The following is a 72,089-nucleotide window of genomic DNA, read 5'->3' as shown; positions in this document are numbered from 1 at the left end:
TCCGTCTTACCCCCGGTTCCCCTACCTCTGCAATGGACATGTGAAGCGCACAGAAGACAAGTCCCAAACTTTTTTGGTCGTTCGTCAACTCAAAGCGAAAGGAAACTGGCCTGCCTCGCTCCATGTTTTTGGAAAATGCAACAACCTGCAACGAAAACGAGAAGTGCAATTCGTTCGCAGAACATTTTAAGCAGGTATTCCACGATAGTTCCGCCACTTCGATGCAGATAGAAGAAGCTACGCGTGAAATGCCACGTAACTTGTTCGACTACAGTATTGCGCATATAACTAAAAGCATGGTAACGACTGCCATGCAAAAATTGAAGTTATGCTGCTGGCCTGTTGGTATAGGGGAGACTGAGGAGACTTGATCCCCGGGGTGACTTGATCCCATCATTTTAACTCAAAGGCGGATGAGAATACATTAATCGAATATACTAGAAAGTTGCGTAGTTTTATCTAAACACAAGTTTCTTAAACACAAAAAAGATGGGTAGGTAATGTCAGAAACATAACCGAAATGAAGTAGAATACACTTAGGCTGGTAATTAGAAGGCTGTAATTTTTACTATCTTTTGCATGGTGGCATTAAATTCAGCTATCAAGTATTTATGTTATTTATATATATATATATATATATATATATATATATATATATATATATATATATATATATATATATATATATATATATATATATATATATATATATATATATATATATATATATATATATATATATATATATATATATATATATATATATATATATATATATATATATATATATATATATATATATATATATATATATATATATATATATATATATATATATATATATAAATTTTAGAAATAGACCACTTTAAAGCATGCACAAATCAAATAAATTAAAGGCCAAATCGGATAAAAGTACTATTTGGACTCGCTGGAAGTTAAACTCACTCCACAGTTAAAAACCAGTAGAAGGGTATTTGCCCGTGGAATGTCAATATTAGAGAGTTCAAGCGAATGCCCTATAAAAATAATTTATTCAAACCTTAACCAACCAGGTTTCTTCGCAATAACCCTGCAGTTGTCACGTATGATAATAACCCACAACAAATGTAGTACCAGGACATTACTTTTAACGAAGCATTTCACTTGTAGAGCAGTGAGCTTCGCAAACAAAATAAGTAAAATGAAAATTCCGTTTCATGAAACTTATATCAGTGTTCAACAAACCAACATAATCTCCTTCAAATCGCAGCCACACTACCGTTTGCTAGAAGAAAATTAATATAAGAGCACACTCTCAGTTAAGTTCAGCCGGAAATGAACTGGAATTCTGGCTGGTTCCAGTTCGTATACCGGCTCCAGTGACACAACCAATTCTAACTAGAATCGGTTGTGTCACTGGAGCCGGAATACGAACCGGAACCAGCCAGAATTCCAATTCATTTCCGGCTGAACTTTGCTGGGCTCCTTCGCAGTGCGCTCTGGAGTGCGCGCCGTGGTGAATTTATTTGATAACGCCACGAATAATTCGATACAGATCTTTCATTAGGGCCTAAGTCGCAATGTATTCAAATGGAGAAAAATCTGTTTCAATATTCGACGATGCTTTTCTAAATGTAAAGCTATTGTAGTTATAAATTACTTTATGGCCATGTTTTTCCTAAAACATCTTTGGTTAAACCTTATAACAATATAAAAAAGAATTTGATTGCTATGTGTTTTAGTGGGTAGAAACTAAAAGAATGATTACGCCCAATTTGCATTCCAGTCGTGATTTTCAGAAGGGCGCGGTAAATGGGTTAAATTGACTCTGTCTTGCTGGGTAGGGCTGGGTAAATAGGCGAGCTTGACAGGATATTTTTCAATAGGGCTCAGCAAATGGGCGCATAGAAACCCAATGCAAATGAAAGGGCGCGTGCATCTTTTCTTCAAATTTCATGAAAATATTTGAATATTTATGTGCAAGAACCACCAAGTAAACAAGATCACAGTGGATATTAAGTATCATTTACATAATAGAAACGCCGTTTACAAAATAATTTTGTGAATAATAACCATTCGCCTCTGGTTTGTCAAAAAATGTTAGTTTAGCCTTTGTATTCCATGTGAGAAGAAGGGCCTAAGCCGAAATCTCGAAGAAAATGTATGTTTCCCCGTTTTGTTTTCTTTAATTATAAATAGATCTAAAAAGCATTTTTAATAATTTTCACCTAAATCTTGTTGTATTTTAGTCGCATAATGCCATAATAGCGAAAACGCAGTTTGTTTACATTTGCGATTTAAGCCCTAATGAAAGATCTATGTCGAATTGAAAGAACAAGAGTGGGCTCTTTCTCACCAAGCTACCCCACCGCCAGCAAACACTTGAAATTCGTTTATTTAGCTCCGAAAGAAAGAGCGTTCTGTTTTTTCTGTGGTCTGTGATCATTGTAAGCGCGCCTGGACATCATTGAAATGATGCCTGGCGGCAGTCATGGAATATATTGCTTCGAGCTGACGGAACGTAGCAGCTACTACGAGGTCAAAAAGAAAACTGACGATTTTTTCTTATGTCGTCGCTGTTGTGCTATCTTATGACAAACGCCATTTTGAGGTAAACTGAGTTAGATATGCCACATTACTTGTCTGAAAAATCTCTACAAAGTGGCGTTTTCAGAATTCTACTTGGTAACTTAGATTTAGCGAGAAACATGATAAGAAATTGTGAGTTTTTTGCTTCAAATCACTGTATCTAGGGATTTGCTCAAGTTATATTGAAGTTTTAGATGTTTTTATGTGTAAAAATGTCTGTGGAACACAATGGTATAAAAATTTTCAAAAGAAAATTACACGAGTTGCGAGAAAAACACAGTTTAAGGTTTAAACTTGGAATATAGCATATTTGGCAACACTGTAACCAAAAATAACTATTTTTCCTAGTCTCCCCGACTCATTTTCTTCAAAAGGCATCTCACTGATTGTTTGTAGACCAAATGAACCCAGAGATATGAATAAAAGTTAAAAATTGATGATTTTTGTCTATGGCAAATTTTCTATGCACGATTATGACACATCATACAAATTTTGTCATCAATACACGCCTATGACACGTGTGAGTGCGACTTTTGTTTACATTCATAGTAAAAACTCGCAACATAGTCAACCGATCTTCGTAATATTCGAGAGATCAATACAGAATAGATAGAAGCATCAATTGTCTTGTTTGGATTGTTTATACTGTTTATAAGTTTCAAGATATTCAATCTCAAACTTTAAAAATCGTTTTTCTCGAAATGAGCTAAATGGCGCTTGTCATAAGATAGCACAACAGCGACGATGTGCTGCTTTTATATGTGAGTCGCGGTTCATTGGATGCAAAGAGGCGGTCCTAGCAACGCTCGCTGCTTGGTTGAATTGTTCGGACCAATCAGCGCTGGTAATTACCACTTTCACATAATACATTATTTTTGTTATTTATAGTAATAGTACATTTTACGGAATCAAATACAATATACTTGCACATATTTCCGATCAGATAGTGCAAAAATATAGCGATTTCGATCAGTACTCAGAAGTTATTCGCATTCGAAAACTGGGAAAATATCTCAGCAGAAACTTTGAAACGAGACCCCTATATTGAAACGTTAGAAGTATTCTACTTCAAAAGAAATTGGACACGTGTAACCGAATTTTAACCGATTTAAAGAACAAAAGAACTGAAAAAGATTTATTTTCTAAATTTTCAAACTTTTATATAATTGATAAAGTTACCCACTACGTTCTATACTTTTGCATTTGGAGAATGTCAATTGTATGAATACGTTATGATTGAGCTGATTTTTTTTGTTCAACTATATTTGTACTAAAGTTGGCTGAAATAGATGCTATGCTCACTTGATCACTTCAAATTCGTGGAGAATTGATCCCCTTCGCTATGCTTCATACACACCACTGAAAATAACCAAATTCACACCAGAACAATTGAAGTCATTGTTGTCATAAAATAACAAAAAAAATGTCAAAAATGAACGCTTCATCGTAGAGAAACTTAACTGTAATTGTTTTCTACAGTATACGTAGCAACCATGCATCCCACGTTCATTAACCATAATAACGACAGCTTTCAAATAATTGCACGGAGATTTGGGGAATTGGTAAGTAACAAAAATAACAATATCTAATCACAACAATTTAATCAATACCACAATACATTGAATGGGGTTAGGTACCTAATTTTGCCCTATTCGGGAGGGTACCACATTATTTCATTATTAATTTTATTATTTCTGCTTCTTTGTTTTGTTATTAGGAGCCGTTTTTTTATTTCGATTGTAGATGTTTTAGCCTTAAGGTCATTCGCCTCCTATTAAAAGCTAATATAATAACAAAATTGTTCTGAGAATGGTGAAAATCTTCTGTTTGAGCGCAGCAAAAACTCTAATCCAGTACCCCAATTATCGCAATACCATTTGAGTCAATGCTTTGAGCAAAGGTGGCAGACGCTGCTCTAACCAAAGCTTTCAGATGAGTGGGATTATAATAGAAACAGGGCAAAAATAGGTTTATTACCCTACATGCTCTTTTAAACACGTTTTCAAAAAAACAATCAAGTGTCCCCAAATTAGGGATCGAGTCTCCACTAATCAAAGAATTTTCCATTTTTTTGTTGTTTTTCAGAAATGCTCATAGCTCATGTCCAGAATAATATTTCCATGTAATTTTTTATGATTATCAGCCAACCCTAGAAACAATATAACACTACAAAAATATATAGTTTTTTATCATTCCACGGAGTTGGATTGAAAAATAAAAATGGGGATCAAGTCTCCTCAGTCTCCCCTACCGTCATCCGTGCTAAAGCGATATGCACTCGCTCTCTGTAATCCGCTGGCTAGGCTGTTTAATCTCTCGGTTCAGCAATTAAGTTTAGAACTGTAGGAAGTGGAAATTCTCCCACTTATTTCCAGTTCTAAAAAAGGTGACAAACGCAATGTCTCTAATTATCGTGGAATTACTTCCTTGTGTGCCTGCTCAAAGTTATTCGAAATAATCGTGAACGACACTCTGTTCGGCCGCTATAAAAGTTATATTGACAGTGAACAACCTGGCTTTTACCCAAAGCGCTCCGTATCCACCAACCTTATGCAGTTTACCTCGAACTGTTTACGGAACATGGATGCTGCGTGGCAAATAGATACGGCGTATATGGATCTCAAAGCAGCATTCGATCGAGTGGATCATGGAATACTCCTGGGAAAATTGCAGCGACTCGGCGTCTCAGCGTTGGGTGTGGCTTTGTTTAGATCATATATAACAAAGCGTTCTGTAGAGGTCCAAATTGGCTCGACAACTTCGAAATCGTTCACAAACATGTCCGGAGTTCCACAAGGCAGCCACCTCGGTCCGCTACTGTTCTCAATTTATATAAACGATGTCGCATCGCTACTACCATAGGACTGTCGTCTGTTCTATGCAGACTATACGAAAATTTTCAAAATATTTAAATGACTTATCGACTGCCTGAAGTTACAAAGAATGTTGCATCTATGGAGGAATGTTGCACAAAGAACTTTATGGACTTAGGTATTGCAAAATGCAACATAATTTCCTTCCATCGGAAAACGCTGCCCAATATTTATGATTACCAAATCTGTGACTGCTCTCTCACAAGGACAGAACTTGTTAAGGATCTTAACGTTTCTTTAGATCGTGAAATGATCTTCAGACTCCACTATGACGATATCCTGTCAAAAGCCAATCGACGATTGGGTTTCATCTTTAAAATTGCTAGGGAATTTCTTGATCCGTTTTGTTTAAAATCATTGTACTGCTCGCTTGTACGCTCATAGCTGGGGTTCAATGCCGGAATATGGAGCCCTTACCATGCAAACTGGATCGCCCAGGATTGAAGGCGTTCAACAAAAATTCGTAAAGTACGCTTTGCGGTTTCTACCGTAGCGAGACACAATTAACTTGCCGCCATACGAGGAATGCTGTCATCTGTTAAACATCCAGCCGCTGGAGGTACGACAGATTATTCGCTGCAAAGCTACTCACAGGCGATATTGACAGCTCTGCTCTGCTTACTCAGGTGAATTTGTACTCAGTCACGAAATGCACAGTACGGAACGGACAGCACGACACGCTGCGATTCGTTTGCTCGCGGTTCAACGAACTTGCAGATTTCTTCATTTTTAATGTGACGACTAATGTGTTTCGTCAATGAGAACCTGATAATTTTCGTGTTGTTCGTAATGTTTAAATTTTTAATTAGTTTTAGCTTTAAGTTTTAAGTTTTCATTAAGACAATCGTCATTAGAGTGTCTCTTTCCACGTTAGACTGGTTCAAAAAATCGTGATTTTCAAAAGTTGATTTTTTTAAATTCATAACTTATGAACCGCTGAACCGATTTTTATTGGTTATAGGTCAAGTGCAGTTTCAAGAAAAGTATGACTTTAAAAATATTGAGTTTTGTACGAACAAAATACGCATTAAATGGTCTTTATTGATTTTCACTGCGAGGGTCCTTGGGTACTCCATACTTTTATATTTTTATTTGAAAGATCATTCAATTCTAGACAACATCTCCAAACATATTTTGAGTCAGATCTAGAGGTTTCGGAGATATAATTTTTTGAAAATAAAAAATCTATGTATACACCCCACATGGAAACGATGAAACCGCACCATACATCTCCAGCAAGTCACAGCAGCTGTGAATAAAGAAATATATGATTTATTTACAAGCTGGGTGCCACATTCGTTTCAACCTGGGGGCCGTTCATTAACCACGTAGAAAAAAATCAGACATTGCAGACCCTCGCGTTCAAAATATTTTTACCGAGCGTCATCTTTGGTTAGAAATTCCACTTCAATAATAATCCAGATGGTTTTAAAATGGGTCATATTTCGGCATTATTTATTTTTGTATAAAAAATCCAGAAGAAGTATGAAGAGAAATAAGTAAAACATTTTTATACCATTATTCGTTTTAATTTTAACTAGGCGTTTCATTTCTTTAGCAACAATTTAACACATACTTCTTCCGTCGAAAATTAATACCGTTGGATAATCATATAGTTTTCATTTTGAGGTCATCAAAATATTAAACTTATTTTTAAAACATTACAAAGCAGTAAATCACTTCCAGATGGTGTTAACTCCTATCATGATTTGTTTCCAAAAATAATTTGTGAAAATTCGAGCGAACAATGTTGGCTGCAGCGTTGCGGAAACTGCCCGGGAACGCTAATTTTAGCGACAGAACTAATGAGTATTCTTAGTAACGTCCCTATTGAATCATTAAAATTCAAACATATCATGCACAAACAACAGTCTACAGACAACGGATTTAACTATAAATAGAGATTTTTGATCTTTGGCAAAGATATTTCCAAAAAAAAAAATCTTAAAAATTTGTGAAAACTTTGTTTAATTTTCATACTTTAAAAAAATGTAACAAATATGTATCTTACTTGAAGAGGACTTCACATTGACTATATCACCAAAATGAAGGTCTTGAATCATCATAAAACATCGCAAAAGACATCACTGCTGTACGTTTTACCGAATAATTTATCAGGGGTCATCCATATACCACGTGGACAATTTAGGGGAGAGTGGGGGTCACGAGAAAATTCACGCTTGTGCATAGGGAGGGGGTGGGGGTATGGTTAATGTCCACATGGACTTTTAATTATATTTTTGTCTTTTATAAAAAAATGAAACAAATTTGTATTGCCATTGGTGTGAGCGGTTATCTCCATTTTTTTTACGAACCAATTCAAGAATTCAAAGGTTACTTTAATTTTACGATGAATCTTAAAAACGTAAATATAAAAGATCATAAGTCGTTGAGAAATGAGATATTTTCATGGAAATGTCACAAACTACCAAAGATGTGTATGACATTCTGTGGTTGAAGTTTGAACGATTTTCATAAGGTCCTTGTGCTTCATAGTAGTCTTACACATTGGAAAATGGAAAAACTACCCATTTTTTTGAAAGTCCACGTGGACATCGTAGGGAGAGGGTAGGGTTTTAGGAATTGTCCACGCTTGTCCACGAAGGGGGAGGAGGGGGTCAGAAACGTAGGTTTTTTAGTCCACGGTGTATATGCACGGCCCCTCACACGTTTTTGGTGAAATAAAGCATTGTGGCTGTGCGCAAATTGCGTCAAACTGAATTGGATGTTGTTGTGTACTGAATTACTTTTAGCATACACTATTCATAGGGTAAAGTGCCTATTTCCATCATACTAAGGAGGGTGCTTCACTGATTCATTAATTACTCGGACTACAAACAATGGTATGTGAACAAATTGGCATCAACAGCTTTGCTTCATTGTTAAAAACCAAGAAAAAAACACAAATGCGCTGAAAATATCGAAATTGTCGTGTTTGAGCGCAACCAAAACTCGAATCGAGCGCCCCTATTGTTGCGCCAGCATTTGACTCAATGCTTTGAACAAAGATGGCAGACGCTGCTCTAATCAACGGCTTCAAGTGGGTAGGGTGATAATATAAACATGGCGATAATAGGCTCAACACCCTACTTGAATTTCAAAATTTTTATTCATGTAAATCTATTATGTCTACTCTATCGCTGTTATTACTACAGTATTCACGATTGTTCTAACCTGAAGGGTGTACGGAATAAAATAGCATCACACGAAAACGTTCGGTAAAATTCACTCATTCAACCGATCGTTTTCAAATTTTCAGGGTGTAAAATATAATATAGGGGAACCTGGGGCTATTCGGACCTACTTAAGCAAATCGCCCTTTTAGGTGGATAGATGTGAAAAAAGTTACCGGTCAAAAGTCTTAATTGTTAGTTTGAAACCTCAGCTACATTTTGGTGCCATAAAAGGTTCATTTACACCACTCAATGGCAGCGCTAGGCGAGGATTTGCAAACCCTTACGTTTTTCCATCCTTTTACAATGTAGGGGTAATTCGGACCTCCCTACGGGGCAATTCAGACCGTCATTTTTCTTTAATTTTTTTACAATGGAATTAGTTACAAGAGACACACCTTAAGAAGCAAATAAAAAAAATTGCTTTACAAAAACTATGTCACAGCTGCCGATTGGCGGCCCAAGTATTTTCTTTGTTGTGACGTGTGCAATGGTGTGCGCAGCCACAAGCCGCTGAACGGTAGTTGACGGAATAGGGGGTCCGAATAGCCCCGTACGCTCATATTGCACAAAAGTGGTGAGCGTCTCGAAAATATCTCTGTTTTCACCCAAACAAAATTCAAGCTTTCCAAAACACTTACCTTTTATTTTTTCACTTTTATTAGTTGCTTTAATCGCGGTTTTTCCATTGTAATGATTTTTGTTTTGAGAATGGCAAAACAACGAAACAGCTTGTATCTCCTTTCTACAAACAACAAAGAATCAACTTCAGCTCTCAAAATTAATGTTTCAGAATAGCAGTTCCACGAATATATACGATAGTCAGAGTCTTGCTATTTTCTGAGAAATCGAGGGGGTCCGAATTACCCTTACTGTCTCAATAGCCCCGAGTTCCCCTATTACTTTTCCCATGCACGCAGCTTGATGTTCTTCCGACTTCATTTTCGCAACGGTTGCACAATTGCTACCAATGTAAACAATACACATTGAACTAATTGCACCCAAAAGTTTAATAGAAAATACCTAATACAAACAAAATACAGAAATTTGAAAGTGGTGCAATTGAATTCGCGCATCCTTTACTCGGGTTTATACGAAATTATGTATTTCCTTTAGCACAGAAACGCTGATCTATCAATTAGCACTAGGAAGCTTATATAGAGAAAACCTAAGTCTCATTTTGTTCTGGTGTCTGTACTTTGCAACTTTTCGTACGAACATGCATTGTGGAAATTGTTGTGAATTTTATTATTGCGAACAAATTACAATCTAACAAAACGTCGAAGTCAACGGCAACTACGCAAAGGAATAACATGCGAAGATAACTTAAGATAAAGATAGGATGCTTTAACGCACAACAAAACTCATGTTTACAATTCCTATTGCGTGTTGTGAGCGAGTACTGTTCATAGACCATGAAATGTCACTAAGGTTATAAATCATTCCCACCTGATATAGTACCATATGACTGTTTATACAATAAAACATATATATATATATATATATATATATATATATATATATATATATATATATATATATATATATATATATATATATATATATATATATATATATATATATATATATATATATATATATATATATATATATATATATATATATATATATATATATATATATATATATATATATATATATATATATATATATATATATATATATATATATATATATATATAGTATAACATTGTTAACATAACTGTATAACATATATTTTACGTTAGCAAATATATTGAAATATATTAATACAATCTTCGATCTTCATATCAGGACAAATTCGATAATCAAGTTGATAATCAAAACATAATATATACACTGAGTAGTAGAAAACAAAAATGCATAAATGAAATACATCTAGCATATAAGAAGTAAAATTGTTAGAGGAGGTAATTAAAATGTTTGTAAAGAGTCATGTATCAATGTGCTGTAAATAAATTAAATTCTAACGATTTTGCGCTGATATTCATTTACGGTTAAATTGGAATTGGATCAAAACTTTCTACATAAATCTCTTAGAACAGAAATGTATAGAATTCGCTAAAACTTTGAAAAAATAGCGAGGCCCAGAGGGCCGAGTCCTATATACAAATCGACTCAGTTCGATGAATTCGAACATTGTCTGTGTGTTGTGTTGCACGTGTATGTGCGTGTGTGTGAGTGCGTATCAGTGTGACTTTGTTTGTATTTTTTATGTAGTAAGGTTTGAAAAGCTTCAACAGCCTGGCCTGTAGTGTGTTGGCACTGTGTGGGACTCATTACCGTGCCTAACTTGGCCATAAAATGGCTCGACCTTTGAGCCATTCAGCTCCCGACTCTTCATTTACCTTCCGTCTCCATCTATTACGTTGTTTAGATTCTCTGCTTGTTTGAGGCATTTAGTCCCGAACTCCACTCAGATATCTTCCAACGGTAAATAATCACTAACCAGTTAGCTCCTTTTTTCGTGAACTATTTAGCTCTCGTCTTAATGAGCTGTTTAGCTCTTGATTCCATGAGCCATTTAGCTTCGGTTTCCGCAAACCATTTAGTTCATAGATTTATCACTACTCGTATAATCCCCGGCGGCAAACTCACTCTATTCCGATTGAGTGTTCCATTGCGGAGGAATTTCTCCTGGAATCGATACTAAATTAATTGAACCATTTAGCTGAACACTATTAATTTTTTTCAGGTTCTGAGGTTCAGTATGGATAATTAGGTAGTTTAACATATGTCATTTCTGACTAATACATATGAGACGGTGCGCTTTTTCCATCATTCGACTTGCGGTAATATACGCGAAGCTACAACTTCTCAATGACAACACGTACACTACCCGTCAAATGTTTGGATTCGCTTCAACAAGTATTGCAACACCCATACTGAATATTGCATAAACATATCGAAAAGTTTAACACCACCTTAAAAAGTAAATTCAGAATGTTATATCCCGAGATTTTGCTTATCATCACAGCTACTCTCTTCAGCAAAGTTGTTCTAAGGGTTAAGCGGAGTCAGTAGGTACACGGTTTAGATCAGAATGTTGTCACTACGTGGCGCTAGTGTGCATGTGAAATTTTGCATGTGCATATTTTCAAGGTTCCGAAAATGGCAACCTCAGTCGAAATTTTTTTTATCAAATTTTGCGTCAAACTGTTTGTTTTCCGTATGTATATTACCTCTAATATTAAAAATATGAATGGTGAACCTAGAAAAAATTCCATGTCTGTTATTTATAAAGGTTTGTTGATGCTACTTACATGACCTGAAAATGACTAAAAGACCGTAAAGAGATAAAAAGGTAAACAAAATCCATATTTTCAACTTTTTGCCTGGAACCACATTTTACCATCGTAGTCTAATTTAAATTTGATGATATTGCTTGAAAAATTGAGATGAATATAAATTATTGCTTATTTTCAGTTGTGAAGTAATGGAAACCAAATAACTTGTAACGTGACAGATCAAAAATTCGAAAAAGTTTTGTGGACCACACCAACAGCATGCATTAAATGTCACACCTCCATTTTTTCTTACTACTTTGAGTCTACTTTTTGAAACTGTATTGTGAAAACCTTTAAGTTTTATTCATTTTTAATAAAACACAGTTGATCTTATGTAACGTGACAGATGTTTTCTGCTGTAAAGCAATTCCATCAAGTTTGATTCAATTACCTTAGGAATGATGACCATCTTTGATTCAAATGAAACCTTTTACGTTTCATCTATATGGGAGACTAAGTATTTTGCAATATTAAACAAACAATTTTTATCCAAGAGTAATATTTAAAAAGGGCATATGAGATCTTGAATGCACTACTTTCAAAATATATTATTCGAAAATCGCCAATGTGCAGCAAAACTATATGATAGCGAGTTCTAGGGAATTATTTCTTCTGTGTGAATATTTTTTGCTGAAATGTTTCAAAAAAAACAAAAAAATGTTAAAAATACAAATACATTACTTTAAAAAAACAGAAAAATTAAAATACAATTACAGAAAAACAAAGATTTTATTTTTGTTAACGGAAGCCTAAAAATTTAAGAATCTGTAATTGCACTATTAGGCAGTTATTAGTAAGAAAGCATTTTAAACTTCAAGTATTCTTCTAAATTTCTTAGTATTTGCCAGACATAAATATGATTTTCTTATACAATATTAATACTAAATGTCATTTCGAAGCAAAATACTCCTAAGAAAAATTTACCGAAATACTTTGATTTTTTTTTCAGCAAAAATATCTACTAGTGAAAATACGCCCTTTTAATGAATTACTGACAAATACCAAACGCAAAAAACATAACACGTTTAAAATATAATTGCAAATAAAAAAGTTTAAAATATGAACGCATCGTAGAGAAAATAACAAAAAGTTTTAACATATTTCAAAAATTCTTTTAATTTTTATTTTTTTCTCTTTTTAGAATGTATTTCAAAATGGTTTTTCGATTCAAAATGCTCATGAAAAATTGTCCTTCAAAATGTAGATATTTTTAAGTTATTTTAAATTTTCTTTCAGCATAATATGTTACTTCGTGAAATTACGACCTTTTCAAAAGTTATTCACGTGTGTTCATTAAAACCAATATGTTTTTCAAAATAAACATGAAATTTCCCCTTAATTGTCAGTTCTTAGATTAAGGTTGATTTGCGTACGACTGTCTTGATATTCTTGCTTCAATAAAAATGCAGAACTGTAACGTGACAGATTCTGGTTGTAACGTGACAGATTATTGAGAATACTCCATAAAATCGAAAACAAAGTTTTTCTTCAGGAAAAATATATTTCACTCCCTTGTTTTCCAAGCTTCAACTGAAAACTGTGTTCATGCAAATTTGGGGGCCAATGGAACAGACTTTTTCAATTTAGTCGGGCAACCTCAAACTAACTGCGAAAATTGTGGAACGTGACAGACGTATCAAAATGACAATAAAGTGAAAACGGCTAATGATAGAAAAAACTTTCTGTAGAAAAAATGTGCGGTTTAGTGACCTTAATAATGTGCAGTTGTGATAGAATCTGGTTTTATCGTTTTTGCTGACTTATCTTATGAAATATGCGTAAAAATGTAACGTAACAGACAGAAGCCTTTACCATATGTAACTTGCTAATACCCATCACGCGTTGCTGCAACTTTGAATGGAATAGGAGGAAAACACAATTTGTTCCGAAGCGCCATCTGGCGGGCAGATAATGCCCAACCAATAGCATACAAACACGCTTCATAACGAATGTCTACTATGTATAAATGTTTACGGCAATCGGTTAGGTCTTTTAGGAGTCCATAAATCACATACACATGTCTACTCTATCGCTGTTATTACTACAGTATTCACGATTGTTCTAACCTGAAGGGTGTACGGAATAAAATAGCATCACATGAAAACGTTCGGTAAAATTCACTCATTCAACCGATCGTTTTCAAATTTTCAGGGTGTAAAATCTAATATAGGGGAACCTGGGGCTATTCGGACCTACTTAAGCAAATCGCCCTTTTAGGTGGATAGATGTGAAAAAAGTTACCGGTCAAAAGTCTTAATTGTTAGTTTGAAACCTCAGCTACATTTTGGTGCCATAAAAGGTTCATTTACACCACTCAATGGCAGCGCTAGGCGAGGATTTGCAAACCCTTACGTTTTTCCATCCTTTTACAATGTAGGGGTAATTCGGACCTCCCTACGGGGCAATTCAGACCGTCATTTTTCTTTAATTTTTTTACAATGGAATTAGTTACAAGAGACACACCTTAAGAAGCAAATAAAAAAAATTGCTTTACAAAAACTATGTCACAGCTGCCGATTGGCGGCCCAAGTATTTTCTTTGTTGTGACGTGTGCAATGGTGTGCGCAGCCGCAAGCCGCTGAACGGTAGTTTACGGAATAGGGGGTCCGAATAGCCCCGTACGCTCATATTGCACAAAAGTGGTGAGCGTCTCGAAAATATCTCTGTTTTCACCCAAACAAAAATCAAGCTTTCCAAAACACTTACCTTTTATTTTTTCACTTTTATTAGTTGCTTTAATCACGGTTTTTCCATTGTAATGATTTTTGTTTTGAGAATGGCAAAACAACGAAACAGCTTGTATCTCCTTTCTACAAACAACAAAGAATCAACTTCAGCTCTCAAAATTAATGTTTCAGAATAGCAGTTCCACGAATATATACGATAGTCAGAGTCTTGCTATTTTCTGAGAAATCGAGGGGGTCCGAATTACCCTTACTGTCTCAATAGCCCCGAGTTCCCCTATTACTTTTCCCATGCACGCAGCTTGATGTTCTTCCGACTTCATTTTCGCAACGGTTGCACAATTGCTACCAATGTAAACAATACACATTGAACTAATTGCACCCAAAAGTTTAATAGAAAATACCTAATACAAACAAAATACAGAAATTTGAAAGTGGTGCAATTGAATTCGCGCATCCTTTACTCGGGTTTATACGAAATTATGTATTTCCTTTAGCACAGAAACGCTGATCTATCAATTAGCACTAGGAAGCTTATATAGAGAAAACCTAAGTCTCATTTTGTTCTGGTGTCTGTACTTTGCAACTTTTCGTACGAACATGCATTGTGGAAATTGTTGTGAATTTTATTATTGCGAACAAATTACAATCTAACAAAACGTCGAAGTCAACGGCAACTACGCAAAGGAATAACATGCGAAGATAACTTAAGATAAAGATAGGATGCTTTAACGCACAACAAAACTCATGTTTACAATTCCTATTGCGTGTTGTGAGCGAGTACTGTTCATAGACCATGAAATGTCACTAAGGTTATAAATCATTCCCACCTGATATAGTACCATATGACTGTTTATACAATAAAACATATATATATATATATATATATATATATATATATATATATATATATATATATATATATATATATATATATATATATATATATATATATATATATATATATATATATATATATATATATATATATATATATATATATATATATATATATATATATATATATATATATATATATATATATATATATATATATATATATATATATATATATATATATATATATATATATAGTATAACATTGTTAACATAACTGTATAACATATATTTTACGTTAGCAAATCTATTGAAATATATTAATACAATCTTCGATCTTCATATCAGGACAAATTCGATAATCAAGTTGATAATCAAAACATAATATATACACTGGGTAGTAGAAAATAAAAATGCATAAATGAAATACATCTAGCATATAAGAAGTAAAATTGTTAGAGGAGGTAATTAAAATGTTTGTAAAGAGTCATGTATCAATGTGCTGTAAATAAATTAAATTCTAACGATTTTGCGCTGATATTCATTTACGGTTAAATTGGAATTGGATCAAAACTTTCTACATAAATCTCTTAGAACAGAAATGTATAGAATTCGCTAAAACTTTGAAAAAATAGCGAGGCCCAGAGGGCCGAGTCCTATATACAAATCGACTCAGTTCGATGAATTCGAACATTGTCTGTGTGTTGTGTTGCATGTGTATGTGCGTGTGTGTGAGTGCGTATCAGTGTGACTTTGTTTGTATTTTTTATGTAGTAAGGTTTGAAAAGCTTCAACAGCCTGGCCTGTAGTGTGTTGGCACTGTGTGGGACTCATTACCGTGCCTAACTTGGCCATAAAATGGCTCGACCTTTGAGCCATTCAGCTCCCGACTCTTCATTTACCTTCCGTCTCCATCTATTACGTTGTTTAGATTCTCTGCTTGTTTGAGGCATTTAGTCCCGAACTCCACTCAGATATCTTCCAACGGTAAATAATCACTAACCAGTTAGCTCCTTTTTTCGTGAACTATTTAGCTCTCGTCTTAATGAGCTGTTTAGCTCTTGATTCCATGAGCCATTTAGCTTCGGTTTCCGCAAACCATTTAGTTCATAGATTTATCACTACTCGTATAATCCCCGGCGGCAAACTCACTCTATTCCGATTGAGTGTTCCATTGCGGAGGAATTTCTCCTGGAATCGATACTAAATTAATTGAACCATTTAGCTGAACACTATTAATTTTTTTCAGGTTCTGAGGTTCAGTATGGATAATTAGGTAGTTTAACATATGTCATTTCTGACTAATACATATGAGACGGTGCGCTTTTTCCATCATTCGACTTGCGGTAATATACGCGAAGCTACAACTTCTCAATGACAACACGTACACTACCCGTCAAATGTTTGGATTCGCTTCAACAAGTATTGCAACACCCATACTGAATATTGCATAAACATATCGAAAAGTTTAACACCACCTTAAAAAGTAAATTCAGAATGTTATATCCCGAGATTTTGCTTATCATCACAGCTACTCTCTTCAGCAAAGTTGTTCTAAGGGTTAAGCGGAGTCAGTAGGTACACGGTTTAGATCAGAATGTTGTCACTACGTGGCGCTAGTGTGCATGTGAAATTTTGCATGTGCATATTTTCAAGGTTCCGAAAATGGCAACCTCAGTCGAAGTTTTTTTTATCAAATTTTGCGTCAAACTGTTTGTTTTCCGTATGTATATTACCTCTAATATTAAAAATATGAATGGTGAACCTAGAAAAAATTCCATGTCTGTTATTTATAAAGGTTTGTTGATGCTACTTACATGACCTGAAAATGACTAAAAGACCGTAAAGAGATAAAAAGGTAAACAAAATCCATATTTTCAACTTTTTGCCTGGAACCACATCGTTACCATCGTAGTCTAATTTAAATTTGATGATATTGCTTGAAAAATTGAGATGAATATAAATTATTGCTTATTTTCAGTTGTGAAGTAATGGAAACCAAATAACTTGTAACGCGACAGATCAAAAATTCGAAAAAGTTTTGTGGACCACACCAACAGCATGCATTAAATGTCACACCTCCATTTTTTCTTACTACTTTGAGTCTACTTTTTGAAACTGTATTGTGAAAACCTTTAAGTTTTATTCATTTTTAATAAAACACAGTTGATCTTATGTAACGTGACAGATTCCAATTCCATCAAGTTTGATTCAATTACGTTAGGAATGATGACCATCTTTGATTCAGATGAAACCTTTTACGTTTCATCTATATGGGAGACTAAGTATTTTGCAATATTAAACAAACAATTTTCATCCAAGAGTAATATTTAAAAAGGGCATATGAGATCTTGAATGCACTACTTTCAAAATATATTATTCGAAAATCGCCATATGTGCAGCAAAACTATATGATAGCGAGTTCTAGGGAATTATTTCTTCTGTGTGAATATTTTTTGGTGAAATGTTTCAAAAAAACAAAAAAATGTTAAAAATACAAATACATTACTTAAAAAAAACAGAAAAATTAAAATACAATTACAGAAAAACAAAGATTTTATTTTTGTTAACGGAAGCCTAAAAATTTAAGAATCTGTAATTGCACTATTAGGCAGTTATTAGTAAGAAAGCATTTTAAACTTCAAGTATTCTTCTAAATTTCTTAGTATTTGCCAGACATAAATATGATTTTCTTATACAATATTAATACTTAATATCATTTCGAAGCAAAATACTCTTAAGAAAAATTTACCGAAATACTTTGATTTTTTTTTTTCAACAAAAATATCTACTAGTGAAAATACGCCCTTTTAATGAATTACTGACAAATACCAAACGCAAAAAACATAACACGTTTAAAATATAATTGCAAATAAAAAAGTTTAAAATATGAACGCATCGTAGAGAAAATAACAAAAAGTTTTAACATATTTCAAAAATTCTTTTAATTTTTATTTTTTTCTCTTTTAATAATTTATTTTTAGAATGTATTTCAAAATTGTTTTTCGATTCAAAATGCGCATGAAAAATTGTCCTTCAAAATGTAGATATTTTTAAGTTATTTTAAATTTTCTTTCAGCATAATATGTTACTTCGTGAAATTACGACCTTTTCAAAAGTTATTCACGTTTGTTCATTAAAACCAATTTTTCAAAATAAATATGAAATTTCCCCTTAATTGTCAGTTCTTAGATTAAGGATGATTTGCGTACGACTGTCTTGATATTCTTGCTTCAATAAAAATGCAGAACTGTAACGTGACAGATTCTGGTTGTAACGTGACAGATTATTGAGAATACTCCATAAAATCGAAAACAAAGTTTTTCTTCAGGAAAAAATATATTTCACTCCCTTGTTTTCCAAGCTTCAACTGAAAACTGTGTTCATGCAAATTTGGAGGCCAATGGAACAGACTTTTTCAATTTAGTCGGGCAACCTCCACACTAACTGCGAGAATTGTGGAACGTGACAGACGTATCAAAATGACAATAAAGTGAAAACGGCTCATGATAGAAAACACTTTCTGTAGAAAAAATGTGCGGTTTAGTGACCTTAATAATGTGCAGTTGTGATAGAATCTGGTTTTATCGTTTTTGCTGACTTATCTTATGAAATATGCGTAAAAATGTTACGTAACAGACAGAAGCCTTTACCATATGTAACTAGCTAATACCCATCACGCGTTGCTGCAACTTTGAATGGAATAGGAGGAAAACACAATTTGTTCCGAAGCGCCATCTGGCGGGCAGATAATGCTCAACCAATAGCATACAAACACGATTCATAACGAATGTCTACTATGTATAAATTTTTACGGCAATCGGTTAGGCCTTTTAGGAGTCCATAAATCACATACATACAAACATTGGCTTTAATGTATAGACTAGCTAACACCCGTCGCGCGTTGCTGCGACTTTCAACGAAATAGGAGGAAAACACAATTTGTTCAGAACCGCAACTAAGAGCACACAAACACGCTCCATAATAAATGCCTACTATATGTATAATTTTTTACAGCAATCGGTTAAGCCGTTTCAGTGTCCATAAATCACATACATACAAACATTGACCTCTATATATAACACCTTGCTCTGCATAATCACGAACAAAGGAATGCGATATAGTTGCTTTGACAATTCCAGTTTTTTATAAAAATCAAATACATTTTCTGAAAAATCATTTGGCATCCCTGCGCTAATACAAATATCCCTGCCAAAAAAAATGCGGACGAACATGGTCTGGCGATTTAAACAGTTTGACGTTTGACTCAACTCGCCTGTGCTAATTACCCCCAGGAACAAATCCAATTTGCGAATGCGATTTAAAGATAATTTCAACACTTAGACAAATTTTCTGGCGGCTGAAATGGACTTGGTTGTTTTTTTTTTGCGTTTTTCAAACATGGCGGTTCATCTTTGGCTTAAGCTTAAAATTGTTTTTTAAACAAATGGCGGGTTCTCGCTTGTATATTGTTTGTCTAGTGCACTTCATTTAGCCAACGAATGGGAAATTGTGAAATCGTGTGTAAGTATAGTGGAACAAGATCTCTGACCTAAAGTCTTAATGAAAGTCAGATTGTGGTAAGTTTTGAAGGGCAATACCAGTTTCACCATTGGTTCTTCCTATAGTTTGGTGGTGATTACCTACTATACTGATAAGTTTATGCGAGTAGATAAGGAATCCGAAAATAAGTATTATTTGAAATTTTTATATTAGGCAATTAAGGGCGATTAAATGGCGTGTTCCCTGGGAGATTTAAGGGCGGGTAGGGCAGCAAAAAATGCCGGCGGCTAATCGCCCAAATGTTGCATTTGAAATAGCCCCCTAATTGCCAGCAAATTGCTGGCAAATTGAAGGGCAATTAGCGCATCCGAGTTGGCAAATAGCCCTCCGTTAGCCAGCAACTTGCCCTTTTTGACCGGGATTTCATGTGTTCCCTGTAAAAAAAATGCGGACGAACATGGTCAGGCGATTTAAAAAGTTTAACGTTTGACTCAACTCGCCTGTGCTAATTGCCCCTCGGAACAAATGCAATTTGCGAATGCGATTTAAAGGCAATTTCAGTACTTAGACAAATTTTCTCTGGCAGCTGAAATTGTTGTTAGTTGTTCTTCGCGTTTTTCAAACATGGCGGTTCATGTTTTTTTCATAAAACGTTTATTTGACACGGCATTTGCATATGCTTTCTAATGCTAACACTGAGGATAATCATCATTTTGAATATTTTCATTTATACTCTATTTTCTTGAATTGCATTGTAAGCCTATTGATAGTTTTTTTCTGTAATCTTTGTTTATTTTTTTCTTTATTTATATCGTTTTATCTAACGTAACTAACTGCGAAGAAATCTAAATTGTTTGTGAGGAGCTAGGGAAAAAACTAGAAACATTGTGGGGGTAATTATATTTGAATATTTATTGTTTTCAGGATATGATAAATATGGCCCATGTATGTAAGATCTCGTAAAGCGAGGATATCACGAACAGGAACATAGGGTGGTTTTCTTCTGGCTCGTAAGGAGTCTATTAATTGGAATCTGGCTTCACGATATTCAGTGCAAGACCAAACAACATGTTCAATGTATTCGTAACCCTCTCTGCAAGCACATTGATTATCTTCTGCGATCCCAATACGGCGGAGATGCGCATTCAACGTATAATGGTTGGACATGAGTCTAGACATCACACGAATGAAGTTTCGACTTACATCCAACCCTTTGAACCATGCCTTCGTTGATACTTTAGGGATAATTGAGTGCAACCACCGTCCCAGATCTCCATTTCCCATGATGTTTGCCAACTAGTAAGCGTCCTCTGACGAGAAGCGCTATAAAAGTCATTAAAGGCAATAGGTCTTTCATAGATGTCACCGTCCAGTGTCCCAATTTTGGCTAAATTATCCGCTCTCTCATTACCCGGTATGGAGCAATGAGCGGGAATCCACACTAAGGTAATTTGATAAGATTTATTTGTTAATTTAGTTAAATATTCTCGTATCTTCTTCAAAAAGAACGGAGCGTGATTATCAAGCTCTAATGAGCGTAGTGTCTTGATTGTGCTGAGGCTATCTGTGGGGATGAAATAATGGCTCAGAAGTAAAGTATCAATGATTTCCTGACTATTGTGAACTGCTGCTAGTTCGGCTGTGTAAACAGAGGCAGGTTCTGCAAGCTTGAAAGAGATCGAGGTTTTATTGTTGAAAATACCGAAGCCAGTGGCCTCATTGCTTCGTGACCCATCAGTGTAGAACATTTTATGGCTGTCAATGTGTTGGTATTTAATTATGAATATTTTAGGGATCTCCAGAGAGCGCAGGTGATCCGGGATTCCACGAATTTCCTCTTGCATGGACGTGTCGAAGAATAAAGTGGAATCGGGAGTATCTAGTATGTTAACACATGTCATAACATAACTAGAAGGCGTTATTTCTTATGACATGTGATTCAAGTGCACTGTCATGAATCTGGTTTGGGATTGAAGCTCGACAAGTCTTTCAAAATTTTCAATTACCAATGGATTCATAACCTCACATCGTATAAGTAAACGTGAGGAGAGATCCCAGAATGCATCTTTTAAGGGAAGAACTCCCGCTAGTACTTCAAGACTCATCGTATGTGTCGATTGCATGGAACCTAAGGCGATTCGTAAACAACGATACTGTATTCGTTCCAATTTAATAATGTGAGTGTTTGCAGCTGAACGGAAACAGAAGCACCCATATTCCATTACTGAAAGTATCGTTGTTTGATACAATCTTATCACGTCACTTGGATGAGCACCCCACCAAGATCCGGTTATTGTTCGGAGAAAATTTATCCTTTGTTGGCATTTCGTTATTAGATACCTAATGTGGCCTCCCCATGTGCCTTTAGAATCGAACCAAATTCCAAGGTATTTAAAAGTCATGACTTGGGCTATCGTTCTACCAACCAACTGAAGCTGAGCTGGATCACGCTTCCTTGAGAAAACGACCAACTCTGTTTTCTCCGTAGAGAAAACGATGCCCAACTTGATAAATTATCCAAACTATCTTGCAGTGGTTGTTGTAGATTTATGGCTTTTGGTCCTGTAACAGAAACCACGCCATCATCTGCAAGTTGCCTTAGAGTGCATGGGCTGACAATACAATTATCAATGTCATTCACGTAAAAATTGTAGAAAAGGGGGCTTAAACAAGAACCTTGTGGGAGACCCATGTAACTTATTCTGAATGTTGCCAAATCGCCATATGAAAAATGCATGTGATTTTCTGACAATAAGTTGTATAAATAATTATTTAACATTGCTGAAAGACCACATCGATGTAGTTTCTCCGAGAGAATATCAATGGAAACAGAGTCGAATGCTCCTTTTATGTCTAAGAACACAGACGCCATTTGTTCTTTTTTTGCGTAAGCTAGTTGGATTTCTGACGAAAGTAGCGCCAGACAATCATTCGTTCCCTTTCCCCTCCGAAAACCAAACTGGGTATCTGATAGCAACCCGTTCGCCTCAACCCAATTGTCGAGACGTCGTAGGATAATTTTTTCCAACAATTTCCTGATGCAATTTTTTCCAACAATTTCCTGATGGCTGGTTTTCCCGATTTTGGAATAGCGATAACTCTCACTTGTCTCTAGTCGTGCGGGACAATGTTCTGCTCAAGAAGCTTATTGAATAAATTCAACAAGCGTCTTTTTGCTAGGTCAGGAAGATTCTTCACCAAGTTGAATTTAATTCTGTGTGGACCCGGAGAATTATTGTTGCATGAGAGGAGTGCAATTGAAAATGCCATCATTATCAATGGCGAATCTATGGAATCGTTACTTGTGGGAGCATCGCGAATGATTTTCTGCGCAGGAGCAGAATCTGGACAAACTTTCTTGGCAAAATTAAATATCCAGCGATTCGAAAAATCTTCGCTTTCATTAGTTACGTTTCGATTCCTCATTCTTCTGGCTGTGTTCCAAAGAGTACTCATTGATGTTTCTCTTGACAAGCCATCAACGAAGCGTCTCCAATAACTAGACTTTTTGGCACGACGGAGACTGTCAAATTTGTTTTGCAAAATCGAATAATTTTCAAAGTTCGCACGTGTACACCCTTTCCGTTTCATAATTTCTTTGTAGGCAACTTGTTTAGCTTCATATGCATCCGAGCACTCTTTGTCCCACCAGGGATAAGGAGGCCGGCTATTCATTGTCATGCCAGGATTGCATTTCGTTTGGGTTTGTTCTGCTGCTTCAATAATCAAACCCGCTAGAAATTCATATTCTTCGGTAGGTGGTAGCTCTTCCGTCGAAACAAAAGAAGTGGAAATTAAAAATTGGTATTTTTTCCAATCAATATTTCGTGTCAAATCATAAGGGACATTGATTGAATTCGTGAGGCCTAATTCACTGTTAATTGAAATAACGACTGGCAAATGATCGCTACCGTGAGGATCAGGTACAACCTTCCACGTGCAATCTAACCGAAGTGATGTCGAGCATAGAGATAGATCTAATGCACTTGGTCGTGCGGGTGGTCTGGGGATGCGTGTTATTTCGCCTGTATTTAAAACTGTCATATTGAGCTCGTCACAAACATTGTATATCAAAGAGGATCGATTATCATTGAAGAGGGAACCCCACAATACTCCGTGCGAGTTGAAGTCTCCCAGTATCAGCCGCGGAGCAGCCATGGATTCCACTACCTCAAAAATCTGACGTTGTCCAATTTGAGCTTTGGGAGGTATATATATATATATATATATATATATATATATATATATATATATATATATATATATATATATATATATATATATATATATATATATATATATATATATATATATATATATATATATATATATATATATATATATATATATATATATATATATATATATATATATATATATATATATATATATATATATATATATATATATATATATATATATATATATATATATATATATATATATATATATATATATATATATATATATATATATATATATATATATATATATATATATATATATATATATATATATATATATATATATATATATATATATATATATATATATATATATATATATATATATATATATATATATATATATATATATATATATATATATATATATATATATATATATATATATATATATATATATATATATATATATATATATATATATATATATATATATATATATATATATATATATATATATATATATATATATATATATATATATATATATATATATATATATATATATATATATATATATATATATATATATATATATATATATATATATATATATATATATATATATATATATATATATATATATATATATATATATATATATATATATATATATATAGAAGCGATAGACATGTCTTTGCCTTTAATGTTCGTTTGGACAGCTACAGCCTCAATGCCCGCGAACAAGGGGATGTTAATTCTATAGAAAGAATAGCACTTTTTAATTCCTAGAAGCACTTCTCCATACGTTTGAGGTAAGCCATGTTTCACATAAAGCAAAAGCATCGCATTTCAAATTATGCAGCAAAATTTTTAAGGAGTCAATTTTAGTTATGATACTTCTGCAATTCCACTGTAAAACAGTGATGGAATCTTTCACTGGAGGAGGTGAATTATCCATCGAAAGATACAATCGCTGCAAGGATGGGCCATTGAGCAATCAGCTGCTCTAAAAATGTTCTAATTGTTGGGAGGAACGCTGAAAGTATACTTTTTAGTGGTTCAGAAATATTGAATGCTTTGAAAATCCAATCAACAATTTCAGAAAAATTTCAATAAACCTATCCCCGGTTGAGGCTCAGAGGAAGTTGAAGTTTTATTATTTCCAGTAATGGTGTTCTGTTTGGATTGTACATTACCAAAACCGGGAGGGACTGGCTTCGGTATTGCATCGGAATTCTTTAGCTTTGGCCGCAATTTATTTGTTGGAGGAGAAATTTTAAGGCCCTTGCTTGGCAGTTTGGGAAAAGAGGATTGTTTTTATTTCCTGGATCCTCTAGGTAAAACAAATGATGTACCTTCGGACGCTTCGTCAGAGTCTTTCGGCAATAGAATAGCGTATCTGTTTTCTGGGACAGGAGTAGCATTTTTCAGTATTTCTGCATAAGAGCGCTTAGACCTCTCCTTCAAGGATCGTTTAATTTTATCCTCCCGCAATTTATATATGGGACATGCAAGGAGCTCGTGTGAATTTTCTCCGCAATGTAAACATTTTTACAGTTTTTATTGCATGTATCCTCTTGGTGAGGCCCCCCACATTTGCCACACCGTATCTTATTGGAACAGTAAGTGGCTGTGTGGCCAAGCTGTTTACAATTGAAGCAATTCATCACACGAGGGATGAAAAGGCGAACGGGGAGACGAATTTTATTAATAAGAACATGGCTAGGCAAAGCAGACCCAGCGAAAGTTACACGAAATTCAATTCTTCAATTGATACTGAGTACAATTGCTTAACATCGAGTATTTTTACTTTATTAAGCAGGGTGTTCTTGAAACAACCAACACCATGCTTAAGTATATCCTCGGCAGTGAGGCTGGGTTCGGAGATGACTCCATCGCATTCTATATCGCGCGAAAGTATATAAACTTTATATTCACGCGTGAAGAGTTCACAGGCTACTATCTCGTTAGCTTGTCTAATGTTATCAATGCTAACTCGAAGTTTGTCTTTATTTACTTTCACGATCTCTGTTACAGCAGAAAATCTTGAAGTCAGATCCCGTGCAATTTGGACAAGGTTTAATGGCTTTCCTTTCTGCCTGAAGAAAACTTGCCAAGGTCCAGAAGACCCTTGAGGGCATAATTTTATTCTAGGGGGAGTTGAGGGAGAGGGATCAGAAGAATTTTGCTCTTGTGAAATGGAGGATTCCATCTCACTATCCTCCATCTCTCCTACCATACACAATAAGTTGATTAAATACTAACACTAGCTGAATTATACTAAAAATCTACCTGGCCTTCGAAGAGTTGTAGTTTCACGCTGTCTCCCTCTGTCACACGCTCGGGTTGAACACAGCGCGACCACCACTACCAAGATGGAGCCGCTGTTTACCTGTGGGTCCAGTGGTATTTCCTTACTACGCAGCGTGGCTAGGTACACAAATACACAAAAGCCCGTATCTGCACTAGCACAGATGAATAAGTGATGATGAAGCGAGACGCTTCACCAACAAGATGCAGCTCTGTCTCACTTCGTCACAAGCGCCGACTGTGTGCAGCGCAACCACTACCACCACCAAGGTGGGGCCGCCGCTTACCTGTGGGTCCAGAGGTATTCCCCTACCACGCAGCGTGGCTAGGTACACAAATACTCAAAATCCCGTATCTGCACTAATACGGATGAATGAGTGATGATGAAGCGAGCCGCTTCACCAACCAGATGCAGCTCTGTCTCACTCCGTCGCAAGCGCCGGTTGGATGCAGTGTAACCACTACCACCACCAAGGTGGGCGCCGCTTACCTGAGACTTCGTTGCCTTCGCACCAACGCTCGCTTCTCGCGTGGTACCACCACCAAACGACCGCTCTCGCCGCCGACAATCCTGCCTGTCTCCGCACCAACACAACATCAAATACTGACACGGTACACAAACTTCTAGCCTATTCACGGCATGCACAGCCTTGGTTGCTACAACCAATCAGCAAACACAACCTTTCAAGGCGAAGGCTAAAACTGTTATGAGCGGTTCATGTTTGGTTTAAGCTTAAAATTGTTTTTTGAACAATTGGTGTGTTTTCACTTGTACTTTGTTTGTCTAGTGCACTTCATTTAGCCAACGAATGTGGGAAATTGTGGAATCGTGTGTATGTATAGTAGAACAAGAGCTCTGACCTAAAGTCTTAATGAACGTCAGATTGTGATAAGTTTTGAAGGGCAATACCAATTTCACCATTGATTCTTCCTATAATTTGGTGGTGATTACCTAGTATACTGGTAAGTATATGTGAGTAGATAATAAATCCGAAAATAAGCATTATTTTTAATTTTCATATTAGGCAATTAAGGGCGATTAAATGGCGCGTTCCTTGGGCGATTTAAGGGCGGGTTGGGCGGCAAAAAATGACGGCGGCAAATCGCCCAAATGTTGCATTTGAAATAGCCCCCTAATTGCCAGCAATTTGCTGGCAAATTGAAGGGCAATCAGCGCATCCGAGTTGGCAAATACCCCCCGTTAGCCAGCAACTTGCACTTTTTGACTGGGTTGAATTCTCGAGAATATTCATGAAGTTCAAACAGCACCAAATTTTTTTCACATGGCGATTTGTTTGACGTATACGCCAGTTTGACTACATTTGACAAACAGTGTACTGATCTATCAAACTTGTTTCCAACAATATTAGGCGTAACGCATCAATGCAATTATTTGAAGAAAAAAATTGTCAAACAGTTGATATCGTCTACTAGCCTGTCAAACACGTTTATTTGATCAAATTCATCAAATATTTTACGTTAAGATAAACAGTGTACTGTTAGCTTTATCCGTACAACTTTGATGCGTTAAGTACAACAACTTTGATTGAAACTATTTCCTAAATAGTGATAAAACAAACCTGTAATCAGACATACATTAAAACTTTATTCAAGAAGTCACACATCTCTTCCAATCTTGATGATGATTGTAAAAAAATCGAGAGCTAATTATTTTTATTCAAAAACAAACCAACTACTGAGCAGATTAGTGTTAACATAATATATGTTTAACGAATTGACAAAAGTTTTACAGGAAAGGGATAATTTACTGTAATTTAAAAACAGACAACCCTCAAAGAAAGCCTCTTTAGAAAAGAAGAAGTAGGTGCGATATGTTCTCTTCCATGTGTCGGAAGCAAGTGATGCTGAAATTATCACCCATATTCTGGGATCTAGGAATTCTTCAAAACATGTGTTTTTCTCATAATTTTTATGATTACGACAAGATCAGTATCATTTAACTTGAAAATTTCATAAAGTTGAGTTAACGTAAACTTCGAGTAAAGTCACAGAACTAGTATTAGTAGCAATAGGCCTGATCATGAAAATAGGAGTTGTACCTTTTTCCGCTTCTACAAATCGCTTGCCTGATCAGAAGATTTAAAGCAAATTTAGATATTCACTTTGTTTGGACCTTCTATGCAATGGTAAACTTGGAATTTACACTTCCTATCCATGGAGACAACCTTTACGCTGGTTTCGTTCGTCATCTCGGTGGAACAGGATTTGATAAGCAAATGCGTGACAAGTTTCGTGAGACAGGTTTTTTGGATAATATTTTTCTAATTATTCTAATTTTGCGGTGTACAACTTTGTAAACGTGTAGTCGAGAATACGTTGCGTTTCAATCACCCCTAAATACATTGAACTCTTGAAAATTCATTTTTGTAACTAGAGAAAATTGTAACGGGTAAATTAATAATAATAGTCAAATTCAATTCGTCGTGCACTATAGCCTGTATCAGATAACATACTTTAAGGGTTTTAGAATCTATTGTCTTAGTTTTGGAACTGTTTTCACTGAGAACTTTTCATAATTACCTTTAGTTTCCAGTGACTATCTCAAGTCATCAGAATTAATACATTTATTCAATAATTTTCAAGGCCTTCCCGAACCAAAATTCTGGCTACGGACCTGGTAGACAGGCAAAACATAGTAAAACATCCAATACGACAAAAGTTATTAGCATTTTGTATATTGACGCGCAACGAGCGCTGCGCCTATCGCGCTTGTCGTGCAGCCCGTACCTTTTCGAGCGTGTTGCGAACAGTCTTAAATGGTAGCGATTGTGGTATATTTCGTTCTATTTTGGTATGGGCCATAGCTCTTCTAAGCGCGCAAAGATACGCTGCGGAATGATTTTAGTGCTGTGTGAGACATATCCTGTTTGGTTGATTAAATTCGATTGATTTTTTTACATTTCTCCAAATATATTATTTTTATTACATCTATCTATAAAATATTTCCGTTTTACACTTTTCTGAAGAATTACATAGCTTACATGCAAGTGTATAACAATAATAGGATTAAGTGTTTCACAGATTTTACCATTCGTAGAAGTTCGAAGAACTTGCTATGTTATTCAATTACCGTCGTGCGGGGCTACTTTGGTTATGTGGCCCCAGTAGCACGCTTTGTTACTGTATAGTATTTGTAACTATCTTGGTAACAACTATGTTATGGAAAAAGCGCACTTTGTATGTTGTGCAACATGTTCCTAATTGCAGCAAATTTATGAAAACAATAGCTGTGCCATTTATCGAGCAATGGGTAGTTGGACAGTTCTGTTTTAGGGTGGAATGGCAAACAAAGAGGCATTTGCAACTTGTTAGACTGTTTGTGCAAGTTAGCAAAGTTTCTGATTAGTTTCACAACTGTTATTGATGTTTGCATACTTAACACTATTGGCCAGCTCTATAGTTACATAGTTGCACAATCAGTTTAAAAACCTGTGGAAATGCTTTTCAAATATATTCAACAATAAAAAATATTGTGTAGCAGTTGTGCAACATTTAAAACTTTCAACAAGTTGCAATTGCTATTTGGGGGGGCTACTTTGCACACTTTAGTTTTCCAATATTTACTAACAGACGCACTTTTATTAGTTTCATTATACTTTTGACATTTGTAGAGCCAAGTCTTTTAACAATGTTGCATATGCCTTTTTTCCTTTTTCTTAACACTGTTTACCAAAACAAACAAAACACTTCAAGGATCGATAAAAGTGATTGGAGGCTAGTAAAATAAGATTGCTCGACAAAACAGAAATTCCTAAGTGCCACATACTGATTTTCGGAAAGAAGAAAAAAAATATGAAAAATGGCGTTTCCGTTCATTTCTTGTACGTCAGGATGTGTTTATATGAGCATTTGAAGATTTTTGTGTCTTTGAAAAAGTTGTTTTTAATATCATTATCAACAACTTTACCGAAGATACCAAGCCTCTAAATAATGTTTTGCGTTTATTCTCCGTAATTATTTCCAAGAGAATTAATTACCAAAATTGTTCTTTTCAAGAGATGCTCTGTATTATATGGTATAATTTCTTTAAAGACATTGAACCTCTAAAGTTGGTGCTTGCGAAATAATGTGATCTTGGCCGTGAAAAAACTGGATTCGAACCTTTATATCAGAATTATTGACATAAAAAGCGCATAACTTGAGAACGTGGCCTTGTGTACTAATTGCGTCATAAATTTAGCACTCAAATGTACGTCATAAATAGCCCTTTATTTAACGTTTTATTTTGCGAAATTTTCAATCCCACCGTATTGCTATTTTAATAATTTTAATGATAATAATTCAAAAAATCTTTAAATGCTATCAAAAACCTATTCTGACATACTAGAGATAAACTGATATCGCCATTTCTCATCATTTTTCTTTTTTCTCTACGAAAAACAATATGCAACATGTCTCAACCTCAACCTCAACACCTCTGAAATCAGTATAAATTAATTTTATTGAAAGTAAATAAAACTGGTTAATTTTTATTTGATATTGAATTCAAGAAGGGTGCAAAGTAGCCCCCGCTAGTCCACATAAAATATTTTTAAACGCTATGTGAACAACTTTTTTATGTATGATGGTTCATTCTGCTGATATTTGGCATAAATAATACATACACGATGACGATAAATATATATATATATATATATATATATATATATATATATATATATATATATATATATATATATATATATATATATATATATATATATATATATATATATATATATATATATATATATATATATATATATATATATATATATATATATATATATATATATATATATATATATATATATATATATATATATATATATATATATATATATATATATATATATATATATATATATATATATATATATATATATATATATTTCTTAAAACTATCGGTTTTAGATAAATTATTTCTCTTCCAACAATATCTTATACACTACACTTCGTTCATCCTATGACCGCTATTATGGCGATTCCAGCCAACTTAGTACTATCAACCACATTAAAGGGAAAATGCTGTCGCTTCAACGAAACTATGCACAACAAACAAGGAGTTGGAACGAAGCATACCTCGGAGGCGAAAGTACATTAATATTCCACGTAGCAAATCAAAAGACTCGACGAGCTGAAACTTCGATCAAAACGCTGCAGATTGACGCTGATACCATAAGGGAGCCTAATGAAATACGCCAAAGCGTACAGGAATATTTCGCGAATCTGTACTCCTCCACGCATACTACAGTAAACGAAAATTTCAACCCAACACAACGCATCGCAAACGACAATGAGGACAACCAGCGTATAGCGAGTGAAATTTCATCCAACGAGATTTTACAAGCAACTAAAGCAAGCAGCTCACGCAAATCTCCTGGCATTGATGGTCTACCAAAGGAATTTTATCTAAAATCGTGGCAAGTAATTTCGCGAGAGTTCACCTTTATAATAAATGAAGCCCCTAAGGAGTTTGACGGTGTCATTGTGCTAGTCAAAAAGAAGAAAAGCGACGACAGCATAAAATCGTACAGGCCAGATTTCACTTCTGAACGCTGACTACAAAATCTTCACTAGGATACTGAAAAACAGAATAAGCTCCCTCCTTCCACTGGTGTTATCAAAAAATCAAAAATGCTGCAACGGAAAGCGAAACATTTTTAAGGCTACCGCCCGCATACTGGACCGCATTTGTGAGCTAAAACAACAGCATGGAAACTCGATGTTGGTAGCATTTGACCTCGATCATGCCTCCGATAGAGTGGAGCACAACTTTCTTGCAAGAACCATGGAACAAATGAATTTCAATCCGGAACTGATAAACCTCCTCATGTTCTGTATGAATAATAGTTTCTCGAGAGTTCTGGTCAACGGTAAATGGGGAAGTGAGATCAAAATTCAAAGGTCAGTGCGCCAAGGTGATCCACTCTCAATGATTCTGTTTGTCATCTACCTACAACCATTGCTTGATAAGCTGCGGAGACAATTCCCTCGCGCAGTATTAAATGCATATGCGGATGATATTCTATGTTCGAAAGTGAATCTCAGTTACTCGCAATCATAAACATCTTTGTTGACTTCACAGCTGTTTCAGGAGCAAAACTCAACACCCAGAAAACAAAAGCCTTGAGGATCGGTTTATTGGATATGACACCACAAAGTGAGTGGTTGCAAACGCAGACTTCAGTGAAAATTCTCGGAATGCACTTCGCTGAAGACTTCTCGAGCATGGTTGAACAAAATTGGATTGCGGTACTACGAGGAGTACAAACATGTATGTGGATGAACAACTCCAGAAATCTAAATCTCATACAGAAAATAATTTTGTTGAACACGTTCATAACGTCGAAAATCTGGTTCACAGCATCAGTGATCCCCCTACCGAATAAATATGCTGGACAATTCATTCCGCGGATCGGCTCCTTCCTGTGGTACGGGAAGAATTGGACCAGAATTGCCTTCGAAACACTAATACTACCAAAATGCCAAGGTGGTTTAAATTTACATTCACCGTCCATCAAAGCAAAGGCCCTGCTAACCAACCGCATGCTACATATCGGATCGAATCTACCCTATTTGCGGAGTTTTCTGGAGTACAACGCAAATCCTCCAAATTTGTCGTGCATTCCACGAAAATACGAGCACATCCGAACAGTAGTTAAAGTGACAGCATTCCTGACCGAAGAAATAACTAGAGCACCGGATTCAAGTACAATATACCACCACTTTTTAAAACAGCTAAAGGAGCCAAAAATAGTACGGGAAAATGCTCAACGTGATTGGAAGACTATCTTAAAAAACATTCACTTCAAATTCTTAAACTCACACCAATGATCAATGTGGTTTTCTGTGGTACATCGCAAAATTCTAACCAACGAGTTTTTGTATAGGGTGAACAGGAGAGCCGACCCTAACTGCAACATTTGTCCTGGCCAGATGGATAGCATCGAGCACCACCTATTCAAATGCAGCGAAAACAAACTCATTTGGATTTACCAACGAAGCGTTTTTCTGGGCATGGATTAAAGCTGCAACATGAGGACTGGATATACCCGGTTTTCCAACAACAAAATAGACGCACCCGCTAGCAAATCCTCAAAGAAATTTCGTCAATGATATGCTACATGACAAGCGTACCAGCAAATGAGAAGAATGTAAATAACTATAAGTTTTATTTAACATGTAATTAAAAATTAGAAACCAGGACAATAAAAGTTTTACAAAAAAAGAATGAAAAAAGATGGGTGGGTAATGTCTAGGACATAACCGGAGTGTCGTGACTACTCGTTTGAATTGTAATTCAAATCGAATGATACTCAATGAAATATGTGGGAATGTTTCAAGTTATTCTTTATAATAATTATGGTGGTTCTGAAAAGAACCTTTGTTGTTGGCGTCTGCGTAGATAGGGGATGCGCTGGATTCTAAGCTCGTTGAGACATTCATTCATGAAATGAACAATTTTCTTGCTTTGAAATATCAATGTTAAAATCTCTCGAAACAACCATCGGAATCTTTTCCGTACAGAAATGAACACGCTTAGCGAAAAACTAGGGGCGGGTAATGTCCGGGACATAACTGCGATGCTCATATTCTTAAAATTCTGCTTGTATCTCTTTCAAATGGCTAAATTTTGCGCATTAAGTTCGATTCACCGGGCTCAGCGAAATTTTCCTGGGGATCCCGTTCGTTAGTATATTCAGCAAAACAATTTTATTACCGAGTTCTCCGCGTTGAATACAGGTCAATAATTTCATATAATGATTTCAACATGCAGACAATGTACATGTATGACAGGTCCGAGTGTTCTGAAGTGGTTTTAGTGGAGGTAACAACATAAAATCATGTATTGGACATTTTACAATGATTCTCCTTAACCCTGCAAAACCACGTGATTGGCAGCAGAGGGTTAAGTTGTTTGGAAGAGATGACAGTTAATATATGATAACTAAAAATATAAAATTGTTCTATAAATTGCAAAGTTATTGCCGCGTTGACCTGAAAATTTGTCATTTCATTCATAAAGGAACAATCATTGAAATTATGTCAATTTATGCTGTGCAAGATTTGAAATAACTTCGAAGTGTGGTCACGACACCCCTGTTATGTCATATACATTACCAAACCATCCTTTTTCATTTTGCATTCGTCCTAATAAGGACGGTTTGTGGATAACTATGTTGATACAAGACGGGAATCTTTTAAAACAATTCAAACCTTGCCGACGATTGTTTTTACTGCGTACATCCATACGATCTTTCCCCTTTCGCAGCTCACGCCGAATGAGCACGGTTTTCATCATGGTGTTCCTATTTATTGACTTTACAATGCAGATGGAAGGACGTCCTTTTGTTCGATAAATGAAAATATTTTCATCATTCGTTTTGGTGTAGCTTTCGCTTAGTGGCAGAGTTGCCACATTCACTGATTTTCTTGGAAGGATTTGCAAAAACCTTCGGGTTTGTAGATTGGAAAAACATTTTCTTATGATTCACTGGTAAAAGTACAGAATTACCAAGCCCAAACTTAATACTAGTTAATAAAAGAAACTTTCTAATTAAATTCTTTTTCCATTTTGCCTTCGTCCTAATAAGGACGGTTTGTGGATAACTATGTTGATACAAGACGGGAATCTTTTAAAACAATTCAAACCTTGCCGACGATTGCTTTTACTGCGTACATCCATACGATCTTTCCCCTTTCGCAGCTCACACCGAATGAGTACGCTTTGCAGCCTTCGATGTTTTGGTGGCATTTTTAGTGGCAGTTACTACCGCCTTTTCAGTGACTGCGTTTCTTAGCCTTTGGCTTTTTGGCCTTCTCACCACCACCACCTCCACCAACGTTTTTCTTCTTCTCTCCGATGGTAGCTGATTTGATTGGTCGTCCGATGCAGCTTCTCACGACCACGCACGTCTGTTATGCACTGCGTCTTACACACGTCTGGCTTTGAGAAAAGCTGCGACACCCCTATTTATAGGTTTTATCATTAATGTTGATTTCATTTAAAGTAGTTTTCGAACTATTTAAACAAATTTTATATAGCAAAGAACGTATCGGTAGCAAGCATTGAACGTTTTCCTTCCGATTTATGAAACAAGATTGGCAATCCGTTTTGTAGAAGAAAAGTTAATAAGGTTCAAAATGTACGTAACGCTTTCGCTAATATGCACTACTATCGCTTTCTCGCTCGTTCTCGTGGCGTGCATGAGCCTTTCCTTTCCGTCCGACTTCTAATGGCTTAACCAAAACTAATATCCCGGCTTTCCCCCACCAACTGCTCTCGTCAAGCAACCCAATACGAATAATCATAGGAACAAACATGTAGTGGACCTATATATAAACTTTTCATTATTTTATTGTTCATTTGCTGCACCATTTTGACGGCTCTGTGCGGGATGGGCTGAAAATGTTCACTTTTCCGAGTCGTTTTCGAAAGATTTTTCAAAACACTATTTTTCCGTTGATAATGAATATCCTACATATTCCACAATTTAATACAACATTGGTACAAATATTTTCGATAAAATGCCGAAGAAATTGATTAAATCCATTCAGTACAACAAAAGATATAAGCGTTCAAAATCTTACATCATTTTTCTTCCAAAATTTTGAAAAGGGGCCCCTATATTGAAAGGTAAGTCGTTAGTCACGACAAAAAAACTTACCTCGGTATGAGGAGAATTGAAACAAAGAAAACACTGGTACAAAAATTAATATATTGAAAGTTTCTTATTGATTTGTACCAGTTATTCGGATATAATTTGATAAAGCATAAGCAGAAGTAAGAAATTTAAAAATAAGCAATCATCGAATGACAGTTTTTGTCGTTTTATCCAACAAAAACCGAAAATTGTTTCAACCCTCCTCGGTCTCCCCTATAATTATTAGGTAATATCGGTAAATCAATCAATCAAATACCACTAATCTCAAATTGATTAAAGGTCGATTGTGGTACGAGCTACCTTATTATATCACAGAGGTTTGCTATGTAGAGAACAGGTTTGAAGTAAATTTACGACACCGAATTTATGCTCGAGTAGCATCATGATTAAATGCATCTCTTATGGTTATTTAGTTGCTTATCATCTGGAAATGCGAAATGGAGTGCAACTGTCTACTTGAAGACACTCGAAAAGAAACTAATAGTATATTAGTATAACTTAACTGAAATGTACCAATGAATTAAATAAATTTTATTTCAGTTCGAGTCTCGCCAAAAACGGACTACGAAAACTTCAACAGTTGCTATTGGAACATTTGTAGGACCATTTTCTAACTTATATTTGGGGACAATACATAAACTATCTTGTTTGATTGTTAACCATTCCAAAACTTGTTATTTTATTATTTTAAAGCAGAAAGTAGTTTTGATGCTCTTTGACTGAATACGTAGATACTACAGTTTTATATGCATGCATTGAATATTACAGTCACAATAATTGTTCGTCATTGTGTATGTATGTTTTGTTCAAAGATTTGTAAATGACTGCCCAAAGAAAATATTTGTGTCGACGTTTAAGGAAAATTACTAGGGGGATCTCATTCTCTTGGTAAATAGTAAATTGAGGAAAAGCATTAATTTCTTAACTTCGCTTCATAAGAAATAGTCATCCTCATTCCTGGAAATAACTATTTTCACCGATCAAATCCAATCCGTTCGGTAGCCCTGGTTCGAGATTTTACGAGGCACGTTTTATTCTTGTCATTTTTATTTTTCGTCACCTCAATCTCTGGCAACCACCCACAAATCAATCGCACCAAGCCAATCGTCCACCAAATAAGGGATTAAGGAAGGAAGCGTATATTTGATATTGAAAAACAAACACAGTATTAACAACGACACGACTAGACACTTGCATTCCGAAACTGTATCTCAAATCTGACTACCCCTCAGTGACTCAGGTAACTGGAAATGTCAAATTTGATGTTTGCTTAAAATATTCATGAAACTAGCAGCTCTGACGAATCTGTTGCTATATTTTTTTTCTAATAACAGTAACCCATGGTTACAATATTGTGACTATAAATAAACTGGTTGGAATTTTCAATTCTTTAAAATTAATTTTATGATTATTGGTGAACAAATAAGCTTCCCGGCGCCGAATTTGCTCATTCCAGAGGTCAATCAGCTTGGGTACGGAGAGAAAATGGTATCAGCTAACGAGAATCAACTGCGCTACGATGGCCGAGTGGTGGTCGTTACCGGTGCCGGTGCTGGTCTAGGTCGCGAATATGCCTTGCTGTTCGGTTCCCGCGGTGCAAAGGTTGTGGTGAATGATTTGGGTGGCAATTTTCACGGTCAGGGCAAATCGAATGCAGCCGATAATGTGGTACAGGAAATCCGAGCGGCTGGCGGAACCGCGGTTCCAGATTACAACTCCGTAGTGGATGGGGGTAAAATTATTCAGACTGCAATGGAAGCATTTGCCCGTGTTGATGTTTTGATTAACAACGCTGGAATTTTGCGAGACAAGAGTCTTGCTCGCATTTCCGATGAGGACTGGAATCTTATTCATGATGTGCACTTGAAAGGTAGTTTCCTAACGACGCGAGCTGCCTGGGCGATCATGAAAAAACAGAACTATGGTCGAATGATTATGACATCCAGCAACTCCGGTGTCTATGGAAATTTCGGCCAAGCCAATTATAGTGCCGCCAAACTAGGATTGGTCGGGTTAGCCAACACAGTCGCAATCGAGGGAGCTAAAAATAACATTCAATGCAATGTAATCGTTCCAACGGCTGCGTCAAGGATGACCGAGGGAATACTTCCAGAGGTTTTGTTCAATAAGCTTAGTGAGTTTCATTGAATTTAAAACTGGCGAAGTAAATTCATTTTTTCTTTGATTTTCAGAACCTAAATTGATTGCTCCGGTCGTTGCTTATCTGTGTCATCAATCCTGTCAGAATACGGGGGCAATAATTGAAAGTGCAGCTGGTTGGGCCTATCACCAATTGCAAGAGACTTCGTGGGGCAGTACCAGGCGGGTTTCATGAGCGAACGATCTACCACAGACCAGGTGTTCGCTCTTCGTCAAGTACTGCAGAAATGCCGCGAGTACAATGTGCCCACACATCATTTGTTCATCGACTTCAAAGCCGCATACGACACTATCGATCGAGATCAGCTATGGCAGATTATGCACGAGTACGGATTCCCGGATAAACTGACGCGATTAGTGAAGGCGACGATGGATCGGGTGATGTGCGTAGTACGTGTCTCAGGGACGCTCTCGAGTCCCTTCGAATCACGCAGAGGGTTACGGCAAGGTGATGGTCTCTCGTGTCTGTTATTCAACATCGCGCTGGAAGGTGTAATAAGAAGAGCAGGGATCGACACGAGTGGTACGATTTTCACAAAGTCCGTTCAGCTACTTGGCTTCGCCGATGACGTTGATATTATTGCACGAAACTTTGAGAAGATGGATGAAGCCTACATCAGACTGAAAAGAGAAGCCAAGCGCGTCGGACTTGCCATCAACACGTCGAAGACAAAGTACATGATAGGAAGAGGTTCACGAGAAGAAAATGAGAATCGCCCGCTTCGAGTTTGCATCGGTGGCGACGAAATCGAGGTGGTTGAAGAGTTCGTGTACTTGGGCTCACTGGTGACCGCCGACAATGATACCAGCAGAGAGATTCGTAGACGCATCGTGGCAGGAAATCGTGCTTACTTTGGCCTCCGCAAGACACTTCGGTCGAACAGAGTTCGCCGTCGCACGAAGTTGACCATCTACAAGACGCTGATTAGACCGGTAGTTCTCTACGGGCACGAGACCTGGACCATGCTCGTGGAGGACCAACGCGCACTTGGTGTCTTCGAACGGAAAGTGCTGCGTACCATCTACGGTGGAGTGCAGATGGAAGATGGCACATGGAGACGGCGAATGAACCATGAGTTGCATCAGCTGTTGGGGGAGCCGCCCATCTGTCATACCGCGAAAATCGGACGACTACGGTGGGCCGGGCACGTAGCCAGAATGTCGGACAATAGCCCGGTGAAAACGGTTCTCAATTGCAATCCGACCGGTACAAGAAGACGTGGCGCGCAGCGAGCACGATGGATCGACCAGGTGGAAGACGATTTGCGGACCCTTCGCAGACTGCGTGGCTGGCGACGCGCGGCCATGGACCGAGTGGAATGGAAGAATCTTTTGTATACGGCACAGGCCACTTCGGCCTTAATCTGTTAATAAATAAATAAAAAGCTGGTTGGGCCACATAGGTCCATTTTGTTAGAAGAAAAGGATCAATTCTCCGTACATCAATCGATGATGATGTTACACCAGAGTATGTTAAGAGTGTTTGGAATAAAGTCACTCACATGTCGGATGCGAAACATCTTAATGCCATCAGTGAAGCCAGCATATCTTTAGTAGACGTACTGGAAAAGTTACGCGAGGGAAAGCATACCGAAAATTCCGTTACAGAAACATTTAAGTTTAACTTTAAAGTTGTTATAGCGCATTGCGCACATAATAAGTGCGACTAAAAGTGCGGAAACGTAAATAAAACTGCGCTTTTACATTGAATTGTCTTGGTGTCTATTACGCACTTATGTATTATCCAACTGTGCAAACGTGAGAATATTTAGGTCAAAGAGAATCCATTTTTCGCTCCCGATAGTTTACTTTAGTCGCTGCTTGCTTCATCCGCTTCCTCCTCTTCCTCGGCGGATTCACTTGCCGACGCTTCTGATTCAGGTTCCGAGTCGGATTTTTCAGATTTCTGTTGAATAAAAATAATCAAATAAAACATTTCGAGCACAGTTACACTACACTGATGAAAAATGGCTTAAGAATTTCTTAAGTCAGGACTTATGAACCTGCACAATATTGATTCCATTAGACGATTATGTATTTCATAAGTATGGCTAATGGAATTTGTTTGCGGGTTTTATGTTTATTTTATTGTCATCGTCACCGCTGCTACTGGAGTCATCGCCGGAGATGTACTCCTTACTCTTGAAGCCGCTTCCCTTCATTGCCGTAGCCGAAGCAGGTTTCTTGGGGGAACTTGCTTCCTTCTTGCGCTTCTTGGTCGCTTTTCCACCATCATCTTCGCTTGCTCCGCCGCCACCATCGCCTCCTGCTTCCTTGTAGGCTTTCAATGCTTCTGCATACTCCTCCTTTGCCTTGGCTGCTTTCTGTTCCCATTCATGCTTGTCCTTCAAATCCTTCCACATCTCACCACCCTTTTTGGCAATTTCGGTGACGGAGATTCCCGGATTGTCCTTCTTTATCTTCTCCCGACTTGCGTTCAACCACATCATAAAGGCCGTAGTCGGTCGCTACCAGCATCATCCGAGTCGTCATCGGAGATAGATTCCACATTTGAATCAAACTCGTCCGCCACATCCGATTCTGCCTGGTTCGGGTTGAAGTCCTCATCGGTCGATTCTTCCGAATCATCATCGTCATCATCTCGCTCCTTTGCTTCGGCCTTTACCCTCGCCAGATAGGCATCCGGTTCAGCCTCATTATCCGAATCGGCAAAGTCCTCCTTGTAGTTGCTTTTGCCATCCTTTCCAATGTTCTTCACGTGCAATTTCTTGGACGAGATGAAATCGAACAGTTTCCCGTACTCTTCCTTCTCGATACTGCTGAACGTGTAGATGTTGCCTGCTTTTAGCTCGATTTCAAAATCAAAACTTCGAGTGGAGCCACCACTGCGAGCAAAGTTCACCGATGTGATTTCCTCGAAACGAATGTGAACCGGTGGCTTGTGGACGTAGATGAATCCTCGTTCCAGTGGGTAGAGATAACCTGCAGCTGCCTTGAAAGAACATCCAATTGCAGGAGTTCCCGAATGACTGAAAACGAGGCAAAATATATTTAAATTAAATTAGCCTGACTTAAGCCGTTAGGGATTGGGATTCAAATAAAGCAAAGCTCACCCAATAAAAGTTCCCGGTCCGGTCAGCTTTCGGTTTATGATGACTTTCATAATCTTTCCGAGTACTTCGTACACCGGTCCAGCGAGCTCTTTAGTAAGTTTATCCTCATACTTTTCCTTCAATTCCTCCTCGGTGAAGGGTAATTCGATGTTTGTTTCCTCGTCCATCTGGAATAGCGTCACCAGAAAGTGGTAACGAGTTTGACCCTGCTTTGTCGGCGGATCCAACGAAATGACGAAAAACATTTGCCGGTTGTCCTTATGCGGCAGCAGGAACAACCGCAGCACCCACGACGTCGGAATCTTAAAATCATACGTCTTACCGTGCAGCTGGAAAAAGCTCTGGAATACTTTAATGTCGTAGCGACCGCGCGGTGTCAGGCAATGTATCTCTCGGAATATAGCAATTGCGTCACCGGCGTCACCAGACGCAGAAATTACGGAAGCCTGTCTCATCACCTGCTCCTGGAATGCTTCGACAGGGTCAATTTCAGCCGATTCCGCTGTTGGAATGTGGAACCGCATTTCCATCAAATTCACCGGAGCTTCATCGTTCCGGTGAAATTCGACTGTAACTTCGTTCTTTCCGGCATTACACTGGGAAACGATTCAGCGGGATTTCAAAGCTTGTCTTTCCTTCCACATCGAACGAAAGAACGCTACCTGTAAAGAAAATAAAATAAACAAAAAGTGTTGCTGAAAAAAATATTTTTTGGTCGTATCGAGGGGCGACTCAATGAACTGGTAACTGGCGGTAAATTACTCGCACACTTTCTCTTCAAAAGATTTCATGAAGTTTCAGGTCGTGTCGTTGGTATTAAATTCAATAATTTTTTCAAAAACCAACCTAATCCACCTAGCACTGGGATGAGATATTTCTTACACATATCACTGTTGGATCATTCATTAGTTTGAAGAACTCGTTCATAAGTTTGCAGTTTCTAGTCCTGCACGAATAAAACTTCGAATAAACTAAATAATTTATATAAAATCAATAAAACGAACAAAATAAAAAATAAAGCAAAAAATGCAAAACAATAGGTCTTCAAATTCTTTAAATGAGTACAATGATTAATATAAATCAAATTAATAAAATACATCAATCAAATTAGATCAAATGAATCAAATTAGATCAAATGAATCAAATAAATCAAATAAATCAAATGAATTGAATGAATCATCTGGGCACACGAGGATACTATTCGACCGGTTCCGGTTATTCCAGAATCCGGTTCAGCGGATAAAACATTTTTGGTAAATATGTTGGATATGCGGTACATCAAACAACATCAGCTTGATATGCGGGATAATAATTTGGTTTTATTATTTCAAAAACACACTAATTTTTCTTGTAGTTAGTAACGAAAGTTGGTGAACTGATTACTTAAAAAAAGTTTTTTGCTAGTACTACTGGTTACAACAAGTGATCACATTGAATGCAAGTTATATATTGTATCGTGCTTCTTGCAAAAAGACATTAAAACATATATCGTCTGTTGCAACTGCAATACGCAGTTGCAACAGACGATATATGTTTTAATGTCTTTTTCTTAAATCTCACATCTCTTTTTTTGGTCTGAAGAACCGGATTCCAGAACATCCGGAACCGGTTAAAAAGTGTCCCCTTGTGGCCGGATAACATACAACATGATCGCGAAGTTCATACATCATCAAACTGATGTAATTTGATGTGCCGCATGACAGGCATATTCACCAAAAATGTTTGGTCCGAGGAACCGGATTTCGGAAATTGCGGAACCGGTCGAAAAGTGTCCCCTTGTGGCCGGATGACACAAAACGTGATCGCAATGTTCATAGATGATCAAACTGATATAATTTGATGTGCCGTATGACAGACATATTTACCAAAAATGTTTGGTCCGAAGAACCGGAGTCCGGAACATCCGGAACCGGTTGAAAAGTGTCCCCTTGTGGCCGGATTACATACGACGTGATCCCAATGTCCATAGATCATCAAACTTATGTAATTTGATGTGCCGCATGACAGGCATATTCACCAAAAATGTTTGGTCCGAAGGCATATTCACCAAAAATGTTTGGTACTCTTGTGGCTGGATGACAAACAACGTGATCGCAATGTTCATAGATCATCAAACTGATGTAATCTGATGTACCGCATGACAGGCATATTCACCAAAAAAATTTGGCTCGAAGAACCGGATTCCGGAACATCCAGAACCGGTCGTAAAGTGTCCCCTTGTGGCCGGATGACATACAACATGATCGCATAGTTACGCGAGGGAAAGCATACCGAAAATTCCGTTACAGAAACATTTAAGTTTAACTTTAAAGTTGTTATAGCGCATTGCGCACATAATAAGTGCGACTAAAAGTGCGGAAACGTAAATAAAACTGCGCTTTTACATTGAATTGTCTTGGTGTCTATTACGCACTTATGTATTATCCAACTGTGCAAACGTGAGAATATTTAGGTCAAAGAGAATCCATTTTTCGCTCCCGATAGTTTACTTTAGTCGCTGCTTGCTTCATCCGCTTCCTCCTCTTCCTCGGCGGATTCACTTGCCGACGCTTCTGATTCAGGTTCCGAGTCGGATTTTTCAGATTTCTGTTGAATAAAAATAATCAAATAAAACATTTCGAGCACAGTTACACTACACTGATGAAAAATGGCTTAAGAATTTCTTAAGTCAGGACTTATGAACCTGCACAATATTGATTCCATTAGACGATTATGTATTTCATAAGTATGGCTAATGGAATTTGTTTGCGGGTTTTATGTTTATTTTATTGTCATCGTCACCGCTGCTACTGGAGTCATCGCCGGAGATGTACTCCTTACTCTTGAAGCCGCTTCCCTTCATTGCCGTAGCCGAAGCAGGTTTCTTGGGGGAACTTGCTTCCTTCTTGCGCTTCTTGGTCGCTTTTCCACCATCATCTTCGCTTGCTCCGCCGCCACCATCGCCTCCTGCTTCCTTGTAGGCTTTCAATGCTTCTGCATACTCCTCCTTTGCCTTGGCTGCTTTCTGTTCCCATTCATGCTTGTCCTTCAAATCCTTCCACATCTCACCACCCTTTTTGGCAATTTCGGTGACGGAGATTCCCGGATTGTCCTTCTTTATCTTCTCCCGACTTGCGTTCAACCACATCATAAAGGCCGTAGTCGGTCGCTACCAGCATCATCCGAGTCGTCATCGGAGATAGATTCCACATTTGAATCAAACTCGTCCGCCACATCCGATTCTGCCTGGTTCGGGTTGAAGTCCTCATCGGTCGATTCTTCCGAATCATCATCGTCATCATCTCGCTCCTTTGCTTCGGCCTTTACCCTCGCCAGATAGGCATCCGGTTCAGCCTCATTATCCGAATCGGCAAAGTCCTCCTTGTAGTTGCTTTTGCCATCCTTTCCAATGTTCTTCACGTGCAATTTCTTGGACGAGATGAAATCGAACAGTTTCCCGTACTCTTCCTTCTCGATACTGCTGAACGTGTAGATGTTGCCTGCTTTTAGCTCGATTTCAAAATCAAAACTTCGAGTGGAGCCACCACTGCGAGCAAAGTTCACCGATGTGATTTCCTCGAAACGAATGTGAACCGGTGGCTTGTGGACGTAGATGAATCCTCGTTCCAGTGGGTAGAGATAACCTGCAGCTGCCTTGAAAGAACATCCAATTGCAGGAGTTCCCGAATGACTGAAAACGAGGCAAAATATATTTAAATTAAATTAGCCCGACTTAAGCCGTTAGGGATTGGGATTCAAATAAAGCAAAGCTCACCCAATAAAAGTTCCCGGTCCGGTCAGCTTTCGGTTTATGATGACTTTCATAATCTTTCCGAGTACTTCGTACACCGGTCCAGCGAGCTCTTTAGTAAGTTTATCCTCATACTTTTCCTTCAATTCCTCCTCGGTGAAGGGTAATTCGATGTTTGTTTCCTCGTCCATCTGGAATAGCGTCACCAGAAAGTGGTAACGAGTTTGACCCTGCTTTGTCGGCGGATCCAACGAAATGACGAAAAACATTTGCCGGTTGTCCTTATGCGGCAGCAGGAACAACCGCAGCACCGACGACGTCGGAATCTTAAAATCATACGTCTTACCGTGCAGCTGGAAAAAGCTCTGGAATACTTTAATGTCGTAGCGACCGCGCGGTGTCAGGCAATGTATCTCTCGGAATATAGCAATTGCGTCACCGGCGTCACCAGACGCAGAAATTACGGAAGCCTGTCTCATCACCTGCTCCTGGAATGCTTCGACAGGGTCAATTTCAGCCGATTCCGCTGTTGGAATGTGGAACCGCATTTCCATCAAATTCACCGGAGCTTCATCGTTCCGGTGAAATTCGACTGTAACTTCGTTCTTTCCGGCATTACACTGGGAAACGATTCAGCGGGATTTCAAAGCTTGTCTTTCCTTCCACATCGAACGAAAGAACGCTACCTGTAAAGAAAATAAAATAAACAAAAAGTGTTGCTGAAAAAAATATTTTTTGGTCGTATCGAGGGGCGACTCAATGAACTGGTAACTGGCGGTAAATTACTCGCACACTTTCTCTTCAAAAGATTTCATGAAGTTTCAGGTCGTGTCGTTGGTATTAAATTCAATAATTTTTTCAAAAACCAACCTAATCCACCTAGCACTGGGATGAGATATTTCTTACACATATCACTGTTGGATCATTCATTAGTTTGAAGAACTCGTTCATAAGTTTGCAGTTTCTAGTCCTGCACGAATAAAACTTCGAATAAACTAAATAATTTATATAAAATCAATAAAACGAACAAAATAAAAAATAAAGCAAAAAATGCAAAACAATAGGTCTTCAAATTCTTTAAATGAGTACAATGATTAATATAAATCAAATTAATAAAATACATCAATCAAATTAGATCAAATGAATCAAATTAGATCAAATGAATCAAATAAATCAAATAAATCAAATAAATCAAATGAATTGAATGAATCATCTGGGCACACGAGGATACTATTCGACCGGTTCCGGTTATTCCAGAATCCGGTTCAGCGGATAAAACATTTTTGGTAAATATGTTGGATATGCGGTACATCAAACAACATCAGCTTGATATGCGGGATAATAATTTGGTTTTATTATTTCAAAAACACACTAATTTTTCTTGTAGTTAGTAACGAAAGTTGGTGAACTGATTACTTAAAAAAAGTTTTTTGCTAGTACTACTGGTTACAACAAGTGATCACATTGAATGCAAGTTATATATTGTATCGTGCTTCTTGCAAAAAGACATTAAAACATATATCGTCTGTTGCAACTGCAATACGCAGTTGCAACAGACGATATATGTTTTAATGTCTTTTTCTTAAATCTCACATCTCTTTTTTTGGTCTGAAGAACCGGATTCCAGAACATCCGGAACCGGTTAAAAAGTGTCCCCTTGTGGCCGGATAACATACAACATGATCGCGAAGTTCATACATCATCAAACTGATGTAATTTGATGTGCCGCATGACAGGCATATTCACCAAAAATGTTTGGTCCGAGGAACCGGATTTCGGAAATTGCGGAACCGGTCGAAAAGTGTCCCCTTGTGGCCGGATGACACAAAACGTGATCGCAATGTTCATAGATGATCAAACTGATATAATTTGATGTGCCGTATGACAGACATATTTACCAAAAATGTTTGGTCCGAAGAACCGGAGTCCGGAACATCCGGAACCGGTTGAAAAGTGTCCCCTTGTGGCCGGATTACATACGACGTGATCCCAATGTCCATAGATCATCAAACTTATGTAATTTGATGTGCCGCATGACAGGCATATTCACCAAAAATGTTTGGTCCGAAGGCATATTCACCAAAAATGTTTGGTACTCTTGTGGCTGGATGACAAACAACGTGATCGCAATGTTCATAGATCATCAAACTGATGTAATCTGATGTACCGCATGACAGGCATATTCACCAAAAAAATTTGGCTCGAAGAACCGGATTCCGGAACATCCAGAACCGGTCGTAAAGTGTCCCCTTGTGGCCGGATGACATACAACATGATCGCATAGTTCATACATCATCAAACTGATGTAATTTGATGTGCCGCATGACAGGCATATTTACCAAAAATGTTTGTTCCGAAGAACCGGATTCCGGGAATATCCGGATGCAATCCTAAAGTATCCTCGTATGTCAAGATGAGCTAAAACAAGATTACATTGTTCATACATCATCACGGCGATGTAATTTGATGCGCCGCATGACAGGTATGTTTTTTTTTTCAATTATTTCATAGATAAAGCTTACTGTTTCCGGAAATCCGTTCCAGGAAATATCTCGGAATCGGTTCTTGGATGTCCCGGATGCTTCCGAAAGGGTCCAGGAATAGTCTATGATTATCAATTTGCTTGTGTATTTTTCCTGAAAACTTCTAATATTTGATATGCCTTTTGTTCAAGATAGCGAAGGGTTTGTGTATAAGTTTTTGTAAGGAGTGATATATCAAAGTAGGCACTGACTCAGTTGCGTGATAGAATGGATAGTCAATCGCCTCACATTTGGAGCCAGATCGTTCTCGAGGTAAGTTGAGTAATAAACCAGTTCCGTGTTGGGTGATTCTCTGCGCCAGCTCGAAGTTCACATTGGCGACCGTGACAGGAGTGCGGTTATCGAATCGACCGTACGCAAAAGATCTAATTACGCCTAATGTACTAATAGTACATGGGAAACACCCAACACGAAACTGCAAAAGAGCTTTCTCGTCAAAAAATTTTATATGCAGAACAGCTTCCGTTTTCATCGCTGGATCAATTCTGAATACTGTCACGTTAATTTGGTGTCTCTAACTATTGAAAAAATCAAAACTTCTTCGAACTGCCCATTTTACTCTGTATTCCCCTGTCCTATTTTACCTCTATTCTCCATACTTTTTCACCATTTGGATGAGCTTCGAGTGGGGAATATGAAATAAAGTTACGGCGGGTAGCCTATAACAAAGGTCCAGTAGCCTACCGCTCGCCGGCATCTATTTTAATCTGGCTATTCGACGTTCCGTTTACTGGATATGAACTCCAAGAGCTCATTCCAATTTGTCAAAAACATTGTTTTGACGTAGATGAACCCCAAAACAGTGTTGCAGAATATACCGATTTATCGATATTTTAACCGATTTTTAATTTCAATACCAATAAAGTTACTAAAAATACCGATTTCTTTTTTCTTACAAAAAAATAACGATTTCTTTTTTCTTACCAAAAAATAACGATTTTTCATATAATAAGATCAATTAATATTACGTATGGGCCTTTTTTTTAAATGTCTTCACCTTTCCACATCAAATCATCCGGAAATTGATTCAGCAATCTGCCAGGTTACTATCAAAACTTCAAATGAAGCTCAACAACCGATTCTGAAATCGATTGAGCTCGGTAGGTTTGATTACATAACATTAGAATGATCTATAATTTAAAACCAATAATTTGCAGGTAACTTTTGGTTAGTGTGGTAGCACCATCGACCTACCCCTTGACGATGCGGAAGGTAATGCGAACGACTAACCCCTTGGATAGCGAAGGCGAGTGGGGGATCCCTTGAGGAGCCTGAGAACGACAGCAACGGTATTCATTATAGTATACTAGAGAGTAAAGGTAGTCATCGAAGAAAATAAAAGTATAATCCTCTATCAAACAAGTGGTATTATTTCGTGAGTTCCACAAACTGGCGACGAGGCTAGAGAAGCCAGAGAGTTTATTTTTATGTTTACATCTAGAAGGTGAGAAATATATTTGTTTTAAATTTAATTATTCACAATGCCAGCACATGGCGTTATTTGAGGTTATGTGGCAAATAAAAAAAAATTATTCCGATAGGTAGAATATCGACGAACGCTTCAATCTGGAAGCCTGAACACGGCATAGCTGTGGTGGTTCTTGAGACCGTACACGAGCGATAATTCGGAACGCAGCACAGCTGTGGTGGTCTCAGAGACCGGGAAAAAGAAACAGCATAGCTGTTGTGGTCTACGAGACCGGGAAAAAACAGAAGAACGAACACAGCATAGCTGTGGTGGTCTGCAAGACTGGCGATAGATTTCGGTGTGCACGATAAAATCGGGAGTTGAATACTAGTGGGTATAAATATTCATAAAGTAATGAATTTGTTTCTAATGCATAAAATGCACTTATAGATCGTTAAAATGGATAAATGGAACCTACAACCTTTCTGCTTCAAATCGCTACTTACATCACAAGTCCGTGATGAGTGGTTTAAATATAAAAGGAATTTTCAATACATAGCCTTAGCGAACGAAGAAAAAGATCAGACGAAGCTTAAGTATATTTTCCTAGCAAAATCCGGACCCGAAGTCCAGGAAGTTTTTAGTTCGTTACCTGGAGCTGATGTCGAGGAAGACAGCGTGACTGGTGTGAAACCATTCGAAGTAGCTATAAAAAAACTTGATGAGTACTTTGCACCTCGTCATCATGAAACGTTCGAACGTCATATTTTTTGGACACTGAAGCCAAATACAGACGAGTCACTAAAAAAGTTTCTTTTGAGAGCAACGGAACAAGCAACCAAGTGTAATTTTGGGAATACGAAGGATGAAAGTGTAGAAATTAGCGTCATTGATAAGGTGATCCTTCTCGCACCATCTGACCTGAAGGCAAAACTATTGCAGAAGGTAAATTTGAATTTAACCGAATTAACAAAAGTCGTCAACTCATACTCATCGGTGAAATTTCAAGCGCGTCAAATGAATGCAGAACCGCAGATGTCTGCAAATGTAAATAAACTTCAGATGTCATCGAAACCAACATCCACAGAATGTTCTCGCTGTGGATGGAAAGGCCATTTCGCGAATGACCGTATATGCCCAGCTAAAAATAAAATATGCGATAAATGTGGCAGAGTGGGCCACTTTGCGAAGCGTTGTAAAGCATCCCTCGGAGGATTGAAGCGTCATAATCTCAAGCCCATTGTAGATTCTAAGCGACGTCGTATTAATGCTATTGAGCTTGAGAGGAACCAAGAAGAACAACACACAAGTTTTATTTACAACATTGGCGACCACGATGAACTCTTGTGGGTTAGAATCGGAGGTGTATTAACTCAAATGATGATAGATTCAGGGTCGTTCAAAAACATAATCGACGAACAAACTTTTCGATCTCTGACGGTGCAGGGTCTGAAGATCAAAAACGACAGAAACGATTGTGAGTTAATCTTTCGACCATACGGAAAGAATTCCAGTCCTCTTAAGGTCGTAAAAGTTTTTGAAGCCATCATCTGCGTTGATGATGCAGGTAAACAGCTCGAAGAAGAGGCAACGTTTTTCGTTGTGGCGGAAGGCTCGCAGTCGATTCTGGGAAGAGAAACTGCGATAGCACTGGGTGTCCTAATAATCGGTCTTCCTAGTACTCATTTGACGGTTCGTACGATCAAGGATGAGAGGCCTTTCCCGAAAGTGAAAGGAGTAAAGTTATGCATACCGATTGATAAAACTGTGCCATCTGTGGCACAACACGCACGTCGGCCTCCACTCGCTTTATTACATCGTATCGAAGAAAAATTGAATATGTTATTAACAGCTGACATAATAGAACCGGTTCATGAATATAGCCAATGGGTACCCCCGTTAGTAGCGATTGTGAAAGACAATGGTGACCTACGGTTGTGCGTCGACATGCGACGCGCGAATGAGGCAATTCAGCGCGAAAATCACCTCATGCCTACATTTGATGATTTCCCCCCGCGGTTGAAAAAGGTAAAGTATTTCAGCCGTTTGGATGTGAAGGAAGCTTTTCACCAAATTGAGTTGGAGGAATCCTGTAGGAATATTACTACGTTCATCACACACAAGGGAGTCTTCAGATATAAAAGGCTCATGTTTGGCATTTCTTGCGCTCCGGAAATGTTCCAAAAAATCCTGGAGCAAATACTGGCAGAATGTGAAAACGTGATTAACTATATCGACGATATTCTTATATTCGGTGAAACGGAACAAGAGCACGATGATTCGTTAGCAAAGGTACTAAACACACTGAAGTTACGAGGAGTTTTACTAAACCAGAGTAAATGTGTTTACAAGGTTACCCAGGTCACATTTTTGGGACATCATCTTTCAGCGGATGGCATTCGTCCAGCGGAGGAGAAAACAGAAGTACTGAAATCTTTTAGAGCTCCCACGAACGTCGAAGAACTACGAAGTTTTCTTGGGCTTGTTACGTATGTAGGTCGATTTCTTCATGATCTCGGTACCGTTACTGATCCGCTTCGAGAACTCACAAAGAAGGGTGTTCATTTTGACTGGAATGTGAAGCATGACGCTGCATTCGAGCGAATCAAGTCGATGATTTGTAAAATCGGAAGCTTGCAGTATTTTGACAATACTTTACGAACACGATTGCCGATGCGTTGCCGGTCGCATTAGGTGCTGTTCTGTTGCAGTTTGTTGAAGGCAACGAGACTCCTCGAGTGGTGGGTTATGCCAGCAAATGTCTCAGTGCTACTGAGAAAAGATACTGCCAAACGGAGAAAGAAGTTTTGGCTCTTGTGTGGGCAGTCGAGAGATTCTCCGTATATTTACTTGGACGGCAGTTTGAATTAGAAACGGATCATAAGCCTTTGGAAACCATTTTCTCCTCCACCTCGAAGCCATGTGCCAGGATCGAACGCTGGGTCCTTCGTTTACAATCGTTCAAGTTTGTGGTGAAATTCCGAAAAGGTAGCACCAATATCGCCGATCCATTTTCAAGATTAACAACGTCCAGTGATAATGCTGACTTCGATAAAGATAGCAAATTTTTGGTTCTTGCTATTTTAGAATCAGTAGCCGTTGATACTAGCGAAATCGAGACGGTGTCATTAAACGATTCAGAGCTGAATATCGTTCGAGAATGCGTCCGATCAGGGAAATGGGACAAGCCAGAAGCGAAACCCTTTGAAGTTTTTCGAGGAGAATTGGGCATGGTAGGTGATATTTTGGTTAGAGGTAACAAGTTGATAATACCAATGAAACTCCGGCCTCGCATGCTGACTCTGGCACATGAAGGACACCCGGGGGAATCAGTCATGAAGAGACGACTACGTGATAGGGCATGGTGGCCAGGAATGGACAGAGATGTTACCAAAATTGTTGCAACCTGTGAAGGATGCAGGCTCGTGGGTCTGCCATCGCACCCTGAACCGATGCAGCGACGTACTCTCCCGACTAAACCATGGATAGATGTCGCTTTGGATTTTCTCGGACCGTTACCAACCGGCGAGTATTTGTTGGTTATCATCGACTACTTCAGCCGGTATAAGGAAATCGAGGTAATGACCAGAATTACTGCGAGGGATACAATAAGTCGTTTGGATCGTATCTTTACAAGATTAGGTTACCCAGTGACAATCACGCTCGACAATGCTCGTCAATTCATTAGTGCAGAATTTGAAACGTACTGTACGACACGTGCAATCCATCTGAATAACACTACGCCATATTGGCCGCAAGAAAACGGCCTTGTCGAAAGGCAGAATCGCTCTGTTTTGAAACGCCTACAGATAAGTCAAGCTTTGAAACGAGATTGAAAATCTGATTTAAATGAATATCTCATGATGTACAACACCACTCCACACACGGTTACTGGAAAAACACCCACAGAAATGTGTTTTGGTCGGACCATCAGATCGAAACTTCCATTTCTTCAAGACGTAGAAGCAATACCCAGAAATGATGAAGTTTTTGACCGGGACCTAATCGCAAAACAAAAAGGAAAGATACAGGGAGACAAAGTTCGAAGAGCCATTCAATCGAATATTCAAACGGGAGACACGGTGTTACTGCAGAATTTGCTTCCAAGTAACAAACTTACTCCTACATTCGACCCAGTAGAACATTTGGTTTTGGATAAATCCGGTGGGCGCGTTACAGTGAAGAATAAAGAAAATAACAAAGTCTACGTACGCAACTCAGCTCATCTGAAGAGAATTCCAGTTGACATTTCGGAGGAACAACAGGAACATATCGAAGATCGTGAGCATGAATTGGATAATTCGGAGGATTCACTGCTTACCAACCAAGAGGACGTAAGTACCAGATCACGGCGAAACACTCGTCGCCCTCAACGCTACGCAGATTACGTATTGGATGCTGACACTTCGCGTCTGCGACAAAAAGGAAGATGTGGTAGCACCATCGAGCTACCCCTTGACGATGCGGAAGGTAATGCGAACGACTAACCCCTTGGATAGCGAAGGCGAGTGGGGGATCCCTTGAGGAGCCTGAGAACGACAGCAACGGTATTCATTGTAGTATACTAGAGAGTAAAGGTAGTCACCGAAGAAAATAAAAGTATAATCCTCTATCAAACAAGTGGTATTATTTCGTGAGTTCCACAGTTAGCATACATCTTCACACCGATAAATACCTATTTTTTATTTAGAACTATACCTATGTTTGATTTGTTCCAGTACCAGTAGAAAGTGGAAGTACTCCGGAGAAAACAGAGAGAAAATCGTTCCTATGTTCTCTTCTCTTTTTTCTTCTTCCGTTAGCAAACCGGAGTAAAAAGCAAGTATTTTTTGCTTCTCTTTGCTCCGGAGCAACTTCTGTGTACTAGAACAAACCTATTATACAAAACCATCTGACAACGCTGCTCTAAAGTGAAAAGTGCTCTGCAAACATCGATGACATCTTTTTTTGTTTTGTCTGTTTTCTCTACCTATCTGATGTGTATTTCATCCTGCCAAGGAATCCAAAAACATCAGCTGTCTCCCGTTTCCAGAGAGTTCGCCGACCAGTTTTGCTTTCAAACTGAAGAAAAAACTACAGTTTAACTTCACCAGGCACAATCATCAGAATGAGATGCAGGAAAATATTAACCCGGAATGGTTTCATTTTACCGTCCAGTAGGAGAAACATTTCACAAATGATAATCGTGTATGCCCAAAAGGTTGTGTGCGGATCTGCGAATTCGGTTTTGGTGGAATAATTCGACCAAGGGCTATGATGTAGCAGCGGTGGAGAGTAAGTCCAATCATACGGCTTCATCCCACCCCGGGAGCAGATGAGCGCTGGCGAATGTTCTCAGCCAACTGGAGGAGGAAGTTCAGCGCGGAAGAAATGTTACCAGACTTCGCCGATCTGGTATCTGGACTTTTTTGATAATCTCAGAGATTGGGTGTGCAGATGGGCGGTTAGAGTTCTGGGAGGGAACGACTGGTAACTTTACGGTAAATTGTTTGTAGTCATTTGTTTTATATTACAACTATTGACGGACGTTTCATTGCAGGATATATATATATGAAGCCGAAAAAACCCACAACAATGGGGTAACTAACATAAATCTCGCCGGTGACAAAGTGATAGTCGCACGGTTGAGTGAACGAATCGATTTCTTGAGACTGGAGACGTACACGTAAGGTTATCAGATCGATTGGGGATTTACGTCTGCATATGGGCGAAGTAAGTTCTATGTTTCAAGCAATTTTTTAAGCTCACCTAGGGCGCAGACAGATTTTACTTGTTCTTTTAAAATACTGTATATTCTAAGTCATTTAATTTTCAGTCTGTAATGAGTATGTCATCAAGTGCCTTAATTCTTATTCCTTTTAGGCCACGTACGCACCGGTTCGGCAAGAAGCATTAGTTTATTTCAGCAATCCGCCGGCTCAAATTCGTCCACAGCGTTGCTAGCTCAACATCACGCATCCCAGGAGAAGCTTCGATGTATCCTGGAGTTTGACCAGCAGGGTCACCGGTGACCTGCGGTACAGTCATTACTGGCAGCCAGGGCCACACTGTTAAAGTGTTCCGGCTCGATAGCCACCTATTGCAGTTCACCCTAAATGGCCATTGCGGTCCTATCACATGTATTTTCATAGACCAGTGGCAGGCTGAGATGGGTGCATCTGGTTGCCAGGATGGTGTGCTATGTGTGTGGGACTTGATACGGGGTATGTCAGCCAAATTTACGGTATGGCCTAAATCTACATAATTAAATTGATTGGTTATTTTTAGGTGCCTGTATGTACAAAATTGAAGCCCATGACGACTCAATCGTCGCACTTGCCTGTTCCCCGAGTTACGCAATATCACTCGGACTAAACGAACGAATACGGTTCTGGCATAGATTTCAGGGTCAGCCGCTCAACACCATGACCGTCAGTCATGCATATTAGGGTTTCCAAAATGACATCATGTTAAAAAAAGTCATCGGGCTCACTTCTTAAATGAAAGGTTAGGGTATCAGGACCACTTTCTTCTTCGGAGTGAATTTGTTAAAACCCTCCCTACTGGTGGCGAATTTTGATTTTTTGAAAAATGGGCCGATTTTGGGTAAAATTTCAAATTCATGCTTGTTGAAGTGCTCCTGAATTGTCTTAGATTTTTTCAGCATTTTTTTATTTTTCTGGAGATCCAAATGGAGAAGTTTGGTTAATTAGTTTTGTACAAATTGTGGATTATAAGAGCGACAGAGCCTTTTTAACTTAGTAAAAAGTGTGTTTTAAACTTAGTTTAAAAGTATAGAAAACACTTCAAATAGTTGAGCCAAATATAGGGGCGTATTTTTGCTGAAGAAAGTGTATAGTTACGGCTAGAGGGGTATGAGTTATTTAAGTTTTTGCTAGATAACCTTTTGATATTTTATGCTATTCATAAAAAATAACACTGTTCCGCAAAGCAAAACAATTTCAGTGTGCTTAGTCCGCATTTTGTTTTTCGTAAAATACGAGGAAAATGATGAAAAATAGCGTTTTCTTCTTGTCTCTACTACATCAGAATCGGTTTTTATGAGCATTTGACGATTTTTTTAAATTATTTAGTATATTAATAAACACCTAGTGGAGTTGAAAATTAAACAAATATGTCGAGTTAGTGGCAAGTTATAGCGTATATTTGTATGCCGAGTTGATTAGAGTATTCAGAGTTTGTATATAAAGTCTCATTCCCATGTTAGATACCTTAGAGTGAAGAAAAATGCAGAAAGGTGGGTGAATGTTGAAAAACTGATCTTTACGTTTTAGATCACATAATTTCGAAATAGCCAATTTTGAAGGCTTTGTATTTTGGAAAAAGTTTTACAACAGAATACAGCGCATCTTCTAGTACAATAATTTTTGTGAATAGGCCTCCAAGAAGTAATTATGGAGAATTAATTTTACTAAAAATAATTAGAGACTTGGCATCATTAGTAAAGTTATCATTATTTTTATAATTGATGGTACAAAAAATCATCAAATTCTCATTAAACCCGATCCTGACGCACTAAAGAGAAAAAGAAAACGCCGTTTTAAATAGGGTTACCAAATGGACTGAGAGAAAATTAAGGACATCCCTGCCCAATGTTATGCCAGTTATGTCACTTGAGCCAGAGTTCTGAAAAAAACTGTCGGAATTCTGGCTAATTTTCCAGCGGTTGAACTGGGACGTTGAATCTCAATCGAGACAAATTAGAATGGTGTAGTGCTAGGGGCAGATCACTTGTGATGCATTTTTAAAAATCAGCGAAATTAAATGCATTTATTTCCATCAAAATAAAAATTCATAATGTATTTTGCGTTGCGTGCAATGTTTTTGCGTTGCATGCAATATTGTTTGCGTTGCGTGTAAGACGTCAAAACCCTACAGAAAAACTAGCCCTACATTTAACAAAACCAGAGACTAATTGAGACGGCGGACTCGCGAGTTTTCCGTGGCTCAAGAGGTACTAACTCAGGTAGTACTAGACGGTCCCTCGAAATGTCAAACAGAAAACGCGTTGATCATCGAGGATGCTTTGCTTTTCTTTGCTACGTGTTTTTATTTTTCCTGCTAGGTTATCTGTTGTTTACGAAACAGTGAAAAAATTAATTGTAGAGCTGCTTTTTATGGAACTAACAGAGCTTTTTATGAATCTAACGGTTTCCAATTGAGTAGTTTATGTCGTTTCTGCTTACGTTATATGATAGGGTGTGCTTTTCCATATTTTAAACATCTTGCGGCAATATACATGAAACTAGAGCTTCTTTATGACGACACATAGATGTCCGTACCATAAAATATCCTCATCCCAGTAAATTACATTCGGAATGAGACTTGGAGTATGGGCTGATTTATGATGGAATTCCAACCGAAGGCAACAACCCATCCTGAATGAATCGGATTTCGAATCGGTTGTTACTTTTGCGCTTAAATTCTAAAAGAAAACATTCCGATAGCGATGAGCAGGGAATCTGCTGTCAAAACGAGTGAAACAGAGAGTTGTGAGAGAAAGAGTTTCAACTTTTCTTGGTGGAAACCAATGCGTAAAATGTATGGGCGCAAACAGTTTTTTTAGATTTTATTTGAAAATTTTCAAGTAAGTATCTAAATAAACTTCTGCAAACTATTCCCATATTTTTTCTGCATCAAATGTGTATTCATTTTACAACCACAATATTATAGTTTCTCCAAAATCCCAAGTTTTAATATCTTTCCCATACATTTAAATTCACCATAGCCACCACTGAAGCAGTGCCATCTCTAAAATATTTCCATGAAAGTATTACCTAATTACGAGTCGCCCGCCCCACAGTTAACTTTTCCAAAACTATCCCTAAGTAAAGGTTGATGAATTCCGAACAATTTTTGTTTTCCAAAATATTTTAAAACAATATGCAAAACATGCAAAGGTTTCATAGTTTTTAAACAACAGTGGCTTGGCATTACACCCGAGAGAGAAAACAACACAGTGGCTGAAATATTAAAAGAAATAAGATCCAAAAACGAAGTTGTGCGAAATCTTACGACGCTAATCTGTCTGGGCATTTATGGTGCATCTTTCGTGTATCGAAATGCCTCGGACGCTATGGTACACATATTTGCGAACTTTATGTTGTTAAAAACCTCTTGGGCACAATCGCACTTATAGTTTCAGCAATTTAAATGCATACGAACTGCGTTTAGTCCCCCCGAACGATTAATCCCTGAACGATAACAAACTGGCCTGTGGTTGAAAAGCTAGAAAGTGTCGTTGCATAGATGAAAAACGAAGACATTTTTGTATATAAACAAAAGATGCAGCGACGATCCTAGCAACGGTCAATAAATAATACCTGCTACCAACTTTACAAGCCCGATGCAAAGGGGATCACTAGATTGGTTTGTTAAGGTTGGCAAAACTGAAGGGACCGTGGTACTTCTGCTACTTCTTAAGATCTAGTACACAGTGTACCACGGAATTTCGAGTGTTTCTTCGTCAGTTGGTAGTCTCTATTAGTCTCTGACAAAACGTTGAACAAAGTGGATCAGCGTAGGACGTTTGTTAAACAAACTTTTTTGCGAGGCAGTGCAAAGCTGATGCAAAACAGGAAATTGAATGCATTTTTTTTCCAATTTGATGCAAATTTGTTATACATTCTTAGAGTGATCTGCCCCTAGGTGTAGTGCCAATACCGAACGAAGATACCACTTTGGCCAAACCTCATATTGAGCTATCCAACAAATTGTGGTTATTTCTGAGTAAAACAAATTTTGGTTGCCATGAGTCGCAGAGAATAGGCATTAACAAAAAAAAATCGCTGGAAGGAATTGAAATTCTCTTTGAATAAAGTTGATCTGAATAATTTAATACAGGGTGATTCGTCATGACGTTTTTTAATCTAGCAAAAAAATTGAAAAATGGAGTAAATCGCGAATTGTTTATTTGTCAATCGAAAGAACATTTTTTGCCATTTATTGTTTGAAAACAATTTCTTTCAAATGTTGACCATGTTGGCGTTTCAGGTAGTCCATTCGACTGGTCCAATTTTTGATGACAAATTCGACTATTTCAAGTGGTATCTGGCTAATTACTCGAGTAATATTGGTTTCCAATGATTGGGGATGTCACCGCCGCTATGTTTTCTTCACTGCGTGCTGGATGTGGTCGATTTGTTCGCTAATCATCCAATAACGAGAGCTACAACTCTTACTTTTTATTGTATGGCGAATAGTTGAGTAATTTGGACGATTATGTCGACCTTATGTCGACCAAAAATTACACTTTTTACTAACTTTTAATGGCTCTGGCGCTCTTGTACTTCAAAATTTGTATAAACTAACTAACCAAACTTCACCACTTGGATCTCCAGAAAAATAAAAATAATGCTGAAAAAAATTTAAGACAGTTCAGAAGCACTTCAATAAGCATGAATTTGAAATTTTACCCAAAATCGTCCCATTTTTCAAAAAATCAAAATTAGCCACCAGTAGGGAGCGTTTTAGCAAATTCACTCCGAAGAAGAAAGTGGTCCTGATACCCTAACCCTTCATTTAAGAAGTGAGACCATGATGTCATTTTGGGACACCCTAATATGCACCTTTTGCTGGATATCTCTATATATAAAAATGAAATGGTTTCAGTGTGTCATCGCATAACTCAAGAACGAGATATCGGATTTCTTTGATTTTTGCATTATTTTGTTAGTTATTTTCTGGTTCTTTGACATATGAATAAAATATTGAAATTTTCCTGATCCCCCTATTAGTGCAATTGTGCTTTTCTCATATATGCACCTTTCTTTGACATGAATAAAATATTGAAATTTTCCTGATCCACCTATTAGTGAAATTGTGTTTTTCTCATATATGCACCTTTTGCTGGATATCTCTATATATAAAAATGAAATGGTTTCCGTGTGTCATCGCATAACTCAAGAACGAGATATCGGATTTCTTTGATTTTTGCATTATTTTATTGGTTATTTTCTGGTTCTTTGACATATGAATAAAATATTGAAATTTTCCTGATCCCCCTATTAGTGCAATTGTGCTTTTCTCATATATGCACCTTTCTTTGACATGAATAAAATATTGAAATTTTCCTGATCCACCTATTAGTGAAATTGTGTTTTTCTCATATATGCACCTTTTGCTGGATATCTCTATATATAAAAATGAAATGGTTTCCGTGTGTCATCGCATAACTCAAGAACGAGATATCGGATTTCTTTGATTTTTGCATTATTTTATTGGTTATTTTCTGGGTAAGGTTTTTTGACATAAAAATCAAATATTAAAATTTTCCTAAGTGCAATTGTGTTTTTCTTATACATGCAGCTTTTGCTGGATATCTCTATATATAAAAATGAAATGGTTTCCGTGTATCATCGCATAACTCAAGAACGAGGTAGCGGATTTATTTGATTTTTGCATTATTTTGTTTGTTTTTTTCTGTAGAAGGTTCTTTGACATGTGAATAAAATATTGAAATTTTCCTAATCCACCTATTAGTGCAATTGTGTTTTTCTCATATATGCACCTTTTGCTGGATATCTCTATATATAAAAATGAAATGGTTTCCGTGTGTCATCGCATAACTTATGAACGACATGATGGATTTCTTTGATTATCGTATTATTTTCTGTGAAATGTTCTTTAGCAGGATCACAAAATATTAACACTTTCTTAATCTATCTATTTGTGCAAATGGGACATTTTTAGTTTAGGATTGTTTGCATAGTTTGTCATTATAGGTAATTACGTTTTAAAATGTCATTGATGTGCTATTGGGTCCAGTTTTTATGGGACGGTGCTTTTCTGTTAAAAAGTTCTAGGTATTTTATGACAAACCTTGCTTACATGCATTTAAAAGAGCGGCGAGAGAGCTGATAAGCAGAGCCACGAAATTTCAAAATCAGGTAGGGGAATTATGGTTAAAACCGACACCTTAAGCTTAACAATTTTTCTAAATTGCCACAAAACCAATAAAATTATAGTTTTTATGCAGAATTCTTCTTCAGAAAATTCTTAACAAGACTTAATTTTTTCAGCGCTTCAAAAAATTAATTTCATTAAAAATTATTGGTTGTAAAACTTGGAAAACAAAGTGACTTTTTGTAGGCACTGCGGGTAAAACCGACACCCCATAGGGGTAAGATCGACACATCCTTTAATTTATTTTCTCTCCACTTTATTAAAATCTTTATCTTTATTAAAAATGAGATATATTCGTGATTGATAAAGTGTGAGTATGTATGATGCAAATATGTGCTTTCTTTATTGCTTCATCGTGTAGTGAGGGGAAGAAAGTTCGAAAGCGTAGTACTATAAATAAGAGTATTTTATGCTATAGGGTTATTTATTGATACGTGTATTTTCAAATAATCCTTGCGCACATCATTGCAACCTCCAGTGTCATTTTATTTCATAAGAGAAGATTTGCAAGCGTTCTACGTTCTGCTAATTGGATTCATTCACTTATAAGTGACACACACACTTCTTAGTAAAACTATCTTTTTTAGATTTGATTTTTCGGACTTTGATCATCAACGATCTATTGGGGTATACGTAAGATCATTGTCTCATTGTGATAAAGTTCGTCTATGACGAACCAAGAGAACACTAGAAATTCGGTTTGATGAGCTTTTTGCAGAAATAGCAAAAGCTTCGATAGAATCAGATAAGCAAAAATTCCAATTTTTGATTTTTAAAAGGACTTACAAGAAATAAACACAATAAAAGTATTTCTGTGTATTTCTGCTAATACTATAGTGTTCTAATAGGCTAATTGAAGTGTCACAAAGATCACCAGTATTTTTAAATGAATCGCAAGTATACACAACCATCTTAAAAGCGTGTCGGTTTCACCCTAACCACAGGGTGTCGGTTTTACCCTAACCACAGGGTGTCGGTTTTACCCCAACAGCGCACATTTTTTTATAAATGCAATTAAAAATATTGAATTTCTCAAACTCGTCTTCAATACAGCTAGTTGATCATAGGACAGACCGATAATAATAGGTACTGAAAAATGTGGTGATTTGAAAAGCTTTTGTTCGATTAAAACCTTAAAATCTACCAACGAAATTTAACATCCAGACGAGTATGAACGCTACTGTCGTATGTTTTGTTTATTTTTATGACATTCGGCGTACTAACGTAAATCCAATTTTTCTTCAAATGCTCTAAACAAACGTACTAATAATAATGTATCATTATGAAATGAATAAAAATTTGATTTCTAGGAAATGTTGTGGGGTGTCGGTTTTACCCACAGTGTCGGTTTTTCCCACAATTCCCCTACCTATTTCTGCTTGCATTTACCGAAACCGACATTCAGATTCAACGCATCCCTCATTCATTCACTTTCCAACTGACGGAAATTTCATTCAGAATCGAATGCTTGAGTGCAGAGAAAATATAAATTCATTCACCAACCAAAGCATTCATTTGTTATTATGTCGACAGTTTGAAGGCAAAAGTTGGCATCTTCTACATTTTCCAGCATAAGTGAACTGCATAATCTATATCTGATGCACTTTTGCTCAATAATCCCTCTCAGAGCCAGCATAAAAACGAAATTCACTTTGCTACTGAAACCGAACACGTCCGAACCTGAATGCGCTGCGTCGGGTAAACGAATGACGAGGGAAACGAACCTCATTCATCGCAGCGGGCATGAATTGAATTTCGTTTTATTTCAAGTTCACGCAGAAATGTCAATTTTTTAGGCTCTGCTGATAAGTAACGTGTATGAAGGCACTATTCACAAAGGAGAGTATGAATGCAGCGATGCTTCGTGGAAACAAACGAATTCCCATGATTCAAACGGATTCAAATTCCGATTCGACTTTGAAAATGAAAATAAGTCATTGAAAAGCACGGGAATAAATTCGAAGTACCGTCGATAGCATTGTTACTGTTTATAGAGATAGGCACAAATAAAAGCATTGTTGTTCATAACGTATATTATAGGACATAGGTTTTACAATTGGAATCACCTCACTGGAATTGAAATTAATGGAAATTTGATCCACAAGCATTGCTATTTTTGCTTTTGTTGTATTTTTCAGTGAATAATTATAGGCAGGACAACGTCTGTCGGGTCAGCTAGTGAACTAATATTTATTAAAACATTTACTAAATAAAAACATAGACCTGATATGTAGTTGGTTGCAAAAAAAACCGAAGCACAGTGAGTTGATGTTAATGCTCTATCTTTGATCCTAGTGCTGGAGGATTTGGCCAACATTTATACTATTTTGATTCAATCAACTTCAAAGGAAAAAGTATCACGTGAACGCTATGTACATGGACTTCTAAATTTGGTAATTGTTCCCAATCACACTCGGCCTGGCCTTGGGTACAAGATAGCTGCTTGATCTCCCACGAGCATGGTCCTGCCGGAGTGTTTGCCTCGCCCGATACCGGGGCAGCCTGTCCTAGCGAGGCTGCATCTTGTAAATCGGAACCGCTGAACATTCCGATGAGGGCATGTCCAACGGTGTTACCGACGGAGCCGATCGCTACACTACTAGCAGTAGCTGCGATATGAGCAATTAATCCAAAGGCCTGGTTGGGAGCTACCATTGGTGCAGCGACAGCATAGTGTGACGCAGGCTGGACCATGTTGCGATGTATATAGTTTCAAGGACATCTGCAACGCAATTACCAGAGATCATCAAAATGTTTCGTGGCTAACGTTGTAATTCATCAAAAAAACAAAACAAGTTAAATTGATCGCAACAAATAAAATTGCTTTCTTCAACGAATCGTGGACAAGAAAAATCCAAAAGCCAAATTTAACGGAACATTGCCTAATGACGTCAAATAAAAATGAAAGCCTAGCGAGCTTGTTAATACAAGATATTCGCATTTAAAAGTGAACCAAATCAAGTTTCTCATACTGTGGTCGAATAAAAAAAATTCCAAGTCTATGTAAACAAGCTCTGCGAAATGTCAAAAAAGTGAGGTTAAACATTTTCATCCAATGTTCTACAGCGAGAGGTTCATTTTAGTTTGTGTACATTGCTAATGAATTTTGTACTGCGATTCACCACTTCATTTACCGCGTTGCCAAGAACTTAAGTGAAAATATTCAAAGCAGTGCTGCCCAAACGCACATTTTAAGTCCCACCATTCTTGCTGAGGTAAAAAAAATATTCAACATAATTGCATATTTCAAATTTTAAAAAATCATTAAAAAATCATGATAGCTCCTAAAATTCTCATTTTTACGGAAATGTTCTTATAAATGTGTAATCTTCCAATTAAAAATAAGAAAAACAGGTGTTAGGTCGGACGAGAAAGGTCTATTGTGATAAATTGAAGCGAAAAAAATGTTGTCATGGAAACAACGCGTACATGGTGGTTTAGTTGCAGTATCACTCAATTCGTGTATGATTTGCTAGGACAGCCACTAGCAGCCAAAGAAAAATCTGGCGTGGTTCGAGACGGCACCAGCAATGCACTCGTCTTGGCTCAAATCAACCACCAGCAAAGAAAATGGCAGGCGCGAATCGGGACGATTAACGCAGCGCATTTAAAAATCGAAAAATCTAGCGTGACTCGAGACGGCCTCCAGCAATGAGCTTGTCTTAGATTGAATCAAGCGCCAGCAAAGAAAATGACAGGCGTGAGTCGGAACGACTACTGCAGCGCATTTCATTTCCTGCTTGAAAAGTGAAATATAATGGCCGTTGTCATGGGAACAATGTGTGCATGGTGGTCTAGTTGGAGCGGGACGTCCATTCGCAAGTACTTTGCTAGGAACAACAGCGAAAAACTCTAGCGTAGTTCGAGACGACCGCTAGTAAAGAGACCTTGGCGTGGTTCAAGATGACCGCCAACAAAAATCTGGCGTGGTTCGAGACGACCGCTAGTAAGGAAACCTTGGCGTGGTTCGAGACGGCCGCCACGTGGACGAAAAATAACTGGCGTGGCTCGAGACGACCGCCATTGGAAAATGCATGACGTGGATCGAGACGACGGCGGTCTACCATAGTTGCCATTACAACGCATTCTCGAATACTAGATTGTTTTTTGACATTGAAAATGTCTTACTGCACTATCTGGGGCAGGGTGTCATTCTAAAATCAAACGATGTCACGTTTTTGCGTCACTATTTTGAACGCTAATAACTTTGTTATTTATGAACGGATTTCCGTCTGGTTAACACCAAACATTTCGGAATTAACTGAAATTATGTTTTATTGCTATAGTGTTTTTGTATTTCAATAGTACACTATTGAAAAACAAGCAAAAATGAACAGATCTCGAAAACGTGAAACTCCCATACATCAGTCAATCTATCCCCGGCAGCGCCGTCAATAGGGAGCAGCTTAGTGATTCAAACGAACACGAAAAGTTATAAATAAATGTGCCGTGTGCCTGTTTAAATCAGTTGTTGCTCTTTTGCCAGACAAATAACATCGTGCCTATAGCGTCTCGTACGACAGATTTGAGCACCCAGCACACTACGCTTCTATGAATGACGACATCCTGGACTATTTAAAGAATATCATTTCTCGAGTGACTTCATTCTCCCGTCGAACGTCGGGCCGTAAAGAACAGCAGTAGCAATCATGCATGTTGACAATGCGCTGCGATGAGTGCTGCATTTGATTACTGCTACCGCTGGGGGGATCCGATGTAAATAGCGCGCGGCTGGAAGAGTTGGTAAACCTCAGTTGAAGCTGACTAATTCTGTTCCGTTCTGCATGTTACTATTGTTAAATTAAAAAATTCTTTTAAGGGCTATAACAATAACAAACAATAAAGAACAAATTGGAATATTTCCAATAATTGACAGCGATAATCCAATTGCGCAGTTTATATTCGTTATTTGTTGCTTGCATACGCGCAAGCAATCTGAAATTTGCAACAATCTGTTATTTGTTTAAATTTATCCTTCCGAAACAATACAAAAATGTGCATCTACTTAAAGTACATTTCCAGGCTGAAATTGGTGAAAACCTGCGATTTATTAAAAATAATCTTTCGGAAACATAATCCAAAGCCGTACCAAAAAGAATCCGCAAATTTTTGTTCGTTATTCTGCATGAAGGCAGTCCTTACATCAACAATGCGAAAGTGATAAAAGCCGATGTCACGTTTCAAACTATCAGTATTTCAAATTATCTGTTGAAGGGGAAGGTTGTTTTTTGTTTCTTTCCAATTTTAATTATTTATCCGATGTAAGTAGCGCGCGGCTGGAAGAGACGGCAAACCGTTGTTGCGGCTGACTGATTGTTCCATTTCGCATGTTATTTTTGTAAATTAAAAGCCCTTTTCAGGACTATAACCAGCAATGAAGAACAAATTTGAAATATTCTTGACAATGACAACGATAACCTAATTCCGCTGTTTATATTCGTTACTTGTTGCTTGCGCGTACATTGACAATCTGAAATTTACAACAATCTGTGATTTGTTTAAAATTATACTTCCGAAACAATACAAAAATGTACAGTTATTTAAAAGTATATTGCCATGCTGAAATTGGCGAAAATCAAACCAAATCCAAAAGTCTGCAATATTATAGAAATCGGAGGATGTGAAAAATCCGCAAATATTTTTTCGTTATTCTGCATGAAGGTAGTCCTTCCATCATCAGTGCGAAAGTGATAAATGCCGATGTCACGTTTCAAGCTATTAGATTCTGAAGGGAAAGGTTGTTTCTTTTTATTTCGAAATATTTATCTGATGTAAGTAGCGTAAGAAGGCAGACCTTGTTTTGCAGCTGACTAATTGTTCCATTCTGCATGTTATTTTTGTTAAACCAAAAGCCCTTAGTTAGTTTAGTACTTTTCATTCCATAGTACGCGTGTTTGTGGATTCCACAAATAGTCCTTTTCAGAATTCCACCAATGGACTCCAAATATAGAACATCTCAGAGTTAATGTTAATTAAGCCACCGAATATATAAAAATACATATGTTAAACTTTCTTCGTTTACGAACAGTTTGAGCTATGACCAGTTATTTTTCTATCGTGCTTGCAAACATTTAATTTGATAGCAGGTATTTAAAGATAGATGTAAGATTTTGTTTGTGAGCATCATTAATTTAAGTTCTCATTTCGTGGATTTGAATAAAACTTTTTTAAAGCTTGAATTTGTCACACTATAGGTTATCGATTTTAATTTAAAAATTCAACATCTCTATCTCTAGTGAAGAATAGCATGCCTGTGTGTAGTTCTGAAACAGTCGATGGCATTAAGGGGTTTTAATTTGGCCACGGATAATATTGCTTGCTCATAAAAATGGCTGCATTTTTAATGTCATCGTGGTCGTGTCTTGTACACAACCCTTAAATTTTTATGTTACGAAGTTTTCTCTAAAAATATGCATTGGATAACAACGAAAGGCTGTTTGAACATCCTTGTTCTTGTTATTTTAGAGTCAACGAACAAACGATAGTGCAGATCACAATGTCGGATAGAAGATTTGTCTGGGCCGAAGAACCCCACGAAAGCGAGTTTGAGATGCATGACAGCGACGTAGATAGCGATAATCATCGATCGTCGTCAGAATCGTTAATGTCATACTTTTTTTGTTTCTTCTTTATCTAATGAGATTCTTATTACCCATAGTGATAGTGTGAATGAATATGAAAGTGATGCTGGCTCTTTAGATGACACACCAGTCGAAGCCGTGTCACCCAGTGCAAACGAGAGATTGGAACGACTGGAAAGAAATTTAGCGGCAATGGCAAGTAGGGAATGCAGCGATAGCGATGAAATTCATAGCTGGAACAGCAACCCTGTGTCCCCGCAGATTGTAGAAGGAATTCACCAATTCCTTGTCAAGAATATTGAGCATTTTTTAAGGTCCATGACCGATACAGCTGCGGAACACGAGGCTTTCTCAGGGATGCAACAAGAAAAAGGAGAAACTGCGGTTTATTTTCACGTACGCCTAATGGGATTGCGCGGTTATAATATTTCCGATCATCAATTTTATCGTCCAGTCAGCAACACGAGATGAAGCATACAAAGGAAAACTGTACTGCAAGATTGCACGAACGTCGCATCAGTCGATAGTTGTAATCGAGGTCCATCTATCATCGGCAGTAATCGAAAACGACAAAGAGGCGAAGAAGGCAACGGCCCTCGAACAAAACGATATCGTGATGGCGAGTATCGAAATGAAGGACGCAAGGGCCGCTTCTCAAGGTGCAACCATCCAGCACACATGAACGCAACCTGTCCCGCCATCAAGCGAAACTGCAATACATGTGGTATGCAAGGACATTTCTCAGTGACTTGCCGGAAGAAGCGGGCGGATCAAATCCAGAAGAATGTCGATCAGTCAGGATGGTTTAATGATGAAGTGAAAGCAAAGGTATGAAAGCTTAAAATAAACAAATGAAAATTAGTAATTAGTTCTCATTTCTTTCAATTGATCGCTCAACTTTTCAGAAAATAAACGCCCTCTCGCTTGGCGATGTATTAGTCGATTGTAGTTTGGGTTCGTCAAGCGCTATTACATTTTTGATCGACTCGAGATCTGATGTGAATATTATTGGAGGAAACGATTGGAAGCGACTAATGAATGAATACCGATTGGGAGTTGCAAGGCTAGAACCCATTAAAACTTCGAAATTTCAAGATTTACGAGCCTATGCTTCACATCCAATGAAAATTACGTCAATTTTTAGAGCCAAAATAGAAGCAATAGCAATACAGAAACCGAGCACAACTGCCAAATTCTTGGTTATTAGTGAGGGAGGGTCACTGATAGGAAGATCAACGGCAAGTGATATGAAGTTATTGTTAGTCGGTACCGCGGTGAACAATTGCGAACATTTGCACAGTTTTGAATTGTTCCCTAAAATGCCTCACGTTAAAGTTAAGTTCAGCATCGATAGATCAATTCCTCCGGTTCGAAATGCATCGAGAGGGTCGAAAAAGCGCCAGAGTGGATCAGTGGCATGTCCACTGTTGCCAAAGGGAAAGACGATTTCCGTTTAATCGTAAACATGCGTGCACCAAACAATGCTATCAAGAGAGAGTACTTCCGGCTCCCCTTGATCGATGAGATGAAGGTCAAGCTACATGGAGCTAAGTACTTCTCAAAATCAGACTTGACGAGCGCCTTCTATCATGTCGAACTAGCTATAGATTCCCGTGAACTAACCACATTTCTCTCTGAAAGCGGAATGTACCGCTTTACCAGATTAATGTTTGGGGGCAATTGCGCCCCAGAAATTTTTCAAAGAGAAATGGTTAGAATTTCGAAGGACGTTGAAAATGTAATAATTTACATCGACAACTTTCTTGTGTATGGTAAAAATTTAGAGGAACTTCACAATACAGTAGCAAAGGTTTTGAAAATCTTGCGAGCAAACAATTTAAAGCTATGCACACAGAAATGCGAGTTGGATAAGACACGCATCGATTTTCTAGGCCATGAAAACGGTTTCCATTTTGACGATAAGAAAATACGGGATGTGAAGAAATTTCGGCAACCGACTACTGCATCTGAACTTCGCAGTTTCCTTGGCCTAGCATCCTTTATTAGTCCTTACATCGTACGATTTGCTAACATTACGAGTCCTCTGAGGGCCGTCGCCACAACCAATACCTGGAAATGAAGACAAGATCAAGAAAAGGCCTTCGAACACACTAAAGAAGCGATCATCAACTGTACCACAACCCTAGGATACTTTTCAGAGAATGACAAAACAGTGCTTTACACTGACGCATCTCCTGTCGCACTTGGAGCTGTGTTAGTCCAAGAGAGTGCAGATAAGACCCCTCGCATAATCAGCTTTGCTTCCAAAGCTCTAACAGCAACGGAAAGAAAACATGCACAAAACCAACGTGAAGCTTTGGGGGCTGTTTAAGCTGTTGAATGATTTTCGTATTTTCTTCTCGGAAGAGATTTCATCCTACGCACCGATGCAAAAGGAATAACATTCATTCTAGATAGACAGCGGGAAGAGTCAAAAAGAGCTTTAACACGAGCTGAAGGATGGGCTTTAAGGTTGAGCCCATACAGGTACAGCGTGGAATACATACGGGGTAGAGACAATATCGCAGACCCGTCATCACGGTTATATAATGGAAACGATGGAGCTTTTGAAGAGGAATCCAGTCCCTGGAAGTAGCGACGTTGGAGCCAAATCAGTCGAGTTTTTAACCGAGGAAGAAATAAAAGAGGCCACAGCAAACGACGAACAACTTCAACAGGTAGCAAACGCGCTTGAATCAGGCAATTAGTCGAAACAAATTCGAAGATACCAATTAGTAGCAAATGATCTGTCAGTTCATAACGGTATTATCGAGAAAAATGGTTGCGCAGTTTTCCCCGAGAAACTTCGCCAGAAAACACCGCAGATTTCACATGCAGGTCATCCACTAACCGCGAAACTTAAAACCATATTGCGAGAACGACTATGGTGGCCAGGAATGCCTTCCGATGCAGTAAAATGGGTCAAGTCTTGCAAAACGTGTGCAGCCACCGGAAAACCGGAGAAGCCTACTCCAATGGAACGGATTTTTGCTCCAAGAACAGTATGGGAAACAATAGCGTTGGATTTCAACGGTCTATATCTAAAGTTTGGAGGAATTTACATTTTAGTGATAGTGGACTACAGGTCGAGATAATTATTTGTTGAACCAGTAAAATCAACTAGTTTTGAGCTCACTAAAGGTATCCTAGAAGGAATCTTCCAGAGAAAAGGGTTTCCAAAAAGCATTAAGACTGATAATGGTCCACCGTTCAATGGCGAAGCCTACAAAAACTACTGCGCAGAACGTGGAATTATCACTGTGCTTTCAACCTTATTATGCCCTCAACAAAACGGTTTAGTAGAGAACTAAATGAAAGTAAGGTAGTAAATAAGGTAATGGCTGCTGCATCCGCTAACGGACCCAGTTTCAAAGTAGAATTACAAGCTGCGGTTTCTGCCCACAATGCATCTGCCCATACTGCAACAAAAGTGCCACCTGAGGAAATCATGCTTGGCCGTAAGATCAAGCGTGGTCTTCCTCTTCTTTGTCCCGCCAAGACCAATCACGACGACAAATTACTGAATGCGCGGGACAAAAAGGCAAAACTGCAAAGCAAATATCTAGAGGATGCACGACGAAGTGCACAGGACAGCCGCGTTAAACCGGGGGACACGGTTATAATTGAATGTTCTTCTCGCACTAAAGGAGATTCCAAATTCGACACTAAGCGATACACAATTTTAGAAGAAAAAAGATGGGTGGGTAATGTCTAGGACATAACCGGAGTGTCGTGACTACTCGTTTGACTTGTAATTCAAATCGAATGATACTCAATGAAATATGTGGGAATGTTTCAAGTTATTCTTTATATTAATTATGGTGGTTCTGAAAAGAACCTTTGTTGTTGGCGTCTGCGTTGATAGGGGATGCGCTGGATTCTAAGCTCGTTGAGACATTCATTCATGAAATGAACAATTTTCTTGCTTTGAAATATCAATGTTAAAATCTCTCGAAACAACCATCGGATCCTTTTTCGTACAGAAATGAACACGCTAAACGAAAAACTAGGGGCGGGTAATATCCGGGACATAACCGCGATGATCATATTCTTAAAATTCTGCTTGTATCTCTTTCAAATGGCTAAATTTTACGCATTAAACTCGATTTACCGGGCTCAGCGAAATTTTCCTGGGGATCCCGTTCGTTAGTATATTCAACAAAACCATTTTATTACCGAGTTCTCCGCGTTGAATACAGGTCAATAATTTCATATAATGATTTCAACAAGCAGACAATGTACATGTATGACAGGTGGGAGTGTTCTGAAGTGGTTTTAGTGGAGGTAACAACATAAAATCATGTATTGGACATTTTACAATGATTCTCCTTAACCCTGCAAAACCACGGGGTTGGCAGCAGAGGGTTAAGTTGTTTGGAAGAGATGACAGTTAATATATGATAATTAAAAATATAAAATTGTTCTATAAATTGCAAAGTTATTGCCGCGTTGATCTGAAAATTTGTCATTTCATTCATAAAGGAACAATCATTGAAATTATGTCAATTTATGCTTTGCAAGATTTGAAATAACTTCGAAGTGTGGTCCCGACACCCCTGTTATGTCATATACATTACCAACCCATCTTTTCATCATTCG

The 72,089-nt window shown here is 37.6% G+C and overlaps 3 protein-coding genes, 1 long non-coding RNA gene and 2 pseudogenes across 4 annotated transcripts; 3 read left to right on the top strand and 3 right to left on the bottom strand.

Annotated features, from left to right (window-relative positions):
- The first annotated feature begins 31,529 nt into the window (after positions 1–31,529).
- LOC131693367 (peroxisomal multifunctional enzyme type 2-like) lies at positions 31,530–38,635 on the top strand. The gene is made up of 2 exons (XM_058981162.1): positions 31,530–38,224; positions 38,283–38,635. Exons 1-2 carry the CDS (start codon positions 37,495–37,497, stop codon positions 38,423–38,425), a joined length of 873 nt encoding a protein of 290 aa, XP_058837145.1. The 5' UTR covers positions 31,530–37,494; the 3' UTR covers positions 38,426–38,635.
- A 1,325-nt stretch (positions 38,636–39,960) lies between these two features.
- LOC131675971 (FACT complex subunit Ssrp1-like) lies at positions 39,961–43,650 on the bottom strand (annotated as a pseudogene).
- A 64-nt stretch (positions 43,651–43,714) lies between these two features.
- Positions 43,715–45,869, bottom strand: LOC131675970 (FACT complex subunit Ssrp1-like; annotated as a pseudogene).
- A 745-nt stretch (positions 45,870–46,614) lies between these two features.
- Positions 46,615–49,131, top strand: LOC131694218 (uncharacterized). The gene is made up of 3 exons (XR_009306446.1): positions 46,615–47,849; positions 48,629–48,697; positions 48,755–49,131. It is a non-coding gene; the product is annotated as an uncharacterized LOC131694218 (long non-coding RNA).
- Positions 49,132–49,225: 94 nt separating this feature from the next.
- Positions 49,226–53,997, top strand: LOC131692906 (uncharacterized protein K02A2.6-like). The gene is made up of 2 exons (XM_058980332.1): positions 49,226–49,395; positions 49,456–53,997. The coding sequence occupies exon 2, from the start codon at positions 49,465–49,467 to the stop codon at positions 51,697–51,699; it is 2,235 nt and encodes a 744-aa protein (XP_058836315.1). The 5' UTR covers positions 49,226–49,395; positions 49,456–49,464; the 3' UTR covers positions 51,700–53,997.
- Positions 53,998–63,231: 9,234 nt separating this feature from the next.
- LOC131675969 (hemiasterlin resistant protein 1-like) lies at positions 63,232–63,603 on the bottom strand. The gene has a single exon (XM_058955088.1). It carries the CDS (start codon positions 63,601–63,603, stop codon positions 63,232–63,234), a length of 372 nt encoding a protein of 123 aa, XP_058811071.1.
- Between the last annotated feature and the right edge of the window lie 8,486 nt (positions 63,604–72,089).

This window comes from Topomyia yanbarensis, chromosome 1 (assembly GCF_030247195.1).
Source record: "Topomyia yanbarensis strain Yona2022 chromosome 1, ASM3024719v1, whole genome shotgun sequence".
Lineage (NCBI taxonomy): Eukaryota > Metazoa > Arthropoda > Insecta > Diptera > Culicidae > Topomyia > Topomyia yanbarensis.
This window is presented reverse-complemented; position numbering and strand designations above follow the sequence as displayed.

Coding starts and splice junctions, on each gene's coding strand:
- LOC131675969 (XM_058955088.1), bottom strand. CDS start 63,603: ATGGTCCAGCCTGCGTCACACTATGCTGTCGCTGCACCAATGGTAGCT.
- LOC131693367 (XM_058981162.1), top strand. CDS start 37,495: ATGATTATTGGTGAACAAATAAGCTTCCCGGCGCCGAATTTGCTCATT. Junction 38,225..38,282: donor GGTTTTGTTCAATAAGCTTA/GTGAGTTTCATT, acceptor TTTGATTTTCAG/AACCTAAATTGATTGCTCCG.
- LOC131692906 (XM_058980332.1), top strand. CDS start 49,465: ATGGATAAATGGAACCTACAACCTTTCTGCTTCAAATCGCTACTTACA.